The sequence below is a fragment of the Mus caroli genome, unplaced genomic scaffold, assembly GCF_978045245.1.
Source record: "Mus caroli unplaced genomic scaffold, Mus_caroli_1 scaffold_6, whole genome shotgun sequence".
NCBI lineage: Eukaryota > Metazoa > Chordata > Mammalia > Rodentia > Muridae > Mus > Mus caroli.
The window spans coordinates 149,854,719-149,926,807 of record NW_028227261.1 but is presented as its reverse complement, the minus strand read 5'-3'; the positions used below and the strand labels follow the sequence as shown (position 1 = coordinate 149,926,807).

At 39.0% G+C, this 72,089-nt stretch overlaps 1 long non-coding RNA gene across 2 annotated transcripts; it reads left to right on the top strand.

The window, feature by feature from the left end:
- Positions 1-15,664: 15,664 nt before the first annotated feature.
- LOC110293718 (uncharacterized) lies at positions 15,665-58,892 on the top strand. 2 transcript variants are annotated; one of them, XR_002377841.2, is made up of 4 exons: positions 15,665-15,708; positions 16,041-16,194; positions 21,687-21,823; positions 58,650-58,892. It is a non-coding gene; the product is annotated as an uncharacterized LOC110293718 (long non-coding RNA). The 2 variants fall into 2 exon arrangements; XR_002377842.2 differs by lacking the exon at positions 15,665-15,708 and adding an exon at positions 15,726-15,842.
- The last annotated feature ends 13,197 nt before the right edge of the window (positions 58,893-72,089 follow it).

Below are 72,089 nucleotides of genomic sequence, written 5' to 3'. Positions count from 1 at the left end.
CTTTCAGCAAAATCTTGCCAGTGTATGCAATGGTGTCAGCGTTTGGAAGCTGATTATGGGATGGATCCCTGGATATGGCAGTCTCTAGATGGTCCATCCTTTCGTCACAGCTCCAAACTTTGTCTCTGTAACTCCTTCCATGGGTGTTTTGTTCTCAATTCTAAGAAAGGACACAGTGTCGACACACACTTTGGTCTTCATTCTTCTTGAGTTTCATGCATTTAGCAAATTGTATCTTATATCTTGGGTATCCTAAGTTTTGGGCTAATATCTACTTATTAGTGAATACATGAGTTCACTATGAGTTCCTTTGTGATTGTGTTACCTCAGTCAGCATGATGCCCTCCAGGTCCATCCATTTCCCTAGGAACTTCATAAACTCATTCTTTTTAATAGCTGAGTAGTACTCCATTGTGTAAATGTACCACATTTTCTGTATTCATTCCTCTGTTGAGGGGCATCTGGGTTCTTTCCAGCTTCTGGCTATTACAAATAAGGCTGCTATGAACATAGTGGAGCATGTGTCCTTCTTACTGGTTGGGACATCTTCTGGATATATGCCCAGGAGAGGTATTGCTGGATCCTCCGGTAGTACTATGTCCAATTTAAGGAACCACCAGACTGATTTCCAGAGTGGGTGAGGATCTTATGCCCACACCCACAGTGACACACCTAGTCCAATCAGGTCACACCAATTCCAACAACGCCACACCTCCAAGTGGTGCCACTCCCTGGTCCAAGAATATACAAGTCATCACAATGATAAATACTAAATGTATAAATAATGTATTCAGATATAAAGAAAGAAATTATGCCATATTCATAAAAATGGTTGGAAGTAGAAATCATCTTGTTAAGCAAAATTAGCTAGATTCAGACCTATATATATATATATATATATATATATATATAGAGAGAGAGAGAGAGAGAGAGAGTCATTTATAAAAGGCAAGAAAGGATAAGAAAGATTCTAAGTTAGGGAAATGGGATAGCAGGAACAGGGATGATAAGAAATGACGAGTCCAGCTGTGGTTACAGTGAAATCATCACCATGTACAATCAATATATGCTAAGAAGATTTTAGAATGGAATAACTATATATGTATTTTTTCAAGAAAACTGAATTTGGAAAATAGTGCTCTTTGTTTTTGACAACTATATCCTCTAGACTCTTAGTATCCTGGACTCCAACACCATCAGGTGTTTCCTATGAACACAGCAGCTGAACAGGACAGGAAGACAGTCAACACACAGTCACTACACTCTCTTAGAATACAGAGAGGAAACAGAAACCAAGGAATAAAACAGTCATCCAACAGAGATAAATTCAGAAATCAATACCTGGATGTATAATCACCTCAAATCCAGATGCCCCCATGCCAGCATTAGAATACAACAGCCAAGGCAGTATATCTTCACTAGATCTCTGCTATCCTACCATAGCAGGTTCTGCATATTCCCACATAGATGAAGGAGAAAAAAAGACCTTAAAACCAACTCTATAAAAATAATAGATTGTTAAAGAATAAATTAATAAATCCTTTAAAGAAATTGAGGAAAACAAAAACAATTGGAAAAAGTGAAGAAATCACCCAAAGAAATACAGAAAAACACACAGTTAAAAGAAATAAAACTGTTTAGGACCTGAAAATCAAAATAAAGGCAATAAAGAAAACACAAACTGAAGGGTTCTCAAAATAAAAAAAATTAGAATTTTGAAAAGGAAATACAGATGCAAGTTTCACCAAGAGAATGCAATGGATGGAAAGGGGAATCTGGGAATTTAAGATAGAAAATGGATATATGGTCAGAAAGAATCCCCCCAAATAAGAAAAGAACAAACAAACAAATAATAATAATAAAAGAAACAAAAATCCAACTCCTGACACAAAACATCCTGGAAATCTGGGGAAGTATGAGAAGACCGAATCTATGAATCATACATATATCAGAAGGAGAAGAAATCCAGTTCAAAGGACCAGAAAATATTTTCAACAAACTAATAGAAAAAATCCTAAAGTAAAGGAGATGCCTATAAAAGTACAAGAAGAATACAGAACATCAAACAGATTAGATCAGAAAAGAATGTCTACTCACCACATATCAATGAAAACATTACACAGAACAAAGAAGAATATTACATTACAAAAAAAAAAAGATCAGGTAACATATAAATGCAGATATATTAAAATCACACCTGACTTCTCAGGGGGGACTGTAAAGAAAAAGGGCCTGGACAGACTCTAAAGAGACCACAGATGTCATCCCAGACTGCTATACTCAGAAAAACTTTCAATCACCATAGGTGGGGAAAATATGATATTCCATTATGGAATCAAATTTAATCCATATCTACGTATAAATGACTGTACCAATTTGATCTTTACAGGCTATGGACAAGTGTGCATGCCTTCTGATTACCTGCCACACAGACTATGTAGTCCACAGAGTATACACAGGGGAGTGCTTATAGGATGCATCATTGAGGAGACTCTCTTCTGCTTTCTTTGATTTAAAGCCCCTTGCCATACTTCTTTGACCTGATTAACAGATCTTTCATCTACTATTTGTAGAACACTAGCAGGAGATCTGGATTGCAGATCTTTTATATTGCATTAGGCTGACACCTAGAATCTCTCTCTGAACAAGAAGAAAGTTACTTGTTATTTTGACTTTTAGATTACTCTTTGCCAAGAATACTCTAAACTCATTCAGACCTGGAATGATTGAGCACTGACATTTGTCTTCTGTCCTCTTTGTCCTAGAAATCATGCTACTTTGTTATTTTTCTGATTTGAATTGAATCATTTAGAATGAATGAAAAAACCCTGGGTTTCATTTAATTTTGTAGTAGCATGGAGCTCTGAGAGCTTTGAATGGGACATCCCCAATAAACTTCAAAGACTGTTGAATCTGTAACAGAGCAGTCATGTATAGGAAAGACAAGTTAGGAAGAATTGCCAGCATGTCTCTTCATCCTTCCTCTTGCCCCATCTCTGGTCCTCTGTGTCCTTCCACTGCCTGCCTCATCTCTGCCACTCTCTTTCACTGCATGCAACCTTTATCCATGTAATCTTTTCTCATGGACAGCGTTCCTTCAGCTCTCTGTGCAATGCTAAGCCAAGAGTGTCTATCTTGAGCCGGACTTAGTTCACTCCCTTGGAGTTGTTTTGTGGGTTTGTGCTCAGCTGTCCTATGCTCCACACTCAGCCTCCAAGGCCCTGCTCCTTCAGCTGCAATGCAGTCACTGTTCAAATATTTGTATTCCCTTATCTCATTTTACGAAGGCCCTTCTTCGGGGCACCATAGGATCCTTCTCCAAGAACTGCTTGGGTTCCCTGAAACTTCTCCTGTTTTCATTGCACTTCTCAGATAAATGTCCCAACCTGTGACACTCTGAACTTATGTTGGGCTTTTTCTCTAGAACAGGCTTCAATTTTTTTCCTGAAGTCTTCTCTCAGATAAATCTACCTACCCAGTTCTATGTATGTATGTATGTATGTATGTATGTATATGTGTATATATACATATACATACACACACACACACACACACACACACACACACACACACATATATATATATATATACACATGTGACTTCTTTTTCTTTCTTTGGCAAGATTTCCTCTTGAACAACTCATTCATCAATTTCCTTATCCTGTCCATTTTTTTAAAAAGTGAAGCTAGAAACAGTGAGCTTCTTTATGGCATTTTCATACATAAATATCATATTTTGTTGTTTCATTCTGTATCCACCATTCTGCCCATTCTCCTGGCCCTCTCTTGTTGGTTCAATTCCTCTTGCCTCTTTCATGTTTCCATATGATATGCCTTTCTTGTTCTCCTCCCACACCTTCCATCATCATATGCATCCTTTCTATAATCTCCTTCTTAGTCGATGATACACACCAGCACAACCCCATGCCAGGGTTTTAAACCCAGATTCTGCATACAAGGGGAAATGCGGTCTCTACCTTTTGAGACTGAATTGATATGTTTAACATAGTGACCTACAGTTCCAAGTATTTTCCTCAAAAATATCACATTTTAATTTTTCTTTAGAGATGACAAAAATTCCACTAAGTATGTGTGCCACATTTGCTTCATGGACATCTAGGTTGATTCCTTTTTTTCCCGATTGTCAATAAAGCATCAATAAACATTGGTGTGCAAGTATTTTTTGGTTGGATGTTAAAGTCTTTTGGTGATTTACCAAGGGGTAGTGTAGAGGTAGGTTGCATGGTGGTATTATTTCTAGCCTTTTCAGAAATCTCCACACTGTTTTTCATCTAGTCTATTGTGATATAAACTCCCTGCAGCCGCGAGAAGTGCTCACTGCTCAACATCCCCCAATTGTCATTCGTTCTCTTGATGATGGGCTTTCTAATTTCACGTGATTTTAATTTGCATTTCTCTCATGGTTAGTGACACTGAATGTATTTTCATGTGTTTATTGGTTATTTATACTGTCTGTAGTGAACTATCTGTTCAATTCATTTTTTCCATTTATGAATGGCCTGTTTCTTGTTATTTGCCTTTTTTTCTTATAATTTTGGCATCAATTCTCTGACAGATGTGCAGTTAGCAAAGACTGTCTATTATACTGTAGGCTATCTCTTCTCCAAATTAATACATCATTTTACTGTTCATAAGTCTCAATTTTATTAAATCCCATTTGGCAATTATTAAAATATTTTCTAAGGAATTGCACTTCTTTAAAGGAAGCCTTGGCTATTCATACACACTAAAATGTTTTCATCTCACAGTTTCAAGTCTTATAGTAAGGTTATTGATCCAGTTGGAATTGATTATTTTTTGGTGGTGGGGACAGTATGGTGAGATAGGTATTTGTTTTCATTCTTATACACATAAATTTTTCCAATACAATTTGTAAAACAGGTTGTATTTTCTCTAACATATATTTATTACATTGTTGTCAGAAACCGGTTAGCTGTGGTTATGTGGGTCTAATCTTATTCTTATTTTCTATTCCTTTTATTTATATGCCTGTTTTTGTGTTTTGGGTCAACACTATAACACTTTTTTGTTTGTTTAATTGATCATTTAAACTATGGATCCATGGTATAACTTGAAAGCAGGCATGGTGGTATGGTTAACAACTCCAACATTATGATTTTTTACCTTTATTATTATTTTTGGAAATCACTTGGGTTTTTATATAAAATTTAAGATGTTTTCATTACTGTAGAGAATGACACTGAAATTTTGAAGAGATTGGCTTGAATCTGTAGTTTAATTTGCATACTTTATATCTATGTGAAAGGAAGATCTTTATATATTTATTTTAAAATATATTTATATATTTATGAGTAGGTATTTTGTTTGTATGTATACACATGTACCACATGCATGTAACAATAATGGAAGATCAAAGAGAAACCCAAATATCCTGGAACTAGAATTATACATGATTTTGAGCTACCATGTGGATGCAGGGAACTGAACCCCAGTCCTCTGTAAGAACAGCAAGTGTTTTTGTTTGTTTGGTTGTTTTTTTTTTTTTTTTTGGTATTTTCTTCATTTATATTTCAAATGCTATCCCAAAAGTCCCACATACCCCCACTCCCTTAGCCACCAACTCCCACTTCTTGGCCCTGGTGTTCCCCTGTACTGAGGCATATAAAGTTTGCAAGACCAAGGGGCCTCTCTTCCCAATGATGGTTGACTAGGCCATCTTCTGATACATATGCAGCTAGAGACACGAGATCCGGGGATACTGGTTAGTTCATATTATTGTTCCACCTATAGGGATGCAGACCCATTTAGCTCCTTGGGTACTTTATCTAGCTCCTCCATTGGGGGCCCTGTGTTCCATTCAATAACTGACTGTGCGCATCCACTTCTGTGTTTGCCAGGCCGTGGAATAGCCTCACAAGAGACAGTTATATCAGGGTCCTTTCAGCAAAATCTTGCTAGTGTATGCAATGATGTTAGCATTTGGAGGCTGATTATGGGATGGATCCCCAGGTGTGGCAGTCTCTAGATGGTCCATCCTTTCGTCACAGCTCCAAACTTTGCCTCTGTAACTCCTTCCATGGGTGTTTTTTCCCAGTTCTAAGAAGGGGCAAAGTGTCCACACTTTGGTCTTTGTTCTTCTTGAGTTTCATGTGCTTTGCAAATTGTATCTTATATCTTGGGTATTCTAAGTTTCTGGGCTAATATCCACTTATCAGTGAGTACATATCATGTGAGTTCTTTTGTGATTGGGTTACCTCACTCAGGATGATGCCCTCCAGGTCCATCCATTTGCCTAGGAATTTCATAAATTCATTCTTTTTAATAGTTGAGTAGTACTCCATTGTGTAAATGTACCACATTTTCTGTATCCATTCCTCTGTTGAGGGACATCTGGCAGCAAGTGTTCTTAACCATAGAGAAATCTCTCCAGAACAAGGAATTCCCATGTTCTAAATTTGTTTTCAGTGTTTATGTTTTCATTGTAGACATCTTTCATATTCATCATTAAATTTATTCTAAAACATTTTACCAGATTTGTTGTTGGTGGTGAGGCAATTATGAATGCAGTTTCTCCTGATTTCTTTCTCAAGGTATTTATAATTGCTTTATAGGAAAGTGTCTCAGTTAAAGCTTCTAACCCTATAATGAAGCACCATGCCAAAGCAATTTGGGAAGAAAGGGTTTATTTAGCTTACTCTTCCAAATCACTGTGCATGACCAAAATAAGTCAGGATAGGAACTCCAACAGGAAAGAACTTGGAGCTTATGCCGAGGACATTGAGAAATGGTCCTTCCTGGCTTACTCCCTAGGGCTTGCTCAGCCTGCTTTCTTAAAGAACCCAGGACCACTTGGCTAGGAGTGGGCCCAACCACACTGGGCTGGGCCATTCCACTTCAATGACTATATAAGAGAATATGCTCAAAGCTTACCTACAGCCTAATCTTAAGAAAGCATCTTCTCAGTTGAGGCTCCTTTCTCTCCAGTGATTATAGACTATATTGTGCCAAATGGACATAAACCTAGACAGCACAGAAAGCTACTTTTTTGTTGTCAGTTTTATACACAATTCTCTTTGTGCTCATCAGTTATAGTTGTTTTCAGGTGAAGCTTTTAGAGGCTTTAAATACAGAATCAACTCACCTTCAAATAAAGATTTTTCTATTAGTATTCCTTTGGTTTTCTTATCTCATGACTGTAGCTAAGACTTATAATACTATGTTGAATAGAAGTTAAGAAAGTAGACACCCTTGCCTTGTTTCTGATCTTATTGAAGATTCTTTGGGTTTGTCATAATTTACTAAAATGTTGGATATAAGTTTGTTGTATAGTCTTTAGTATGTTGAGATATATTTATTACTATTTTACTTAGAGCTTTTATCATGTAGACATAGTAGATTTTGCAAAAAACAAAAATAAGCCCTTTGTTTCTATTAAGATGAGCACATGATCATTGTTCGTGAGTGTTGTGGGAAATATTAAAAAAGAACTTGCATGTTCCCATGCTTGTGCCAGCAACTCTCAGCCCCTGCAGCCTGGGCAGCCATGCACTGCTGGGCCTTGCTGGCCTGTTTTTTTCTCTTGAAGACTCTGACTTGGAACTCTGCAATCTCTCCACCCAGCTATCTAGGTTCTCACTGGTGGGTCACTACCATGACAACCCCAAGCTTCAAACCTCCCAAGACTTTTGAGATGCACTTCAGGCAAGCCCATGCTTTGCTGCTGTATCTTTCTCTCTTGAACCCAGACAAGCCTCCGTGTGAAGGAAAACACAACACAAACTTAGTTCAGAAATGACAGTAACTCAGTCGCTGGGTGCAGCAAATAATATCCTAATCTTATAAGCCTTATTAAATCTAAATCATCCAGTGGCAAATTCTAATGGATCTGCTATTGAGACCAGAAGGCACTTGTAGCTACATCTTGTCCTCATGCTATACCCATTCAAAAGGACCTACCTAACTGTCTCCTGCTTCCTCTCTTCCTCCATCCAACCTAGAAGTCCCTCCAGTGATTGGCTCCTTTATTCATTAGGGGACTGGTTCACAAGAAGTCACCTGAGTATGTGACACACTCCTTGTCTGAAGCCCCTCCCAGGAAACCAGAATTAGCATCAAAATACAAATATCACTAGGCCCATCTACAACACATGAGTCCATTTATTGGTTGAATTAAATTAGTTGACTTGCATGTATTAAATCATCTTTGCCTTTCTGGAATGAAGCTAATTTGATCATGGTAAGTGATCTGTCTGAAGTGCTCTTGATGCAGTTATTTTACAAAACCTCTATCAGGACTTTTTGATACTGTACTTGTCAGGGACCTCTGTAAATTTTAAGTGTGTGTGTGTGTGTGTGTGTGTGTGTGTGTGTGTGTGTGTGTGTGCAGTTTAGGTGTCAGGGTACTACTAGATTTGTAAAAAGACTGGTAACTTTCTTTTTCTTATGGACTAATCTTAGAAACATTGAGGTTCTCTTCTCAAATGACCCTAGCCTGTGTCAAGTTGAGAAAACCAAACCAAACCAAAAACAATACCAAAAACAAAACAAAAAATATAAAAACAACAAATACCACCACCACCAAAAATTCAATCAAGACAATGACAATTATTTTCCTTCTTTCTTTTTCTTCTCTCCAACCCTTCCCATGTATATGTGTGTACATATTCACATACATATATAGTTGCTAGCTCTTGAATTCACAGCACAATTTTTGTTGTTGGACTACATATGTAAATACAGATTATTCAATCCTTTTAGTGTCATTTGTCTATATATGATTTCACAACTGATTACTTGGTATTGGATGACCGTTATGGGAGAGTCTGCACATGGGTTTATACCTCGTTACCCCACCAGCCCAGTATGCTGTGGAATGCACTCCCAAGGAGCATTGTCTCATCAAGGGAAAGTTTTGATCTAGAGTCTCCAGGAGATACAGCAATGCTAGTTAAGGGATGGGGGAAAACTCTTTTGTATTTTTGTCTATGAAAACGTACACAAGAGTATTCTGTTAGCACTAAGGATTGCTTAAAGATGTGCCTGTGTGAGTCACCCTCCACTTTGGCATAATCAGATAAAATTGCATGGACACCAAAGACACATATTTGCAATAAGAATGTTTGCATTATTCAGTCTGTGAGATTTCATTAACATTGTCTAATCAGGTTTTCACTATATGATGGACAAGCATTTGTAAACCTATGTCTAGGAGTTCTAGAACTAGATTTCCTTTCACCTGCTTTCATGTAGGTGTAGTCCTATGTACATAGAAACTTGGATCCCAACTAACTCACTTTTTAAAATTTCTCTTATGACTATGTTATGTGACCTGTTAAGGTAAAAGCATAGTTGATAGTTAGGTGACTTTGAATAGGAATGCTACGCTGGACTATCTGGGTAGTCTTGTTATAAATATATGGACCCAAAGCATCAGAACAGCCAATAGAGATCTGAAGCAAGATCTGCCCAACACACTGCAATGGAGAAAGGGGTCCATAAACTGTGGGAATGGCTTTTAAACAATAGTCAGCAAGTGATGAGATCTTGTCCTTACAACTACCAGAAGCAACTCAAATGAGCAAGAGAACAAAAATGCTAGACTCTCCATAAAAATATAAACTTTGGACTAGAAAAAAAAAACCACACAGGATTTCTGATATATGATATGTTATATAATGATAGTGTACATGCTGATTTGACTGATTAACTTAAAACAGCAATATAAAAGTAATGTGCTACCTTAGTAATCTTAGTACTAAATGAGACAGGGTTAGCAAAAGAGTTTTGCCCATAACACTTGCTTATTTTTTGTTGTCACCACAGATGAAACATAATAGTCCAGAGTGTTATAAAAGAGCACTCACAGAGCAGGAAGTGACTGGCTATCTGGCTTTGTTTTGCTTCATATCCTGTGAGAAGACTTCAGAAATAGGCCCAAGTCTGCAATCATGATGTTTGTAGCATCCTGACTAATAGAAAGCTGCAGGCAGAGACTACCAGAGTCAGCAAGTCTGCTGTGGTGTGCTGTAAGGATGCTAGGAGGGACATTTATGCACAAAGCTTAAACTGAGAACTCAATATCTTGCAGAATTGAGTTTGTTTTTGTTTTGTTTTTTTAAATAAGGGAATTGCTAGCTCTCTCATAAAAGAAAAGCAATAAACTTTTATTGTTCCTGGGAGCTTTATTAAATGAATCAGTGAAAAATACAGAAAAATCAATTTATACTTAATATAACCATTATACTCCTATATTATATTCTTTCAAACTGAGTGAACCATATAGTGGGTGAGTGTGGTAGTTTCAATATGCTTGGACCAAGGAGTGGCACTATTAGAAGGTGTAGCCTTGTTGGAGCAGGCGTGTTGGAGTAGTGTTGCATGGATGAACTACTGTACAACATGGGTTCTTCAGGGAACCTGATGATTGGAAGTTTTGTCATAATCAGCAAACATATTCAGAGGTTTTCATGTATGGTTCAAGGGGAAATAAAAGCTTCCAAAGAGGCCATAAAGCAAGTCATGTTCTGTAGGGTGTTGGAAATAGACCATATAATTTTTTGCATCCCATTGTCTGATGTTCAGTTTAACTACTTAATTTTTTTAATTAGATATTTTCTTCATTTACATTTCAAATGCTATCCTCTATACCCTCCCCCAGGCCCTGCTCCCCAACCCACCCGCTCTCACTTCCTGGTCCTGGCATTCCCCTGTACTGGGACATATAATCTTCACTAGACCAAGGACATCTCCTCCCAATGGTGACTGACTAGCCCAGTTTAACTACTTTATTATAACTTATCTGCAAGAGATAAAGAGAAATAGTACCTAAATTTCTGCAAATAGAGAAAAAAAAAAAGAACAAGAATGTTGGTAGTGATAAATCATTTACAATTACACCAAAGTGATTTTTTTGACTCCTCTGATTGAACATACCTCACTAGGAACAGTTCTCAATCGGAATTCCTGACTTATAATTATACCATCTTAAACCTTCAGTATCTCTGGGGACATTGGTAATAATTAATGGCAGCAGTTATTTAGTTAAACACATGTATTATAAAGGTCTAGTAGACACTGGACAATGATGATGACAGAGGAGGACAAAGGCCTAAGGAGTTACCCAGGCAAGAGATGATGAAAAGGATGGACACCAGTGAGGGAACAGGTGTGGGATGGAGATGCATTTTGGGTGTCAGTGTTAAAAGCTATGTGGGCTGAATAAAGAGAGAAGAAGGGTAAACATAATTTGTAAACTTCTTAATTAAGAGGTTAGGTAATGTGGAGAAAGAGGAACACTCCTCCATTGTTGGTGGGATTGCAAGCTTGTACAACCACTCTGGAAATCAGTCTGGCGGTTCCTCAGAAAATTGGACATAGTACTACCGGAGGATCCAGCAATACGTCTCCTGGGCATATATCCAGAAGATGTCCCAACTGGTAAGAAGGACACATGCTCCACTATGTTCATAGCAGCCCTATTTATAATAGCCAGAAGCTGGAAAGAACCCAGATGTCCCTCAACAGAGGAATGGATACAGAAATTATGGTACATCTACACAATGGAGTACTACTCAGCTATTAAAAAGAATGAATTTATGAAATTCCTAGGCAAATGGATGGACCTGGAGGGCATCATCTTGAGTGGGGTAACACAATCACAAAGGAACTCACACAATATGTATTCACTGATAAGTGGATATTAGCCCAAAACTTAGGATACCCAAGATATAAGATACAATTTGATAAACGCATGAAACTCAAGAAGAATGAAGACCAAAGTGTGGACACTGTGCACCTTCTTAGAATTGGGAACAAAACACCCAGGGAAGGAGTTACAGAGACAAAGCTTGGAGCTGTGATGAAAGGATGGACCATCTAGAGACTGCCGTATCCAGGGATCCATCCCATAATCAGCTTCTAAACTCGGACACCATTGCATACACTAGCAAGATTTTGCTGAAAGGACCCAAAGATAGCTGTCTCTTGTGAGACGATGCCGGGGCCTAGCAAACACAGGAGTGGATGCTCGCAGTCAGCTATTGGATGTATCACAGGGCTCCCAATCGAGAAGCTAGAGAAAGTACCCAAGGAGCTAAAGGGATCTGCAACCCTATAGTTGGAACAACATTATGAACTAACCAGTACCCCGGAGCTCTTGTCTCTAGCTGCATATGTATAGAAAGATGGCCTATTCGGCCATCACTGGAAAGAGAGGCCCATTGGACTTGCAAACTTTATATGCCCCAATATAGGGGAATGCCAGGGCCAAAAGAATGGGAATGGGTGGGTAGGGAAGTGGGGGGGGGGAGGGTATGGGGGACTTTTGGGATAGCATTGGAAATGTAATTGAGGAAAATATGTAATAAAAAATATTAAAAATTAAAAAAAGAAAAAAATATTATGTGATAATAAAGCATAGTAAAACGAAAAAAAAAAGAGGTTAGGTAATGATAGGTAGGGGTAGCAGAAGGAGAGTGAGAGTGAAGAGAAGACTGTGTGATCTTTAAGGAAAGTTGCTTATTTGAACAAAATAAGCAGAAAATTCTGCTGACTCCTGATGCTTCATCAGCATTTCTGCTCAAAGCTGTGTTCAGTGTTGCCTGTGATGTAGCAGATTTTTTTCGACCTGAAGTGTTTCTATGCTTATAGACATTTATTATTGTTGTTGTTTGCCTGAAACATTTTATTTGGCCATCAAAATCAATAAAGTTATGATGCAATTGCCAAATCCTCCACGATCCACTTCTGAACATCAACAAAATTTTAAAATATAAGAAATTACCTAAAATTTCCAGAATCAAAATAGCTACTGAATCCCTTTTTATTAAGGGTGTTGTCTTCTTTCTTCATCTAGTGTAGCCATGCATACATTAAAGCCATCCCTCCATTTCCTATATTATTTTCATATTTATTTACACAAATAATATTGTGTGTGATTTATGTCACAATGTGCATGAGTTGGTTGTAGGACAACTTGCAAAAATTGATTCTCTGTTTTTACTATGTGGGTTCTAGAGGTTGAACTTAACTTGTCAGGCTTGAGGACTATTACGTTATTGCTATTTCTCACTGACTTAACCTTGGCCCCATTTATATCCACACAGATCTGATGACCAACAGATTCTGTTTCTCAGTCTTTGATTTTTTTGTTGATTTTCCCTTCATGAGTCCCAAATACATGAATTTATGAGATATCTTCTTGTGTCTTCATGGCTTTTCATGACAGTGAAATAGGGAACAATAATATATGTATTATTTCACTCCAAAATTTGACCAAACCAGGGCAAATATGCCAAGAATTTCCCCATTTCTCATGTCTCTCATTGTTTAAACTTTCCTATATCTCAAAATGTTCACATGAAAATATTTGAAATTTGTTTCAAATAAAGTGAAGTTACTGATATCCCCATATAATTCCTATTCTGGTTGAATTGTCTAAGAGTCAAAGCCAATATTGAAGGGATGGGGAGTAAGGTGGGAATTGCAGATTCTAGAAGACACTGCAGGTTACAGGGTGTCTGAACAAGTGTGAAGAGAATCATAGGGAGTTCTGGAGTCCTCTCTCTTCCCTCAACAGAGTAGTGCCCTGGGTATGCCTTTTCCCTACCTGTATCTGTCTGTCAGCATTTTGTCTGACTAACTTTAACAGGCTTATATGAGAACAAGTATAAGTGGTAGCTTGGGAAAAGGAGGAGTCTTGGAAGTCTCTGAGAGGATTCAGGTGCCTGGGTGTGCTGACTCCAGGCAGCCCCTTTGTGACAGAAAGAGGATGACAGATAACAGATCCAAATAATATTCACGTGCCAGGAATAATCACTTTCTCTTTCAGGTGGGAAGTTATAGCGGTATCTCCAGCTTGTTTGCATACTTGACGATGAATGTGAATATTAAGACTTCTGGAGGTTTAATCACTCAATTAATACCTAGCATAAAATGAAATGTAAAGTATTGTACAACATAATATCACAGCTATTCTATTACTGTGCGTTTGTGTGACATATTATAACCTGAATATTTTTAGAGCATCAATATGTAATTTAATTTGAATTGCAAAACAGCTTCTTAAGGTTAGAATTATTGCTACACTTAGAATATGAAGGTATGATTTTTTGACATTTGGTCAATTATTCTTGAACAGACATCTAAATGACTTGGTCATTACATTGCAGAAACATTAGATGCTTAGATTTTTCTTTTTATGATAGCACTGTTTGAAAGACACAAAAATATCATCCTGGTGCCTCTGAAAAGCATTTCTAAGCCATTCAGACCTATCATTTTCTTGCACCTGTATGTAATTTTTGTCTTACGTTCTCATACTGAACTATTTATAATTCAGCAGTTTGCAAATGCTTCAATAACAATGTGAAGGTGTTATTTTAAAAAGCTGGAAATCATCTTTTTGATCCTCTGCATTTACTAGATACATAAAATTTCTTTTCCCAGCATCCAACCCCACTCAATACTTACAATCACATTTTCAATGCCTTTTCCTTTAACTGTGACTGTAAATTTACTTGTATAGCTCTGACTATGCATGCAGGATTTTAGATGTGTAAATGACTGCAACATGTGTTGCAAAGGAACTTTATGAAAAACTTGTCTTTTCTACTTATAAATACATCAGATGGATTTGTGGCAGTGAGTGGGGATTATGGCTGTTTAGATATGTCTTTGAAAATTGTGTTCAATGGAATAAGGACTCCAGCCCTACAGGACGGTATGAAAGACACTGACAGTCAATGGAATAAGGACTCCAGCCCTACAGGATGGTATGAAAGACACTGATAGTCATTTAAGAACAGCTGCATCTTGATTATTTATTTATATTCCAGCAAAGGAAATTATATTTCAAAGGAAAAGATGATGTTTTCATTTTGCGCTATAATTACAGTTCATAGAGAATCTGGGAAAATGCTTATTTGGGGGTTTCATTTCTATAGGTATCAAATGATAAGGAAAGAGCAATATAAAATGTAATCACCTGCCTATAGCAGTGAGTCAAGTAGGGCTCATTTATCGTGAAGCTCAATTGTTTCTTATGCAAAAAAGAAAAAATATTCAGGAACTTTCAATGAGAAGGGACTGGAACCCAACAAAGTCAACTGTGCCATTATTCAAAATATCACATGAGTCAGTGCTTCCAGTCAAAAGGCTTACACTCTCGTGCTGGAAAGTAGCTGAGTAACACAGTCAACAAACTGAGGGCACAGAATCCTGCATCCCTTACTTCCTACTTCCCCACCTTCAGGAAAGTACAGTAAGCATTTGAGTTTATGTTATAGAAATGGTTTTCACCCTGGAGAGATGTCTAAATTCTCAGAGATGCCTACTCCATACATTCACTTGTATTAAACTATTTGCAGCATAGATTTGCAGAGTGGGTGAGATAAAAGAGGCCTGAAGATTTAACCTGGTACCATTCTATAGTTCCATAGGAAAGGAGGAGGAGGAGGAGAGGAGGAGGAGGGGAGGAGGAGGAGGAGGAGCTATAGAAGATGAGGTAAAGAATGGAGAGGAGGAATGAACAGAGGGGGAAGGAAAGGAAAATCCAGGAGAGGAGAGATGGGAACAGATGGGGAGATGCACAAAGAAACAAGTCAAGTCACCCTGCCCCTCACCCCTCCGCACAAAGACTCCAGCTGTTGCCAAGCAGAGGGCTGATAGCAACATTCCGGACTAGAATCTGGGATCCCTGACTCCTCAGTCTTGCTTTGTCTACTAGCAGGTAGAAAGCCACAGCAGTCCACTTTTCACTTCAAACTTGTTTGTAGTTTATTGTTTTACGAGGCATGTGACCTTGAAAATAATCCCTATATTTGACTTCCTCAGCTTTCCTACCAGTATAAGGGGAATACTATGGTAACTATCTCATGGGATTGGTGAAGGACTGATGAAAATGACAGGCTTTTGGCAGAGGGTTTTAAGTGTTTGTGTGTGTGTTGAATGTGTAGCATTTGTAGTTTATTGATTCATTCTTGCTTTATCTTGTATCCTATTTTGCTTAACTTGTTAAGTCAAATTACAATCTGATGATGGTTTACATCCCTATCTTCTCAGTTTCCCCTTTGATCACAGGTGAGGCCAGGCTTGGCTTTCAAGTGTGAATCCTAAGAACTGTTGCTGAGAATTTGAACAGGATTAAGTGAAGTTGGATGCCCTGAGACCTGGATATTCACAGTCTGTGAACACTGAAAACAAAAAAGAAATCAAAGTAGGTATTTTCAGTGCTAGCCTGTGGGCTACAGGCTGCCTCCAAGTTCATCTTGAGAGTAGGTTTGTAATGTCTTAGGTTTGTCATACAGGGAGCTCTGTCTTAGTTGACAACAGGAAGGCATTTTCAAATCAAGCAAGGTCTATTTCCAGGAAGCCTTTCTCTGCTGGAGTCTACAAGCAAGCAGAGACTGTGCAGTCCGGTCCTGGGCTGGGGCTTGGGGTAGAGGTGGGAGGAGGGACTGCAGCAGCAGGTGAGGGAGTACAGAGGAACCTTCACTGTTATTTGGGATCTTAAGTCTGCAATGCATGAATAATACTAAAAAAGTCAAGGAACCTTGTTTTTCTATGCCCATCTCATGAGATTTATTTTTGTACAATGAACAAATTGAAACAAAGTCTTTCCTCTTATAATACCTCCATTCCTTTAAAAATAACAGTTTATTTACACAAAGTAGGATCCTGTAGCATTATTTTATAGATTTATAATCACACAGTGGTGGTTGAATGGAGTGGGGTCCAGGCCTATGACCTCGGCTATGCCTTCCCTAAACACCCAGCAGGTGGTAGGCCCCCAAGTCCACAGCTGTAGAGTGTGGCATTGGACCAGGCAGGCAGAGCAAACGTTTTCAAATACTGAAACTCAAGTAATTTGTTGTTACCCCTTTAATAAAATTCAGCAAGCATATCATCAAAGCTAAGTCTTCCTCACTTTCACTGCTGTTTAAGTCACCTGTCTTAGTTAGGGTTTCCATTGCTGTGAAGAGACAATATGATGAAGGCAACTCTTGTAAAGAACAAAATTTAATTGGGGCTGACTTACAGGTTCAGAGTTTCAGTCTATTATCATCAATGTGGGAACATGGCAGTGTCCAGACAGGCATGGTGCTGGAGGAGCTGAGTGTTCTACATCCTATGTCAAAGACAAACTGGAGAAGACAGACTTCCAGGTAGCTAGGAAGAGGGTCTCACAAAGCCCACTGACACAAGGATGCACTTCCTCCAACAAGGCCACGCCCCCTAATAATGCCGCTCTATGGGCCAAGCATATTTAAGCCACCACAGCATCCCTCACCTATAAGAACAGTGAGTAAAGCACCTTTTTTTCACCTTCCAGGGACATTGATAGAGGACTAGTGAAGGGCCTCAACTTGACAAGACAGACTCCATCTTGTAGCCAAGTCTCCATTTTATACACTAGCCCGTGTCCTCAGGTTAAAGTCTAATTGCTGGAAAACCCACAAATTGTTCCAGGAAGAAACTATTCTAGACATGGCCACCAGCAGAAAAATACCTAACGGTCCAGAGGCTACAGATTATAGATAGATTGTTCAAACCAACTGAAATCACTGTTAGCCAATTATGTAATTTCCAAGTTGAAAAGCCCCTCACCCTGCTGTAACCACAAAAAAAAAAAATGCTGAATCTTAGGTGCTGGAGCCTTCTGCACTACTCCATTGTATCAGAAGGGCCTGAAGGTATGAGCTAGAACTTTAATAGGCTCTGCTTTTACATATGAGTTTGACTCCTGGTGGTCTTTGCGTACCCTCAGAACTGGGTGTAACACCAGCAGATTAGGCAAGCCTAAAGAAGCCTTTGTTGGGAGCATATCAGGAGTTCATTAGTCTTGGGGACCTCTGTGAACTTGTTAATTTTTTCCACCTGTTTCTATAGCCACATGACTGCTGGTTTTAGTAGTAGATTCTAGACTTCCTTCTGCTTCTCTCAAATGGCCTTCACCCCTGGACACTTCCAACTAATCTCAAGAACTAAAACCCCAGGTAAGCAAAATTCCTGGTGGAATTTGCTACACAATCTTAGAGCAACAGGGATCAGCATTCCTGTTTTATTAGAGAAAGAAAGACATGCAGAGATCTTGCAATGGCCAACATTCAAAATGAGGTAGGAGAGCAGGGATGGGGGGATTGTCTCTAGCAGTGGTTTTTAAATAAGGCTTACACAATAATCTATAGCAACCTCCCACTATTCAAGGAAGAGAGAGCAGAAAGAATGTAAAAGAACCATTGGATAGGGGAGGTAGGAGCTTAGCTGTGATGTGTGAAATCCTGACAACTGAATATGTTATGACTGTTACACATATTGACTCACAGCAGCCATAGTTAACTGGTCAGCTATACAAAATCAAACCAGTCAGAATTTTAGCATGGGTAGAGGGGTGGTCATTAAGCTTCCATTCTTGTTGAAGAACAAAGAATCACAGTTGTGTAATGGTCCTCTCCAACCTCTGGCTCTTTCAAGCTTCTGCTTTCTCACCCATGATGTTCTCTGAATCCTGGGAATAGGTGTGTGAGATATAGATGTCCTATTCAGGAGTGAGCATGAAACCATCTCTTGTTTTCTGTACTCTGACCAACTGTGGGTTTCTGTTTTAATACATTCCCTGCATAGGAGGCATCTCTAATGAGAGCAGAGAGCTGTGGTACAGATATTTTCTTTTAACTCTTCTTTTGACAATACAGTAGGGTGACCATGCAGCATTTACTTTATGCTAAGAGTTGTAAGTAACAATGAGAGGGTGAGTTAAAGTATGTAGGAAGATGTGCTGCACTGTTTTATAGAAAGGGCTTGAATATCTATGGATTTTAATATCTAAGAGAATCCTAGGACCAACCCCTATAGATCCTGCTATGTTTAGCTTCCACTTTTCATTATTTCAAGGTAGAACCAAAAGTTCTATAACCCAAAGTTTCCTGTTCTTTTATCTGTTGACATGTAAGCTTACCTATGTAGCTCCACATTCTTTCTAGCATTGATGAGGCATACTTCTGTAACATCACCTGACAATTCCCTAATTCCATCTTATCCATCAGTCCAGACATTTCCCATTTAACTCCTCCTCTCAAATGATAGTGAGAAATTGCTCTTCTTCCATCTTAATTTCTTCATTGGATTGTTTTACCATCTATGAGAATCTATTGGAGGACAGAATATTTGCATATTAGTTCTCTACCTTGACTGCAGTGTTGTGAGCATACTGAATGTTCAGATTTAATGCATCAATGAATATAATAGATGGGATTGTTTGCACAGAAGTTAAGTTTTGAAAAATCTTAATAGAGTTGTTTCTATGGAGAGAATGGAAAGCCTTACAGCAGTTGTTCTCAACTTTTAGATCACAACCCCTTTTGGGGATGAACAACATTTTAACAGGGATCACATGACAGATATTTATATCATAATTCATAACAACAGCAAACTTACAGTTATGAAGTAACAATGGAATCATTTTATGGTTCAGGATCTCCACAACATGAATAACTGCATTAAAGGTAACAGAATGGAGAAGTTTGAGAGCCAGTGAGCTGGAGTCACAGGGCTTGCCTCAGGTGTGAGGAAGTTCTCTCCTTCTCTTTTGTCCATCTGGCAAGGAGAACATCTGGAAACACAGTCCAGGAGTTAAGGGCAACCTTCCCAACACTTAGAATCAATGCACACCATTCTCAGCAAGCAAAAATTCAGAAATGTGAGAGCTGTTCCAACAGTTGCACATTAGAAGCAAACATTTGCTAGCAAATGCCCTCATCAACTTAGGGATCAGCAGGGGGAAGGATTGCACATTGGACTCCAAAGGCAAATGTAATCATATATAAGAGAGGTATCATTGAAAATAAAAGTTTGATCTTATGTAGGATGAGAAATTTTAATGCTTCCTATAACTTTTATTTATACAAAGTTATTCTGAAGGTCATATTTTGAAAATTGACATGAAAGCTACAGCCTAAGAACAATCATGGTGGCTATGTATTCTCATTACACATTACACTTTCTTTTTTTATTAGATATTTTCTTTATTTACATTTCAAATGCTATCCCGAAAGTTCCCTATACCCTCCCCCTGCCCTGCTCCCCTACCCACCCACTCCTAGTTCTTAGCCCTGGCATTCCCCTGTACTGGGGCAAATAAAGTTTGCAATACCAAGGGGCCTTTCTTCCGAATGATGGCCGACTAGGCCATCTTCTGCTACATATGCAGCTAGAGACACGAACTCTGGGAGTTCTCGTTAGTTCATATTGTTGTTCCACCTATAGGGCTGCAGACCCCTTCAGCTCCTTGGGTACTTTCTCTAGCTCCTCCATTGGGGGTCCTGTGTTTCATCCAATAGCTGACTGTGAGCAGCAGGTCTGAACACCACATTACACTTCCAAACTCCAAGAGAAGAGATTTTACAAGAAATAACCCATAGTTAAATTATGAATGGACCCAGAGGCAAGATATGGTAATTGAGAAAGTGGTTAATGAGCATTTATCTTCATTGTATTTGTATGGCTCTTGGGCTCTTTTGTTTTGTCATTTGTTTTTGTTTTTTTTGGGGGGGAAAGGGATGGATAAGTATATTTTTAACTAAAACATCACCTTCTCCTCTTCCTTTCCCTTTCTCCAGCCCTTCCAAGCTTCTTTCCTTGAGTCCCTATGTTCCCCACAAACACCTAGTTTTCTCCCCATACTATTTCTTTGATTACTGGTGTGCATACATGCTTGTGTTATGTGTGCATGTGTGTGTAAGTGCATGCATGTTTGAATGTGTGTGTGTGTGTATTTATTGGTGGAGGCATCTGTTCAGAATTTGACTTTTGAGCTTTTCTCCTCCAAGATATACCATCCCTTATTCCTTATACATGTGTTTCCCCAAGAATTCTCCATCAGTTTAACCTATTGTACATAGGCTACAGTTGTAACCTCATTCTACTGTTAGTGACACAGGTAAGGACCACATGATAACATCTGACTCATTGAATACGTTTCCTACAGATATACTGAAAGGCATCTAAAAATCCAGGGTCTTGTCACAACAGTCATCTACTACAAGTCTGTGTTTATGTAACATACTGCTTAGAGCTAGCTCTGTGGATGTGTGGCCTGGGCAGACACATGTATCTCTATAGGAAGGACCCATTTTTTCTGTATTATTAATTTTTATTTTTTCACTCAATGTACTTTGATTGTATTCTTTCTCTCCTCCCAGAACCTCTTCACCTTCCCACTCACCCAATTTCATATACTCTCTTCCCTCACATTTCTCTCTCAAACAACAAATGAAAAACAAATAACCCTCCCAAATAAAAACTCACAAGAGACCAAAACTACCAAACCAAAGCTCAAGCAAGCAAAACAAACAAACAAACAAAACCATGGAGTCTCTTTTGTATTAGTTATCTACTATTGGGCAAGAGGCATATCCTGGAGTGTGTATGATATACCCAGAGTCACTCCACTGGAGAAAACAGATTTTTTTAAATTTCCCTCTCTCTGCAGGTACCAATTGTAAACAGGTTCTTGGTTAGAAATGGAACTTTGTGCCTACCCAAATTCTGCTTCAGATTTTATATAGCTTGAACTTATGCAGGTCTTCTGTGTGCTGTCGCAGTCTCTGTGAGAACATATGTGTGTCAGGTTGTTGGGCCTGGAGGATACTCTTTTCTTGAATTCACCTATCACCCTGGCTCTTCTAATCTTTCTGCTTTCTCTTCCAGGTAAATCCTTGAAAATTGAGGGAAGATAACCCCTTCAGGGCTGGGTGCTCCAAAGTCTCTCACTCTGTTCACATTGTCTGCTTGTGGGTCTGTGTGTTAATCACCGTCTACTGCAAGATGAAGGGTCTCTGCTGAGGGTAAGGCTTCTGATCTGTGTGATATTTTAATACCTAGCTGTTGTAATCTTTAAAAATCTTAATTTTTGAACGTTATTTCTTCTCATTTTATTTTGAATGGGTCATTGCAGATGATGTAATTGGTCCCGCCTACCTGGGAATATTTATCAAGCATTTCCTATTGATGGAAACACACCTAAAATCAGCAAGAAAGTCCACACTACTAAACAATAAGGGTTGCGGTTAAGCAGCCTGTTGCTAAGGGTGCTGGCTGATGGAAAGAAGCAGCTGCTTCTATTACTGCAATGATTGGATACACACACTACTGCTGATGCACATATATCTCTGGTGTTATTTTAACCTCACTTCACAGTATGGCTTTTTTTTTCTTTCTCTTTGCTTGTTTATTCTGGAAAATCCCTATGTAGGACCCAGAAATCATCTCTATATGTAAATGATTACTTGTCAGGAATAGGTTTATTTTAAACTCAAAATCTCTTACAATCATGTGAAGGTATGCTGTTATGCTGTGTGTGAGAGCATGGACATGTGCTGCACATGCAAGTCTCTCTCTCTCTCTCTCTCTCTCTGTGTGTGTGTGTGTGTGTGTATGAGTGGGCAGGGGAGAGCATATAAGAGAATGACAGGGAGAAGTCAACCTTACTTTCCAGCCAGATCCTCACAGCATTGGCCGCTTTAAAGCTTTCTCTGTCCTTCCTTGTGTAAGTTATCTGTTGATGTCTCTTTTAAAGTACTTCATGTTCATTAGGATATTTCTTTATCACTATCACTAATCATTGATGTGGAAACCTTGAGTTTTCATTAAGTTATTAATACATATCATTTTGTTATGAAGGACAAATCTGAATTTTTAAATGATAATATGAGTGATGTTAGAACAGAAATTAAAACACGTCTGTAACTCAGAATTGTAAACTCATTTGTAGATAAACTTTTCGATATATAGTTTCCATCTACCAACAAAAGGCTTAACTATAATGACTGCAAATTTGTCTCCACGTGGGAAATCCAAATGTCTCAAAAACAGACAAAGATATATTTTGACTAGCTAAAATATTTTTTTGTCCTGTGGCTATTCTGGAAGCTAAACAGATGTTTATAGTGTGACCATATAATGAGCTACACAACTTCTCTGTAGCTCTCTGAATCTTTAGCAATGTGGAATCTGACAATAATAGACAATAGAAATCATGTTAATTATACAAAGTATAATAGGATTATGAAATAGTCAAATTCAAAATCTGTTAATAAAACAGCATTAAAAAGGGAAGGAATACAGTCACCTACATTTACTAATAACTATTTTTGGTCTGAGAATGATTCTATTTTATTTTGATTTTACCAGATATTTTTTGTACAGTCGACAATTGTTTTCCATCAGTGTCTGAAAACAACTATGCCACTTGCTTTAGGCCACCATTGTTCTGAAGAGGAATTTACTATTAGTTGGAATGGTATTTAATGGAATGTGGGCCATTTTTTACCCTTGCTGATTTAAATTATTTTAAACTTGTGTTTCTCTTCCAGAAGTGTAATTTTGGTGTCCCTTAGCAAAATTTGGATGCTACACTTTTTCATTTCTAAAATCTCCATTTGATTGTTACTATATATTTTTGTAATTTCTTTCTCTTTCCAAAGCTTTCTGTATTTTATTGATTTTGGAGTACATGGAACCAATTGTTGAAGCCTTATGCTGGCTCCTGTAAACACAGGGTTATAGAGTTTCAGCCTTTGATCTGTCTCACTGCTGGTATTTTTCGGTTTCCTTTTATGAGTGCTGTGATCTTCCTGGTTTTTGACATGAGAAATGATTTGTTATTGTCATGGTTAGTCTGGGTATTTTTTGGCACGAAGGATCAATGGATTCCTCGTATCTCCTTCTACATCGCATCATGTGATGGTGAGTCCCAGGTTCCCATTGGGCCATTTTGAACATTAGTTGGACAGATTAGGAAGACAGTGTTAACTGGGTATCATTTAGTCACCTTGAGGCTCAGCTTGCTGATGGATCTCACTGACAGAAATCTAGTAGAAGAATCAAAGATCTACCTAATTTTGCCAAGTGAAAGAAGGAAGGTCTAGTGATATTCTGCCGGCATGAATACTCATGAAAGAATGTTTGATGGTGTCACCTGCTTTCAAAAAGACAAGTATGAGAGGTCAGCTGCCAGCTGCCTGCAGCTGACCACAACAACATTGAGGGAAACATATATACTGTCTAGTCCACAAAAGTGGAAAACGATATACAATATCAGGTTCTCACTGAAAATAAAGTGGCATTGGACTGCTATTTAGAGGGAGCAGAGTGTACTAATTTATTCATGTCTTGAAAAGATGACACAAATACATGAGTTTACAGGAACTGATCTTCCATTTCTATGGAGCTGGGCTCCATCAACATTGTCCAAAAGGCTCTGATTTCTAGGGAGGGTTCTCCGTTGGGCTTGCGGATGGTTGTGACCTCATATGACCTCTCTCAGGGCCACATGTACAGAAAATAAAGGACATGGAAAAAGTCATGAAAAAGGTGCAAGAAAGTCAGAAAGGGTGTCGTGTCTAGAATTAAACGTGCTCCAATCCTGAACTTAAACTTCCCAGCCTCCGTAATATGGAAAATTATGGGGATGGTTTTGGAGCCACACAGTTTGTAATAGATTTTTTTTTATGACAGTCTAACTTAACTAATGCAAGTCTGATATGAAATAGAGTGCTGATTTGCCAAGTACCCAGAAATGTAGAAGGAGGTTTAAGACTAAATAGAGGCAAGGTGAGTTTCAAAGTGTATGCTAGCATAAGCCTAGATTTCCATGAAAAGATCGCTGGTGGTAATATTAGCTACATTTCAGGTCTAAGATGGAACTTTCAAGTAACACAAATGGCCATTTAATAGAGGTGATTCTAAAGAAGGGATTGAATGTATGCCTTAAGTCACCCTGAAGCCTCTGTAGTAAGTGAGGGTGTTTTTCTAAGAAGAGATTAATTAAATAAAGCATTAAACATCTGAGAAATTCTCAGCCTGCCAAATCACAAAAAAGAACAAAAGAACATTTTTGTTTTTTTGAGACAGGACTTCCCTGTGTAGCCCTGGCTGTACTGGAACTTACTCTGTAGATCAGGCTGGTCTCAATGTCAGAGATCCACTGCCTCTGCCTCCTGAGTCCTGGGATGAAAGACATGTGCCACCACTGAAAAAGCACTGAGGATCAGCAGGATAGTTACTTGGCAAAGAGATTAAGGGGCTATATGAGCAGATGCTGCCAGTATAAGAAAGGGGACAAGGATAGATGACTAAATGGGGAAAAAGGTGGTTAAGGACACTATCAGGTTTCTTGGCTTCTACAGATTAAGACGAATAGTTATTTGGCTATAGCTATGCTGAGTCCTTCCAGAAAAGGTAGACTTGTCCATCTCTACACATAATTAGAGCTACCTCCTCACAACAGAATAAAGATACCCAGGCCTGGCAGCAAAGATGAATCTACTTTTGTAGCAGAGATGCGATTACAACCTGTCTTTAGGAGACTCTAGTTCTGCTATACCTCAGAACTGTGTGAGATAGCAGTTAGTGTTTTGTGGGGAGCAGAGGAAGCCCAGAGTGAATGTAAATTATTGACATGAGCATAACCATATGAAGGAAGCCAATGCTGCAGACTCATAAGATTGTCAAAGCCTTCTCCTGGTTTGTGTGCATATATTGACAGTGTTTAATGATTGCTGTTTTCTTCTGCCCTGTTTTTATAGCCTGAGACTGTTCTCCTACATAGAACCCCCTCCATACACACAAACACATACACACACACACACACACACACACACACACATACACACACATACACACACACACACACAGACAAACACATGGAGGTTAGTTAACTAAACCAGCCTTCTTGTTCAGTAATTTACAACAAACCAGGCTCCTCAATTTAAATATATAAAATAAATTCACTGAGTTTATGGTTACAAGTGTTCTTTGAACAGGAACATATGAGCACGAGGAACTCACATTGGTCAAAGGAGGCAATGGTCCCTTGAGAATAATACAATAAAGGTAAAGTAAGGGCCCAGTTCTATACATCTTGACTAGATAAAGCAAGGCACAAGTGGAATCCTGAGACATCTAAGTTAGTCATTGATATATTGTGGGAGAGTTTGGGGGAGAAGCTGAGGATATTAGACTAGGTTCTGGAGACATGGTCTGCAGAGGACATGACAGAGCGTTTGGCTGCTTGAGAAGACATGGGGTCAGGATTGAGGAATAGATTCATTGCCAAGGGACTCAAACATATTCTCATTTTAACTTTTGGTTTATGGACTCTCACAGCGTGGTTCCCTACATCTGTGGACATTTCCTCACAAAGGGCATCCTCTGTAGAATTTAGATCCTGGGAGTCTTTGGCCATGTAGGCCTTGCCCCTCCAGATATGAATGGGGCAAACGTCATTTCCACGGTCTTTTACAGGTTTATTAACAAATTAACATTCCTGCCTCAGAGTCATGGCTGGAATTGCCTACAGGTGAGTCACAGGCACCTTCATAAATTTCTGAAACGATTTGTAGATGAGATGCCAAAGGTCACCAAGGTGTCTTTAGGTCACCTGTTCTACCCAATGTGCCTGTGACTTTATGGGACTAATCTATCTTGAGCCAAATTGGAGTCCTTTTTGTATCCCAGACCACAATGTCTCTCATTAGATGCTATACCAGGGTTTTAACTATTTAACAGGTTCAGATAAAACACAGGGTACAGCTATTCCTACAAATACTTAAGGTCATTATAATCGGCTGGGATTGGGATATTCCAGGACCGAGTCATCATAAAAACCTGCTTCCCAGAACACTTTACTCTCAGAGAATGTAGTCTGGAGATATCAGTAACCTCTCACAGGTGAAACCTTGACTCCTGACACTGCTTTTGTGGAGAAACAATTATAGTCCAGACACATAGAGTGTTCAGATAGTCCTTGAAACACCCCTATCTCCATCATTAAAAGAAATCATGTGAAAAAGGCTTTTCCAGGACTTAAGAGCTATAAATAAACTAATATTTTCAATGGGCTCTGCATCAGGACTGCCCTTGCCCACTGCTATTCCATCCCATTCTCATTTAATTGTAATTTACTTGTTATTTATTTTCAACATTCTACTACATCCCAGTGATCTTGAAAAGTTTGCTTTGACCTTCTGTTCTGAGTAGTTTTCTGTTAACTTGACATAAGCTAGAGTCATCAGAAAGGAAGGAGCTCCAATTTGGAAAATGCTTCCATAAGAATGGGCTTCAGGTAAGCCAGTAGGGCATTTTCATAAGTAGTTGCTGATGAGGAAGGGACCATCTCATTGTGTGTGGTGCTCATCTGGAATGATGTTCTTATATCCTCTAGTAAAGCAGGCTGAGCAAACCAGAAGGACCAAGCCAGTAAGCAGCATCCCTCCATGCCCTCTGCATCAACTCCTGGCTACAGGTTTCTGCCCTGCTTGAGTTTCTCTTCTAACTTCCCACAATGCTGGACATTGATATAAAAATGAAATCCAAATAAAATTTTCCTCCTAAACTTGCTTTGGGGCATGATGTTTTACCAGAGATGTAGCAAGCCTAATTAGGAAAACTTCTTTCTATTAATTATAGTCTATCTACATAGCACTTCTAATAGAAAGTTATACTCCAGAGTATGAAGAAGTGCCCCACAGTGTGTCAGGAATATGTTGCTAAGGTTATGAAGCCCATACATAACAAAACGTCCTATGGCTTATGTTATCTACTATATAGATGGTATTATGATCAGCCATCCTGATTTTTCTGAATTGGCAATAACCTTTGACTTAAGCCTGAGGCTTTCGATGCCTCCAGAAGAGGTTCAAAAAACATTCCCATTCCATATAAGGTGTACTTGTATTGTATACCATCAAAAGCTAAACATTTACAGGGATTGTCTTAAAATTCTTAGTTATTAGGGAGAAATGACTTGCCTCAGAGACTTGAGGCTACTACTCACAAACTTTCTCCACCTTTACAAGTTTTGGGAGGGGACTATAATTCTTCCTTCAACCAGGTTACTTCTGAGGTAATGAGAGCTTCAGCTAAAAAAAAGCAGTGTTATCCAAAAGTTCGGTACAGAGATGAGACCTGGCTTTACATATTTCACTATCAATCTTTAAATTATCCATGTACTCTTGCTGGGAAATACTTGCAAGTACAGAGTGTTTTAAAATAGTTGCATTTCATGTATTCTCTATTCAGGGCAATGAGGTTTCACTGTAATTTTATGGCAAAGTTAATCTTGAGGGACACAAACATGCTATAAAATGTTATATAAAGAGCTGGAGACAACTGTCAGCCTATGTTCAGTAGTAGATCAACAGTCTACAATCTGGCCATGTTGTTTTCATAATTTCCCTAATCCAGCTTGATTCGAATTCTCTAGTATCCAAGGTATTCAAGATATTATTTTCCCCAAGGTTACACAGTTTTAATCCCTTACTTTGGCAGAAATTGTCTGCTGTATTTAATGTGTTACATTTTGATTTTGTCTATGATGTAAGTATTCCCACATTTGAGATTCTACAGTACTGTTTGGGGGCATCTGAGACAGAGAAAAAAGAACCACATTCATAGCTAGATTGTTCTTCAAGTTCAGTGGTCTAGTCTATCTTAACAGTGGTTCATCTACCTTCTATGTTGTATCCAAGTTTGTTTCCATATCTAAAGGAAAACCTAGAAGCATTGGACCATTATATTTAAGCAGAACTAGAAGTTCCTATAATCTTTGAAAGGTCTAAATATATGGTTTAATAATAGAAAAATAATTACAGAGCAGAGAAAGTTTCAGTATGAATGGCCTTTGTTGGATGTGATCTGTTTCGTTAGTTGACTTATTTGCTGCTATTTCACAGTGCCTCGTCTTTAGTTCTTAAAACTGATGAAAAAACTGTCCTCTATAACTCTAAGTGGCAATGTCTGCTTGGAATTATTTTATCTGGAGTAGGAAGAGGATAGCACCAAATAGGGAGTGTCAAATAAAAATGGGGCATATGAAGTTATCTATTATAGCTCTCTAACAAGGTTTTCACCAAACTAAAACTTGGCAAGTTGTGCTTCTGTAAGAATATTTTGGATAATTTGTTTCAACCTAAATGAGAATTGGTAAGAAAAATACATACACATCACAGAGTTCAAAATGCTTTCCTGACAGTTGAAACAAAATTTTCTTATTCAGAAGACAGTTGCAGAACTGGCTTAAATGTGAAGAACACCTCTTAGATTTCAGGAGAGCATCTGCCAGTACCAGCTGGCAGTTTTTGCTGCTGTAGAGTTCCATGTAAATTGGTCTCAAAGGAGGAGTCAGTAACCAGGGTTGGTGGCACACACCAGTAGTCTCAAGTACTTGAGAGCCTGAAGCAGAAGACCACATTGATTCCCAGTTTAAGGCTGGCCTGGTGAGTGTAGTGGAACTTGGCCTTAAATTGAAGTGACTAAGGCAATACAATCTAGTCCTAACTTGGTTTTGTGTCTGTTTGGATACTCCTCAGTCCTCTACTCCACTCTCAATTTTGATATCTGTCTTGGCAAACCATTACAGACTTCCATATCCCTGATCATGATCCATGTGTATTAAACAAAATAATTAATGTTTATACATGCTTAACATGAAATAAAGTAACTGAAGAATGTATAAGTAAAATTAATTGTCATGTTATATTTGAAATAACTACTATGTTCTGCCTAAACATATGTTACAAACACTGATATAATTTTGGGTATTTTTCCTAAATACTGACTTTTAGCACCAAGAGATTCTGAAGGTTGGATGGCCTTTTTGTCGCCAGGCAAAATTAAAGGACTCATATACCCTAATTGACTTAATCAGTGTGATTGTATCTTTCTCATATGGATTTATTTGAATGTAAAACAAAAATAGGAATATATTGCCCTGTTAGAATGAATGGGTAAGATACTGTAGCTAGCATGAAAGAGCAATACATGGACGAAAAGCACTTTGATAACTGTAGTGGCCATTCCTGGTTGTCAACTTGACTATATTTGGAATGAACTACAATCCAGAATTGGAAGGCTCACCAGTGACCCTTATCTGGAGGCTGGAGATAGAAGTTTCTGAGCTGGATCTTGGTATGGAGATCTTGAGGCATAGTGGCTATGGATTCCAGAAGATTAAATCTCTGAGTTCAAGGTCACCTGGGATTAAAGGTGGGGTGGAACACACCTTTAATCTGGGCTACACCTTCTGCTGGAGACCATATAAGGACACTGGAAAAAGGGAGTCTCACTCTCCCTCCTTCGCCTGCTTGCCTTATGGGACTGAGTAACTGCTAGATCCTTGAACTTCCATTCACAGCTACTACTGAACCATTGTTGGGAATTTGGGCTGCAGACTTTAAGTCATCAATAATTCCCTTACTATATAGAGACTACCTATAAGTTCTGTGGCTCTAGAGAACCCTGACTAATACAATAACTGCTAATTTTCTTTCTTCCTCTCTTTCTTCCTCTCTTTCTTTCTCTCTCTCTCTTTCTTTCTTTCTTTCTTTTCTCTCTCTCTTTCTTTCTTTCTTTCTTTCTTTCTTTTCTCTCTCTTTCTTTCTTTCTTTCTTTCTCTCTCTTTCTTTCTTTCTTTCTTTCTTTCTTTTCTCTCTCTCTCTTTCTTTCTTTCTTTTCTCTCTCTCTCTCTTTCTTTCTTTCTTTTCTCTTTCTTTCTTTCTTTCTTTCTTTCTTTCTTTCTTTCTTTCTTTCTTTCTTTCTTTTCTCTCTCTCTCTCTCTTTCTCTCTTTCTTTCTCTCTCTCTCTCTTTCTTTCTTTCTTTCTTTCTTTCTTTCTTTCTTTCCCTTCCTTTCTTTCCCTTCCTTCCTTCCTTCCTTCCTTCCTTCCTTTCTTTTTTTCATTCTTTTTTCTTGTACTTTAGAAATAAGCATTTTACTTTGAAACTAAATTTTACCTTCTTCAGTTTCATGAATAGCATAAAGTATATTTGAAAGATTTCTTTAGGCTTTTCAATAGAGAAATGAGTTTTAGCACCTCAGGAGATTAAGCTGAACTTCAAACATAGGAAAACAGCTCCCTATAGAGGGGGAAGGTTTGTGTGTGTGTGTAGTGGGAGTGCTTGCAGCAACTGTGTAATCTGATATTTTTAGTATTTTCCACTGAGATGAGAATGCTTAAAGGCCTCAGGACTGAGGTATCCCATGTTATGTGTAATGGCTTTATTTCAGCCTGACAGTTAAACTCTCCTCAGCAATCATAAGAACTTGTGAACAAAAACGTTTATAAGAAAACTGGGATTTTTTAAAAATTATTTTTTCTCAGTGTCTGGCTACTTTTAATTATTCTGAAGTTTGATTTTTTTATTTATTTTTATTTTTTAATTTTAATTAGGTATTTTCTTGATTTACATTTCCAATGCTATCCCAAAAGTTCCCCATACCCTCCCCCCACTCCCTTACCCACCCACTCCCACTTTTTGGCCCTGGTGTTCCCCTGTACTGAGGCATATAAAGTTTGCAAGACCAATGGGCCTCTCTTTCCACTGATGGCCAACTAGGCCATCTTCTGATACATATGTAGCTAGAGTCACGAGCTCCGGGGGTTACTGATTAGTTCATATTGTTGTTCCACCTATAGGGTTGCAGACCCCTTTAGTTCCTTGGATACTTTCTCTAGCTCCTTCCACTGGGGGCCCTGTGTTCCATTCAATAGCTGACTGTGAGCATCCACTTCTGTGTTTGCTAGGCCCCAGCATAGCCTCACAAGAGACAGCTATATCAGGGTCCTTTCAGCAAAATCTTGCTGGTGTATGCAATGGTGTCAGTGTTTGGAGGCTGATTATGGGGTGGCAGTCTCTAGATGGTCCATCCTTTCATTTCAGCTCCAAACTTTGTCTCTGTAACTCCTTCCATGAGTGTTTTGTTCCAAAATCTAAGAAGGGGCAAAGTGTCCACACTTTGGTCTTTGTTCTTCTTGAGTTTCATGTGTTTTGCAAATTATATCTTATATCTTGGGTATTCTAAGTTTCTGGGCTAATATCCACTTATCAGTGAGTACATATTGTGAGAGTTCTTTTGTGATTGGGTTACCTCACTCAGGATGATGCCCTCCAGGTCCATCTATTTCCCTAGGAACTTCATAAATTCATTCTTTTTAATAGCTGAGTAGTACTCCATTGTGTAAATGTACCACATTTTCTGTATCCATTCCTCTGTTGAGGGACATCTGGGTTCTTTCTAGCTTCTGGCTATTATAAATAAGGCTTCTATGAACATAGTGGAGCATGTGTCCTTCTTACCGGTTGGAACATCTTCTGGATATATGCCCAGGAGAGGTATTGCTGGATCCTCCGGTAGTACTATGTCCAATTTTCTGAGGAACCGCCAGACTGATTTCCAGAAATTAATTTATGTTTTACAATTTATATTCCATTCCCTATCCCTATCCACCCTCCAACTGCTCCACATCCCACACATCCTCCTTACCCTCCTGTTTCCATGTGGATGCCCCACGCCACCCCACCTGACCTCTAAACTTCCTGGGGCCTCCAGTCTCTTGAGGGTTAGGTGCATCAGCTCTGAATGAACACAGACTTGGAAGTCTTCTACTATATGTGTGTTGTGAGCCTCATATCAGCTGGTGTATGCTGTCTGTTTGGTGGTCCAGTGTTTGAGAGATATTGGGGGTCCAGATTAATTGAGACTGCTGGTTTGATAGAAGGCTAATATCCAAAATATATAAAGAACTTAAGAAGTTAATCACTTAAAAAAAACAAACAAACAACACAATCCAAAAATGGGGTATAGAACTAAACTGAGAATGTACAACTGAAGAAAGTCGAATGGCTGAGAAGCACCTAAAGAAATGTTTAAAGTCCTTAGTGATCAGAGAAATGAAAATCAAAATGACCTTGAGATTCCACCTTGCACCAATCAGAGTGGCTAAGATCAAAACCTCAGGTGACAACACATGTTGGAGTGGATGTGGAGAAGAGGAACACTCCTCCATTGCTGGTATGATTGCAAACTGGTACAACTGCTCAGGAAAACAATCTGGAGTTTCCTCAGAAAATTGGAAATAGATCTACCTGATGACCCAGCTATACCACTCTTGGGAATATACCCAAAAGATGCCCTGCCATGCCACATGGCATGTGTTCCACTATTTTCATAGCAGCCTTATTTGTGATAGTCAGAAGCTGGAAACAACCAAGATGTCCCACATCAGAAGAATGGATACAGAAAATGTGGTTAATTTACACAATGGAATACTACTTAGCTGTTAAAAATGAGGACATGGTTCATGCCTTTAATTCTAACACTCGGGAGGCAGAGCCAGGTGGATCTCTGAGTTTGAGGCCAGCCTGGTCTACAGAGTGGGTTTCAGGACAGCCAGGGACACACAGAGAAACACTGTCTTGTAAAACAAAACAAAACAAAACAAAACAAAACAAAACAAAACAAAACAAAACAAAGAGGACATCCTGTGTTAAATGGAGAGGAGCCTGAGGAAAGAAGGTCCAGCCACAGTCCCAAAGTGGGATTCAGCTTAAGGAGAGGTCCCAAGATCTGATCCTATTACTGAAGCTATGCAGGTGCTCAAAAAAAGGGACCTATTATGATTGCCCTCTGAAAGACCCAGCAAGCAGCTGAGAGAGTCAGATGCAGATATTTGTACCCAACCAATGGACAGAAGCAGCTGACCCCTTTTGTTGAATTAGGGGAGGTGGAGAGAAGCTGAGGAAAAGGATGATCCTGTAGGAGGACCAGCAGTGTCAATTAATCTGGAACCATGAGATCTCTCAAGCACTGGACCACCAAACAGAAAATTGGGATTTTAATGTTATTGACTAGATTCACCAATCTGGAATCTAAAAGTGTTTGACTATTAAATATAACCTACGAGAAAAGCACCGGGGTAGCTAGGGCGCAGGGTCGGCTGACACTTGCCAGCTACCGACAACACCCGCCACAGGATCTTAAGACTTCTGGTGAGTGGAACACAGCTTCTGCTCCAATCCAATTGCGCGCGGGACCTGAGACTGCATTAGTTAGGGAAGCAGAAACCGGCCTGAGTAGGGCCACAGGCCTCATCCGGCCGGATCAGCACCGGGGTAGCTAGAGCACAGGGTCGGCTGACACCCGCCAGCTACCCATGACCCCCGCCACAGGATTTTGAGACTGCTGGTGAGTGGAACACAGCTTCTGCTCCAGTCCAATCACGCGGGACCTGAGACTGCTTTGGTTGGGGAGGCAGAAATCTGGCCTACGTAGGGCCACAAGCCTCTTCCGGTCAGAAAAGCACCAGGGTAGCTAGGGCGCAGGGTCGGCTGACACTCGCCAGCTACCCACAACACCCGCCACAGGATCTTAAGACTTCTGGAGAGTGGAACACAGCTTCTGCTCCAATCCAATTGCGTGCGGGACCTGAGACTGCATTAGTTAGGGAAGCAGAAAACCTGCCTGAGTAGGACCACAGGCCTCTTCCAGCTAGACCAGCACCGGGGTACCACCAGCTACCCACGACCCCCGCCACAGGATTTTGAGACTGCTGGTGAGTGGAACACAGCTTCTGCTCCAATCTTTAAACAGTGACAATGACAACAACTAACCCCAGAGATTACCAGATGGCGAAAGGTAAAAGTAATAATCTTACTAACAGAAACCAAGACCACTCACCATCATCATAACCCAGCACTCCCACTTCGCCCAGTCCAGGGCACCCCAACACACCGGAAAAGCTAGACATGGATCTAAAAGCATATCTCATGATGATGGTAGAGGACTTCAAGAAGGACTTTAATAACACACTTAAAGAAATACAAAGGAACACTGGTAAACAGGTAGAAGACATTAAAGAGGAAGCACAAAAATCCCTTAAAGAATTGCAGGAGAACACTGCTAAAAAGTTACAAATCCTTAAAGAAAAACAGGATAACCTAATCAAACAGGTAGAAGTCCTTAATGAAAAACAGGAAAACACATCCAAACAGATGATGGAAATGAACAAAACCATACTAGACCTAAAAAGGGAAGTAGACACAAGAAAGAAAACCCAAAATGAGGCAACACTGGAGATAGAAAACCTAGGAAAGAAATCTGGAACCATAGATACGAGCATCAGCAACAGAATACAAGAGATGGAAGAGAGAATCTCAGGTGCAGAAGATTCCATAGAGAACATCGGCACAACAAACAAGGAAAATGTAAAATGCAAAAAGATCCTAACTCAAAACATCCAAGAAATACAGGACACAATGAGAAGACCAAACCTACGGATAATAGGAGTGGATGAGAATGAAGATTTTCAACTCAAAGGACCAGCAAACATCTTCAACAAAATTATAGAAGAAAACTTCCCAAATCTAAAGAAAGAGATGCCCATGAACATACAAGAAGCCTACAGAACTCCAAATAGACTGGACCAGAAAAGAAATACCTCCCGACACATTATAATCAGAACAACAAATGCTCTAAATAAAGATAGAATACTAAAAGCAGTAAGAGAAAAAGGCCAAGTAACATATAAAGGCAAGCCTATCAGAATTACACCAGTTTTTTCACCAGAGACTATGAAAGCCAGAAGATCCTGGACAGATGTTATACAGACACTAAAAGAACACAAATTCCAGCCCAGGCTACTATACCCAGCCAAACTCTCAATTAACATAGATGGAGAAACCAAAGTATTCCACGACAAAACCAAATTCACACATTATCTCTCCATGAATCCAGCCCTTCAAAGGATAATAACAGAAAAAAACCAATACAAGGACAGGAACCACGCCCTAGAAACAACAAGAAGGTAATCCCTCAACAAACCTAAAAGAAGATAGCCACAAGAACAGAATGCCAACTTTAACAACAAAAATAACAGGAAACAACAATTACTTTTCCTTAATATCTCTTGATATCAATGGACTCAACTCCCCGATAAAAAGACATAGACTAACAAACTGGCTACACAAACAAGACCCAACATTTTGCTGCTTACAGGAAACTCATCTCAGAGAAAAAGATAGACACTACCTCAGAATGAAAGGCTGGAAAACAATTTTCGAAGCAAATGGTATGAAGAAACAAGCTGGAGTAGCCATTCTAATATCTGATAAGATTGACTTCCACCCAAAGTCATTAAAAAAGACAGGGAGTGACACTTCATACTCATCAAAGGTAAAATCCTCCAAGAGGAACTATCAATCCTGAATATCTATGCTCCAAATACAAAGGCAGCCACATTCATTAAAGAAACTTTAGTAAATCTCAAAGCACACATTGCACCTCATACAATAATAGTGGGAGACTTCAACACACCATTTTCACCAATGGACAGATCATGGAAACAGAAACTAAACAGGGACACAGAGAAACTAAGAGAAATTATGAATCAAATGGATCTGGCAGATATCTACAGAACATTCTATCCTAAAACAAAAGGATATACCTTCTTCTCAGCACCTCATGGTACCTTCTCCAAAATTGACCACATAATTGGTCACAAAACAGGCCTCAACAGATACAAAAATATTGAAATTGTCCCATGCATCCTATCAGATCACCATGGACTAAGGCTGATCTTCAATAACAAAATAAATAATAGAAAGCCAACCTTCACGTGGAAACTGAACAACACTCTTCTCAATGATACCTTGGTCAAGGAAGGAATAAAGAAAGAAATTAAGGACTTTTTAGAGTTCAATGAAAATGAAGCCACAACATACCCAAACTTATGGGACGCAATGAAAGCATTTCTAAGAGGAAAACTCATAGCTCTGAGTGCCTCCAAAAGGAAACTAGAGAGAGCACACATTAGCAGCTTGACAACACACCTAAAAGCACTAGAACAAAAGGAAGCAAATTCACCCAAGAGGAGTAGATGGCAGGAAATAATCAAACTCAGGGGCGAAATCAACCAAGTGGAAACAAGAAAAACTATTCAAAGAATCAACCAATCAAGGAGCTGGTTCTTTGAGAAAATCAACAAGATAGATAAACCATTAGCCAGACTCACTAGAGGGCACAGGGAAAGCATCCTAATTAACAAAATCAGAAATGAAAAAGGAGACATAACAACAGATCATGAAGACATCCAAAACACCATCAGATCCTTCTACCAAAGGCTATACTCAACAAAACTGGAGAACCTGGATGAAATGGAGAAGTTCCTAGACAGATACCAGGTACCAAAGTTGAATCAAGATCAGGTTAATGATCTAAACAGCCCTATATCCCCCAAAGAAATAGAAGCAGTCATTAATAGTCTCCCAACTAAAAAAAGCCCAGGACCAGATGGGTTTAGTGCAGAGTTCTATCAGACCTTCAAAGAAGATCTAATCCCAGTTCTTCACAAACTATTCCACAAAATAGAAACAGAAGGTACTCTACCCAACTCATTCTATGAAGCCACAATTACTCTGATACCTAAACCACAAAAAGACCCAAGAAAGATAGAAAACTTCAGACCAATATCCCTTATGAATATTGATGCAAAAATCCTCAATAAAGTTCTTGCTAACCAAATCCAAGAACACATCAAAACAATCATCCATCCTGACCAAGTAGGTTTCATCCCAGGGATGCAGGGATGGTTCAATATATGGAAATCCATCAACGTAATCCAGTATATAAACAAACTCAAAGACAAAAACCACATGATCATCTCGTTAGATGCGGAAAAAGCATTTGACAAGATCCAACACCCATTCATGATAAAAGTCTTGGAAAGATCAGGAATTCAAGGCCCATACCTAAACATGATAAAAGCAATCTACTGCAAACCAGTAGCCAACATCAAAGTAAATGGTGAGAAGCTTGAAGCAATCCCTCTAAAATCAGGGACTAGACAAGGCTGTCCACTTTCTCCATACCTATTCAACATTGTACTTGAAGTCCTAGCCAGAGCAATTCGACAACAAAAGGAGATCAAAGGGATACAAATTGGAAAAGATGAAGTCAAAATATCACTCTTTGCAAATGATATGATAGTATATATAAGTGACCCTAAAAATTCCACCAGAGAACTCCTAAGCCTGATAAACAGCTTCGGTGAAGTAGCTGGATATAAAATTAACTCAAACAAATCAATGGCCTTTCTCTACACAAAGAATAAACAGGCTGAGAAAGAAATTAGGGAAACAACACCCTTCTCAATAGTCACAAATAATATAAAATATCTTGGCGTGACTCTAACTAAGGAAGTGAAAGATCTGTATAATAAAAACTTCAAGTCTCTGAAGAAAGAAATTATAGAAGATCTCAGAAGATGGAAAGATCTCCCATGCTCATGGATTGGCAGGATCAACATTGTAAAAATGGCTATCTTGCCAAAAGCAATCTACAGATTCAATGCAATCCCCATCAAAATTCCAAATCAATTCTTCAACGAATTAGAAAGAGCAATCTGCAAATTCATCTGGAATAACAAAAAACCTAGGATAGCAAAAACTCTTCTCAAGGATAAAAGAACCTCTGGTGGAATCACCATGCCGGACCTAAAGCTCTACTACAGAGCAATTGTGATAAAAACTGCATGGTACTGGTATAGTGACAGACAAATAGACCAATGGAATAGAATTGAAGACCCAGAAATGAACCCACACACCTACGGTCACTTGATCTTCGACAAGCATCCAGTGGAAGAAAGACAGCATTTTCAACAAATGGTGCTGGCACAACTGGTTGTTAACATGTAGAAGAATGCGAATTGATCCATTCCAATCTCCTTGTACTAAGGTCAAGTCTAAGTGGATCAAGGAACTTCACATAAAACCAGAGACACTGAAACTTATAGAGGAGAAAGTGGGGAAAAGCCTTGAAGATATGGGCACAGGGGAAAAATTCTTGAATAGAACAGCAATGGCTTGTGCTGTAAGATCGAGAATTGCCAAGTGGGAACTCATGAAACTGCAAAGCTTCTGCAAGGCAAAAGACACCATCTATAAGACAAAAAAACCACCAACAGATTGGGAAAGGTTCTTTACCTATCCTAAATCAGATAAGGGTCTAATATCCAATATATATAAGGAACTCAAGAAGGTGGACTCCAGAAAGTCAAATAACCCCATTAAAAAATGGGGCTCAGAACTGAACAAAGAATTCTCACCTGAAGAATACCGAATGGCAGAGAAGCACCTGAAAAAATGTTCAACATCCTTAATCATCAGGGAAATGCAAATCAAAACAACCCTGAGATTCCACCTCACACCAGTCAGAATGGCTAAGATCAAAAATTCAGGTGACAGCAGTTGCTGGCGAGGATGTGGAGAAAGAGGAACACTCCTCCATTGTTGGTGGGATTGCAAGCTTGTACAACCACTCTGGAAATCAGTCTGGCGGTTCCTCAGAAAATTGGACATAGTACTACCGGAGGATCCAGCAATACCTCTCCTGGGCATATATCCAGAAGATGTCCCAACCGGTAAAAAGGACACATGTTCCACTATGTTCATAGCAGCCCTATTTATAATAGCCAGAAGCTGGAAAGAACCCAGATGTCCCTCAACAGAGGAATGGATACAGAAATTATGGTACATTTACACAATGGACTACTACTCAGCTATTAAAAAGAATGAATTTATGAAATTCCTAGCCAAATGGATGGACCTGGAGGGCATCATCTTGAGTGAAGTAACACAATCACAAAAGAACTCACACAATATGTATTCACTGATAAGTGGATATTAGCCCAAAACTTAGGATGCCCAAGATTTAAGATACAATTTTCTAAACGCATGAAACTCAAGAAGAATGAAGACCAAAGTGTGGACACTGTGCACCTTCTCAGAATTGGGAACAAAACACCCAGGGAAGGAGTTACAGAGGCAAAGTTCGTAGCGGTGATGAAAGGATGGACCATTTAGAGACTGCCGTATCCAGGGATCCATCCCATAATCAACTTCTAAACGCTGACACCATTGCATACACTAGCAAGATTTTGCTGAAAGGACCCAAATATAGCTGTCTCTTGTGAGACGATGCTGGGGCCTAGCAAACACAGGAGTGGATGTTCACAGTCAGCTATTGGATGTATCACAGGGCTCCCAATGGAGAAGCTAGAGTAAGTACCCAAGGAGCTAAAGGGATCTGCAACCCTATTGTTGGAACAACATGATGTACTAACTAGAACCCCGGAGCTCTTGTCTCTAGCTGCATATGTATCGAAAGATGGCCTAGTCAGCCATCAATGGAAAGAGAGGCCCATTGGACTTGCAAACTTTATATGCCCCAATATAGGGGAATGCCAGGGCCAAAAGAATGGGAATGGGTGGATAGGGAAGTGGGGGGGCGCTATGGGGGACTTTTGGGATAGCATTGGAAACGTAATTGAGGAAAATATGTAATAAAAATATTAAAAAAAAAAAAAAAAGAACCAGGGGAATGCCAGGACCAAGAAGTGGGAGTGGGTGGGTAGGGGAGTGGGAGGGGGGTCTGGGGGACTTTGGGGATAGCATTTGAAATGTAAATGAAGAAAATACCTAATAAAAAAAAAAAAAAACCAGAGACACTGAAACTTATAGAGGAGAAAGTGGGGAAAAGCCTTGAAGATATGGGCACAGGGGAAAAATTCCTGAATAGAACCGTAATGGCTTGTGCTGTAAGATCGAGAATTGACAAGTGGGACCTCATGAAACTACAAAGCTTCTGCAAGGCTAAAGACACCATCAATAAGACAAAAGAACCACCAACAGATTGGGAAAGGATCTTCACCTATCCTAAATCAGATAAGGGACTAATATCCAATATATATAAAGAACTCAAGAAGGTGGACTCCAGAAAGTCAAATAACCCCATTAAAAAATGGGGCTCAGAACTGAACAAAGAATTCTCACCTGAGGAATACCGAATGGCAGAGAAGCACCTGAAAAAATGTTCAACATCCTTAATCATCAGGGAAATGCAAATCAAAACAACCCTGAGATTCCACCTCACACCAGTCAGAATGGCTAAGATCAAAAATTCAGGTGACAGCAGATGCTGGCGAGGATGTGGAGAAAGAGGAACACTCCTCCATTGTTGGTGGGATTGCAAGCTTGTACAACCACTCTGGGAATCAGTCTAGCGGTTCCTCAGAAAATTGGACATAGTACTACCGGAGGATCCAGCAATACCTCTCCTGGGCATTTATCCAGAAGATGTCCCAACCGGTAAAAAGGACACATGCTCCACTATGTTCATAGCAGCCCTATTTATAATCGCCAGAAGCTGGAAAGAACCCAGATGTCCCTCAACATAGGAATGGATACAGAAATTATGGTACATTTACACAATGGAGTACTACTCAGCTATTAAAAAGAATGAATTTATGAAATTCCTAGCCAAATGGATGGACCTGGAGGGCATCATCTTGAGTGAAGTAACACAATCACAAAAGAACTCACACAATATGTATTCACTGATAAGTGGATATTAGCCCAAAACTTAGGATACCCAAGATATAAGATACAATTTGATAAACGCATGAAACTCAAGAAGAATGAAGACCAAAGTGTGGATACTGTGCACCTTCTTAGAATTGGGAACAAAACACCCAGGGAAGGAGTACAGAGACAAAGTTCGTAGCTGTGATGAAAGGATGGACCATTTAGAGACTGCCGTATCCAGGGATCCATCCCATAATCAGCTTCTAAATGCTGACACCATTGCATACACTAGCAAGATTTTGCTGAAAGGACCCAAATATAGCTGTCTCTTGTGAGACTATGCCGGGGCCTAGCAAACACAGGAGTGGATGTTCACAGTCAGCTATTGGATGTATCACAGGGCTCCCAATGGAGAAGCTAGAGAAAGTACCCAAGGAGCTAAAGGGATCTGCAACCCTATTGTTGGAACAACATGATGTACTAACCAGAACCCCGGAACTCTTGTCTCTAGCTGCATATGTATCGAAAGATGACCTAGTCAGCCATCAATGGAAAGAGAGGCCCATTGGACTTGCAAACTTTATATGCCCCAATATAGGGGAATGCCAGGGCCAAAAGAATGGGAATGGGTGGGTAGGGAATTGGGGGGCGCTATGGGGGACTTTTGGGATAGCATTGGAAATGTAATTGAGGAAAATATGTAATAAAAATATTTAAAAAAATAAATATAACCTACAAAATCATCTTATGTACTTCATATTATCTCTAGATGACTTTCAATTCCCAATCCTAGGTAACCTTAATACACATTGTTACGTTGTGTTTTTAGAGAGTTATGATAGTTTTTATGTTTGCATATATTCAGTACAGGTACAATATTTTCCCAGTAGTTTTCATCTGTAACTGGTTGAATCCAAGAACCTATTTTCACTGAGATGAATAAGGGTGAAAACTAACAGTTTTCATTTCTAGAAGTCCTCCTAATTCCCATCTTGCCACCATTCTCAGGTCTTTCCTAGCCTCAGACTATCCAGAGAACAAGTTCCACATGTACTTTAAAGGAGCATTTCTTTGCTGTTGTCAAAGGCTAAGGGGGAATGATAAATTATTAGTCTCAATTCTAATAAAATCTATTTCATTTTGGCACCAAAATACAACAAATCATCTCCAGTAAAATATGATGATGCTATAATTCTTCAGAAATGTATCTTTTAATTCAAAACCCAATCACAGAGTACATTTGACACTCTGTGTCTAAGTTCTGTGTTTTTGAATGTGTATACACACACACACACACACACACACACACACGACTAAAACTAGTACTATGAGTGGGATATTGCTGTTACAGATCTCTCAGAGTTCAGTGGGTTGTTCTATGAGATACTGGAAGAGTATTGAGAGAAAGGGCAATGTTACCTTGTAACAAATCAGAGGGAAATTTCATAGTCCCTTATACATTATTCAGAAATGAACATCAACCAATCAGAATAGTGCATGTTTACATGGCAGGATAACCTGCTAGAACATAACACATACAGTGGCTCATCTTAGTTAACTGAGGACACCTCTGAACGGCAATTCCTTAAACCTATCACTATACACAGAGTGTTCTGTTACATTCATTCCTGCTGTACTCTTTGCAGTGTAAAAAGTAAGCTTTTAAACAATCTGCTCTGGTAGTATTATAGGGGTCAATTCCTTTACCCGCTCAAGAGTCCTTCCACGATCCTTGTAAGCTGCAGTATCAGCTAGTGGAACTTTTACCATATCTGTCAGTTGTAATGTCCTTTGTGAAATACTAACACAGACTAAAAATTTTGAATTTAGCAAATACGGGCATTGCATATATGTTTATGAACATATATGTACATATGTGTCTTCTATATGTATATTTTAAACAATAGGTAATTTTTGTTTTAAACATAGTGTTTTATGTCAAAAATAGCCCATACCAGTATATATATACATACATACACATACAATTTTAGGAAACCAGAGAGAAATTAAATTGTTCTATATCTTCACATCATGCCATAAACCAACATTTTTACTTCTATCTTTTCATTGCTTAGTAACCTGAACAATGAATTTATTCAAGTACAATCATATAGAGATTGTACTTGAATTGGTGGGATAAATAATAATTTAGAGTGACTTGTTTCTAATTCTTTTCTGTCTTTATAAAGAAACAAATACAAGAAGGCAGTTGGTTTCATACTGGACTATAATGTCCCCAAAGATGAAGCATGGAATTCTATTGCTATTTTTTCTAATAGAACATAAATCATATATATTTTCCTAATAGTTTTTTAATCTCAAGAGAAAATAGTATATCTCCAGATAATTACTTGCAATACAGTTTGTTCTAAATAGGAGATTTGAGGTCACATTCATTTTTCACTGTCATGTGCATGAAAATGAGTTTGCATTTTCGTTTTTTGTTAGAAATAAACCTGTTCCTTATTAAAAATGTCTCTGGTTCTGTGAGTAGCCAGTGCTAAGAGGCAGAGAATTAATCTGTTTAAACAAAGGAAGAGAGGTGACTTACAGTACCTGACCAGTATTAATACGATAACTAATCTTGAGTTTTGAGAATAGAGAAGGTGTAGGAAGAGTCATTCATCAGCTTAGGGGCTCCAGGCTATGGCAGAATGGAAATTTTTGACTAGCCTATTCTGGGACTTATGGCAGACTGAACTGGGACAGAGAGCCTCTCTATTTGTGTAGGTAATGTGAGTTGGGAATTGAGAACTAAGTGAAGTTCTTTGACTGAAACAGTGATGCATTGCAGCATCAATAAAATTAGCATCAGCCTGCAGCTGGATCTTCTCCAGAGCTTGGGCTAAAGCTTCAGGTAACCTTTCTCAAGCTCTAGTGGTGTTTCTAGAAGATGAAGCACTTTACAAAAGAACCGCAGCCATCCGTTCTGAGAAGCAGGGGCCTTCAAGGACATAGGTCTTCCATTTTCAGAGCATTACATAGTTTTGTGATCCAAACTGTTTCCTTATTTGGAAACTGTGCTATGTGGTCATAAAGGAGAGTGATCTAACAAGAGACCTCAAGCTGTTATCTTGAGTTTTCCAGACTCAAGTTTATATCAGACTTTTTTTTTTCTTTACTGTAATCTTGAAGTTACTGACTTAATTTTTTTATGAGCCTATCTGCTTCTGTTTTAAATTGGGTAGGTGTGCTGGGTTGTCTTAGTGGTTTGATCATAATACAGTTTTTATTATTATTACAGCCTTTTCTATTTTAAATTGCATTTTCCTCATAACTACACAATTTTCTAGATTAAATTATTAAAAAATACAATTTAAGTCTAAGGCAGTTTTAACATCCATAGAAGATATATGTAAACATATTTCACGACCTTTGATAATGTTACAAATATATCTTACATATTTCATTGAGACAGCATTCATTCCATGAACAATATAAATGAATTGATAGTTTTATCTCAAGTCATTAGCATCTTCAGAGCCTCAAAAAGCTCTGAGATAGTGTGACTCTCCCAGTTTTACTATACGCAAAAAACCAAAAATCTTCCTTTTAGGATTTTGCAAATAATACAGTTTGCTTTTCATGGCTTCTAGCTTTTAAGAACTCTAGTCTATGTCTTGTTATCTCTGGTCTAGAGTAACTAGGTCTGATTATAAGATAAAAAATGAGATAATTTATTTTCATAAAAGATTGTGAGCAATGCAGACTTCTCTGGAGACTGCGTGCAGAAAATAAGGGGAGATTTATGTCAAAATAACAGATAGGATGTCCATCAGTGTTGTAGACATTAGTACAAAATACATGGAAACTCTCTGCCTATATGATTCATACAGTTTCCTGTCATCTTATCATCTCCTCCTTCTCTCTAATCATCTTAGAAAGAAAACCACAAAATCTTCTCTTACTTTCACAGAGACATTCTGAAGTCTTTGTTTCAGTGTCTCAATGGTCCCAAATCTACCATGGTATGTCAGGAATGGATCACAACTTTCTCCTCAGAATGCACAAAATTGTTTCAAGAAAGTTTGAAGAACATAATTTCTCACTAGGTACATTTTAAATAACAGATGAATAACTTTATATCAATAGGAATTTTAAAAATAATATTTTAAGTTTATTATTTGGCAACATCATACATGTATACAGTGTATCTTGGACATATCTACCCCCCACTCTCCCTGGAACTCCCTTCAACATGCTCCCTTCATACCTTCCTGTCATGATGAGTATCTTCTACATCCTCTTCCCAACTTTACGTATTCTCCCGCTTTAACAAAGAACCCACTTGGTACAATTAGTGCTGCCTGTATGCATGTGGCGGTAGGGCCACCCACTGGCACACAGTCAGCCTACCATATGCTATACTACAGAAAAAACTTAACTCCCTTTCTCAACAGCCTTCACTTACATAAATCCACTAGGGGTTTGGCCTTGTGAGGTCCTCTCCTGCCTATGTTGGAATATTGATTGTTATTTTAACAGTTGTGTGCAGGCAACTCTGTTCTGTGAGAGCAGAGTATAACAGAGTGCCCTGTCATGTCCAGAAGGCACTGTCTTGCTAGAGTTATCCCTGACCTCTGGCCCTTACATGCCTTCTTCCCCTTCTCATGAAATTCCCTGAGACTCAGAGGAAGGAAGTATGATAAAGATGTTCCATTATTATTTTAAAATACTTACTTTATTTTTAAAATTATATGTGTGACTATGTGAGGCATATGCACATATTAGCACAGGTGCTTACGAAGTTCATAATAGATTGTGAGGTCCCTGGGAGTTGGAATTACAGAGAGTGTGTGTAGTAGTTAGTGAACCTGGATCCTTCTCAAGAGCAGTACATGTTCATAACTGCTGATCCATCTCTCCACATCTTAGACATTCCATTTAGAGCTAGGCATTCCATAGTCATATATTCTCTCCACTATGACAGTTGTGAGTCTCTGTATTATTTCCATTGCATAAAGGAACATCTCTAAAGACAGGTAACAGATGCACTAATTTATGGGTATAAAAATAAGTATTTAGAGAGCAATTTGATACTTAGTCCCCTTAGCAAAATAATGGTAGTAGGCTCCATGCTTGGACCCATCATATTCCCAGTCACAGGTTGATAACATTAGACATAGGCCCTTCTTAAACGCAATTAGGAAGCTGTTGGTTATTCCCATAACATTTATGACAATACCACATCAACAGGCATATCTTGCAACGTCACCATTGTTGCCCATGGAGGTATAAATCTGGGTAGTTGAAGATCTTTTTCACAAGCAGCATATCAAATATCATCAGCTCCATGAAAGCTATCCAGTCGGGATAAAGCTTCCAGACAGGTGCTACTTTAATTTCTCTTTATTCTCTGCCCAATGTCTGTGATATATTCATCGATATAAAGTTCTGATTGGTAACCAAGAACAATATAGCAAATAGACTGTACTGTTTTAGGGGTCTCCAGAATACCTTGACTGACAACTGGAGGGCGGGCATTCCACACCTGGCAGGCACTGGGCTATTTATTTATTTATTTATTTATGTATTAATAGTCTTCAGCTGTTCTGTAAGGGTCAATGTTTCCCTTCCATGTAGGTTATGTTTTAAAGAAGTTTATAAAATAATAGTCTTTCATATGTCGTTTTCAAACTTTCTAAGTGTTACTTTTTTAAAAACCTACAACTCCTGATATAAAATACATCATATATATGTGAAATATTTGATTTGAAATTATCTTCTAAGATTATCTAAAAACAAAATTAATATTTCTACTGTAGTATTTTTATATCTTTTCATTTTGGTTTTTATCCCTTCATCAGTGAGTTTTGTTTTCAGTAAGAAGACACTATTAATGACACTCCACTATACTTGCATACAGGAACATAGCATAACTGTTTTCTGAGGGATTTCACCCAGCAGAAGATGGAGAGAGATGCAGAAATCCATAGCCAAACATTAGGTAAAGCTTTAGGAGTCTTGTGGAAGATGTTAGGGAAGGATGAGGGGTCAAGAACACCAAAAGAAGATCTATAGAGTCAGCTAACCTGGGTCCATAGAGGCTCAAAGAGATCAAACAACCAACCAAAGAGCATGTATGGGCTAGACCTAGATGTGCAGCTTGGTCTTCGTGTGAGTGCCCTTACAATTGGCGCTGAGGACTTTCTCTGACTCTCTTTGATGCCTTTGGATTCCTTTCTCCAAGCTGGGCTATCTTGTCTGGCCTCAGTGGGAGAGGATGTGCTTAGTTTTACTGGTACTACATGTTTGGCTGGTACCCATGGGAGGCTTCCCCTTCTCTAAGGAGACAGTTAAATAGTAACAGGAGGAGGGGTTTGTGAAGGTAGGACTGAGCTGAGCCGAGAGGGTGGTCTGGCATTGGGATGTAAAGTGAATAAATGCATTAGAGAAAAGAAGACTCACACTTTGAAAGGTCTTAGTAAACACTCATTTGCTTTTAGATGATGCCCTAATTTTTCACAGGACATGCTATTTCTCTTCCTCCATAAACAGGAAAACCATGCAAAACATATATCTGTTCTTAGAAGCCTGGCCTGATTAAAAACATGAAACTTGTTAAATTAGCAGTTTTCAAGGTGCTATCTCATACGTTATTTATACTTCTATAAATACTTACTGCATAAGAGTTTACATCTCTTGATCAAAGTTCCACTCCTGACTAAGATGGAATGGCAGAAGCAAAAGAATAATTTCCCTAAACAACCAAATGGATTTGGATGTATTTGTCATAAGGCAACACACAATAATGGCCCTTTAAAGATAGCATACAATAAGTGAGCCTTCCAGTTACCAATGTTATTTATTGTATGAGGAAGCTTCTGGGGCACTCTGAAGGAAGGAGGACCCCTGACAACAGAGACTATAGGAGTGGATTATGTCCTTCCTTCCTTCCTTCCTTCCTTCCTTCCTTCCTTCCTTCCTTCCTTCCTTCCTTCCTTCCTTCCTTCCTCCTCCTCCTCCTCCTTCTCTCTCTCTCTCTCTCTCTCTCTCTCTCTCTCTCTCTCTCTCTCTCTCTCTCTCTCTTTCATTCTTTCGCTCTTTCTTTCTCCTCCTTGTCCTCCTCCTCCTTCTCCCCCCTTTCTCTTAAGCAATATACATGGTTGTAAAAAGTATTGATTTCCTTGTAGCTTTCTTTCCAGCTCAAAAATCTTAGGATTATAGGTTAAAAGTGTGACAACACTTCCTATTGTGGCACTTCAGAAAGATATTTGGTTTGTTTTCTATTAATGAACTCATTTGTAGGTGATAGTTATGGTCAATTCATTCATCTTTGAATTGACTACCCACCTCTATTGTTTGTCATAATACAAAACCACAGCAGTGGATATTCTGAGAAGAGCTTCATCTTGGGTGAAACCTACTTGAAATATCATATAATTTGATTCAGTGTTGCTGAGATAATTACTATAATCATAGATATACCAGTAATGGATTTCTGAGTAATGTCAGAAAAATTAATATGTAGCATGGAGTTGATTTCTGCAAATAGTCATCCACCTATAATTTAAAGTTTATGACATAAACTTGGTAGGGTTTTAATGTGAGCCACTTAGATATAAATACCATCTAAATATTATCGTTAACTACTTAAGCACAATTCCAGGGCATAACTATGTCCTCACAGCCTGAAGTTCAGCTTCCACAAACTATCTCACATGTAACTTAGCACTAAAGTGACAGAATTGTCACTGTAGAGATCTGCCTGTCCTATACTTATTCATATATGAAGGCAATTAAATTTGGAATATGTAGAAAAATATTGTTGAGTAATTCCTCACCTTCGCTAATGGCTAGAGGGTGGCCTGTGAACTTCTGAGGAGGAGTCTGGTTCTCCTCTATGCTATCCTTAGTGTCTACCACCAAGGAGATCATTCAGACATGTAGATCAAACCACTCTTCTAGGCTCCACTCCAGCACTCACTTCCATGCAAGCAGGAACTTATGTGGCATTTATTCATTGTATAGATGTATACCAGGCTGTATCTACCTTAATAATTTAATTTCTATTAGCTTTTATCTTTTAAAGAGGAAAACAGAAAATAAAGTTAAAGTAACAACTGAGGAGTCAGTAAGATGTCTCAGTGGGTAAAACTACCCTCTGCCAAGTTTGGTGACCTGAGTTTAATCTTAGTGACCCACAAAGTGGAGGGGGAGAAAAGACTCTCACAAGTTGTTCTCTTAATGCTACCCCTACCACCTTGCAGTCAGTCACACACATTGTGACATGCAAACACCGCTCATGCCACATGCAAAATAAGTAAAAAATATATAATTAAAAAATGGAAAAAAGTCAGGAAGCCTATTAGACTGCTGTGTTGAAGATTAACAGAGTCTGTTCTTTTTCTCCAAAGCAACTCCTTTTTTGCTAGTGTTTTTTGAGCGTCTGGTTTATGGATGCATTGGCCATTACAGAGAACTTATGTGACATACCAACTTTGCTTTCTACTGATTTGTCCCCATAGATGCTGTTATTTCTACTCCCTGTCCCTGTGCTTCCTTTCTGCCTTCTTTCATTTTTGATTCCTTTCTATGGGAGTGGGTTTTTTCCTGTTGTTGTTGCTGCTGCTGTTGTTGTTACTCCAGTTATCTTTTAATTAAATCACTATGGAACATTATTGACAGTCCTTAGGGCTCACTCAGCTGAAGCCAGGTCTCTTCAAACTATAAATGTGTTAATTTAAATGAAGTTTGAGAAATCCTTCCTTTCTGAGGGTTGTTTGTGAATTACTTGAAAAATCAACTTCTGAGTACACACACACACACACACACACACACATACACACACACACAGAGTAAATGAACATATAAAGAGATATGCATGCATGCACAATATATGCATGTAGCTCCTTCAGTTGTCTACATAATATAGTAATGGTGGACCAGTATTGACGTTCATTTGTGCTGAAATTTCTTCCTCACTCACATCACTACTCAAGTTTATTCTAAAATACAGACCCAGTTGTCATAGGTAAGGCATTACACTCCAAGTAATGTTTGCACTAAGCAAAGTTATATAGGGATGTAAAGAACTAGGCTATTCTCCTTCTGCAAGGGAAAAGACACCATCAATAAGACAAAAAGACCACCAACAGATTGGGAAAGGATCTTTACCTATCCTAAATCAGATAGGGGACTAATATCCAATATATATAAAGAACTCAAGAAGGTAGACTCCAGAAAATCAAATAATCCCATTAAAAAATGGGGCTCAGAACTGAACAAAAAATTCTCACCTGAGGAATACCGAATGGCAGAGAAGCACCTGAAAAAATGTTCAACATCCTTAATCATCAGGGAAATGCAAATCAAAACAACCCTGAGATTCCACCTCACACCAGTCAGAATGGCTAAGATGAAAAACTCAGGTGACAGCAGATGCTGGCAAGGATGTGGAGAAAGAGGAACACTCCTCCATTGTTGGTGGGATTGCAAGCTTGTACAACCACTCTGGAAATCAGTCTGGCGGTTCCTTAGAAAATTGGACATAGTACTACAGGAGGATCGAGCAATACCTCTCCTGGGCATATACCCAAAAGATGTCCCAACCGGTAAGAAGGACACATGCTCCACTATGTTCATAGCAGCTTTATTTATAATAGCCAGAAGCTGGAAAGAACCCAGATGCCTCTCAACAGAGCAATGGATACAGAAAATGTGGTACATTTACACAATGGAGTACTACTCAGCTATTAAAAAGAATGAATTTATGAAATTCCTAGCCAAATGGATGGACCTGGAGGGCATCATCCTGAGTGGGGTAACACAATCGCAAAGGAACTCTGACAATATGTACTCACTGATAAGTGGATATTAGCCCAAAACTTAGGATACCCAAGATATAAGATATAATTTGCTAAACTCCTGAAACTCAAGAAGAATGAAGACCAAAGTGTGGACACTGTTTCCCTTCTTAGAATTGGGAACAAAACACCCATGGAAGGAGTTACAGAGACAAAATTTTGAGCTGTGACAAAAGGATGACCATCTAGAGACTGCCATATCCAGGGATCCATCCCATAATCAGCTTCTAAACGCTGACACCATAGCATACACTAGCAAGATTTTGCTGAAAGGACCCAGATATAGCTGGCTCTTGTGAAACTATGCTGGGGCCTAGCAAACACAGAAGTGGATGCTCACAGTCATCTATTGGATGGATCACAGGGCTCCCAATGGAGGAGCTAGAGAAAGTACCCAAGGAGCTAAAGGGATCTGCAACCCTATAGGTGGAACAACATTATCAACTAACCAGTACCCCGGAGCTCTTGTCTCTAGCTGCATATGTATCAAAAGATGGCCTAGTCGGCCATCACTGGAAAGAGAGGCCCATTGGACTTGCAAACTTTATATGCCCCAGTACAGGGGAATGCCAGGGCCAAAAGAATGGGAATCAGTGGGTAGGGAAGTGGGGGGGGTATGGGGGAATTTTGGGATAGCATTGGAAATGTAATTGAGGAAAATACGTAATAAAAATATTAAAAATAAAAAAATAAAAAATAAAAAAAGAACTAGGCTATTCTCAAGTAAATAATGAGCATCCTCACATTAGTCAGAATCCAGTTCATCTTGAATGAAAGCAGATGATTTCCATCCCATGTTTGCATACATGAAGCACTGAGCAGTGGCATGCATGTAACGTGTACTTGGTTAATGCTGGGTGTGCAGTAGCCTGTCCCAAGAGTTGTGTTTACTAAGCAATACCTTGTGATGAAAATTGCAGACTCTTTGCTCCTCTGACTTAGTCTTATTCTATAGGATACCACAATTAGCTGGCATGCAAGTGCCAGAGAGTAGGAGACCAGCCTGTGGACCTTCTCTGAGGTTGTTTCCTGAAATTCAGTCACATGAACATGAGTAGAGTTCCTCAGCAAACCCTAACGTTCTTTAGAAGCATCAATACTCGGTTTCTCTGGAAATTCCCATTCTTTTCACAGAGACATCCTCTCCATCCTCCTTAGCTTAGAGGAAAAGGCTCTCTCTAAAACCAGACCGCTAAAGAGTACCATGTTTATGCGGATGCCCCTAGAGCCTGGCCAATCAAATGAGGTGAACAGGTCATTACATGTCACAATTTTGTTGAGAAGGTAGATGGTTTTTCCTGTCATAAATAAAAGTTCTCTTTTTTGTTTAAAGTCTTTTGGAGATAGGATCTTTCTATATAGCCCATGCTTCCTTCAACTTTGTGATCATATTGCCTCAGGCACCCTAGTATTTGGAATGCAGGCATGTGTGACAAACAAAGCCTGGCATAAAGGAGATGTTTAACCAAGAATGAGAACATATCACCCATAACCTCACAGCACCATTATAGATTAGGGCAACTGGTCTACACTGTGAATTTCAGGTAAGCTAGGGCTACATAATGAGATCCCCCCTTTCTCTCTCTCTTTCCCTCTCTCTATATATGGGAATATGGGATATATGGGAAGGCATACAGGGAGAAATCTTGTAATTATATAATAATAGTAATAACAACAACAGCTATAACAACAACAACAACAACAGAATACTAATGTAAAAAAGGTGGATGTAGGGGCATCATTAATTCAAAGCCAACCTGGACTACATGCGTGTTAGGACCTAGAGAAAAGGCTCAAGTGATTAAGAATAATTGTGACTCATCCAGACTATCAAGGTTCTATTCCTTGTACCCACAAAGTGCTACACAACCATATGCAACTCTAAGACAAGGGAATCTGGCCTCCTTGGGAACCATGCTGACTTGTATGCACAGACATACCTCCCACTTTGGAAAGATCAACAACATAGAAGCCTTGAAGTGCAAATTCAGTCTAGTTGAGCAGAAAGTGAACAGCAGAGGATGCTGATCAAAGCAGGGAGGGAAGGAGATCTTGGCCAAAAGAAGCAAAGATTCCATGGAGAACCAGTGGGGCACTAAGGTACTGCAAGGCCAGCAGTGTAGTCCTGCATGTTTCAAAGTCAGTAAGTTTTCTTCCCGTGTCTATCTGCTTTGAAGTCATGAAGAAGAAAGGTCCTAGCTCCATGGCTAGTTACAAATAGCAGAAATATAAGAGAAATAACCAATACTAAGCCCATGCACATTACAAATAAAACAAAAGAACATTAGAAACGTATATAAATCCACACATTTGATAAGTTAGGTAAATGCAGAGCAATTTTTTATAGATATAATCAAATGTTGATTTCAAAATTAACTAATATCTACTGAAATGGTTGAATTAATATTTAATAATCTCTTAAATCACAATATACCAGTCTTCTGGGTTCTCTGGTGACATCTTCCAAACAGTTAAGTAGGATATAGTATAATTCTCTACAATCTCTTTGGAAAAGAAAAAGTATTGTGACTACTTCCTAACTCATCTTATGAAGTCAACATTATTATTATAAGATTGAAAAAGGAGCCCTTCCTGATGGCACCAGCACTGGGTCACCTTGGGCACTGAATCAGCTGACACCCCCAAGATCCCTAGTGGACTCTCCACATGACCTTAGGACCTCTGGTGAGGGGAACACAACTTCTGTTCCAATCCAATTGCATGGGACCTGAGACAGCGTTAGGGAAGCAGAAAACCGGCCTGACCAGGGTCACAAGTCCCTCCTATAGGCGCCAGCATTGGGTCACCTTGGGCACGGAGTTGGCAGACACCCCCAATGTCCCTAGAGGACTCTCCATGAAATCTTGGGAAAAGTGACCAGACAGATCCACACTCCTCAAGGGAACATTACTTGCAGGCACTGTAACACGCCCAGGATCTTCGACAACAGGATCCCAGGATAAAAGGAGTTGGTCACACCAGTATTTCAGGGTCTGAGAGAAACTTGACTGCCAAAAACTCTGACACACCCAGAATCTCAGGTTCACAGGAACTCACAAGCAAAGAATCACAGAAAAGCTGGACTCTGAGGAGTCCTGAATCAACTGGGATTATAGGAAGGACAGGCTCCGATCAGATATATTGAGGACAAAAAATACTTGAGAAAATCAGATGGCAGGAAGCAAGCATAAGAACAGAAGCACAGAAACCATGGTTACTTGGCATCATCAGAACCAAACTCTCCAACCATAATAAGTTCTGGATACACTATCACACCAGAAAAGCAAGACATGGATATAAAGTCAATTCTTATGATGATGACGTAGGACTTTAAGAAGGAAATACAGGAAGACACAGGTAAACAGCTAGAGGCCTTTAAAGAGGAAACACAAAAATGCCTTAGAGAGTGACAGGAAAACAATACCAAACAAAAGATGGGATTGAACAAAACCATAAAGGATCTAAAATGGGAAATAGAAACAATAAAAAAACCCAAAGGGAGACAACTCTGGAGATAGAAACCCTAGGAAAGAAATCAGGAACCATAAATATGAGCATCAGCAACAGAATACAGGAGATGGAAGAGAGAATCTCAGGTGTAGAACATTCATTAGGCAACATGGACAGAACAATAAAATAAAATGCAAAATGCAAAAAGATCCTAACTCAAAACATCCAAGAAATCCAGGACACAGTGAGAAGACCAGACCTATGGATAATAGGGATAGAGGAGAATGAAGATTTTCAACTTAAAGGGGCAGCAAATATCTTCCACAAAATTATAGAAGAAATCTTTCCATATCTAAAGAAAGAGATGACCATGAACATGCAAGAAGCCTACAGAACTCAAATAGACTGGACCAGAAAAGAAATTCCTCCCAACATATAATAACCAGAACAACAAATGCACTAGATAAAGACAAAATATTAAAAGCAGGAAGGGAAAAAAGTCCAGTTACATATAAAGGTAGGCCTATTAGGATTACACCAGACTTTTCACCAGAGACTATGAAAGCCAGAAGATCCTGGACAGATGTTATACAGACACTAAGAGAACACAAATGCTAGCCCAGGATACTATACCCAGCTAAACCCTCAATTACCATAGATGGAGAAACCAAAGTATTTCACGACAAAACCAGATTCACACATTATCTTTCCATGAATCCAGCCCTTCAAAGAATAATAACAGGAAAAAAAAAACAATACAAGGATGGAAACTATGCCCTAGAAAAAGCAAGAAAGTAATCCTTCAACAAACTAAAAAGAAGACAGCCACAAGAACAGAATGCCAACTCTAACAACAAAAGTAATAGGAAGCAACAACTAATTTTCCTTAATATCTCTTAATATCAATGGACCCAATTCCCCAATAAAAAGACATAGGCTAACAGACTGGCTATAGAAACAGGACCCAACATTTTTCTGCTTACAGGAAACCCATCTCAGGGAAAAAGACAGACACTACCTCAGAGTGAAAGGCTAGAAAACAATTTTCCAATCAAATGGTCTGAAGAAACAAGCTGGAGTACCTATTGTAATATCGAATAAAATTGACTTCCAATCTAAAGTTATCAAAAAAGACAGGGAGGGACACTTGATACTCATCACAGGTAAAATCTTCCAAGAGGAACTCTCAATTCTGAATATCTATGCTCCAAATGCAAGGGCAGCCACATTCATTAAAGAAACTTTAGTAAAGCTCAAAGCACACATTGCACCTCACACAATAATAGTGGGAGACTTCAACACACCACTTTCATCAATGGACAGATCATGGAAACAGAAACTGAACAGAAACACAGTGAAGCTAAAAGTAGTTATGAAACAAATGGAACCAACAGATATCTACAGAACATTTTATCCTAAAACAGAAGGATATTTCTTCTTCTCAGCACCTCATGGTACCTTCTCCAAAATTGACCATATAATTGGTCACAAAACAGGCCTCAACAGATACAAAAATATTGAAATTGCCCCATGCATCTTATCAGATCACCATGGAGTAAGGCTGATCTTCAATAACAACATAAATTTTTGAAAGCCAACATTCAAGTAGAAACTGAACAACACACTCCTCAATGATACCTTGGTCAAGGAAGGAATAAAGAAAGAAATTAAAGCCTTTTTGATTTCAATTAAAATGAAGCCACAACATATCCAAACTTATGGGACACAGTGAAAGCATTTCTAAGAGGGAAACTCATAGCTATTAGTGCCTCCAAAAAGAAACTAGAGAGAGCACACACTAGCAGCTTGACAGCACACCTAAAAGCTCTAGAACAAAAGGAAGCAAATTCACGCAAGAGGAGTAGATGGCAGGAAATAATGAAACTCAGGGGCAAAATCAAACGAGTGGAAACAAGAAGAACTATTCAAAGAATCAACCAAACGAAGAGCTGGTTCTTTGAAAAAAATCAACAGGATAGATAAACCTTTAGCCAGACTCACTAGAGGGCACAGGGACAGCATCCTAATTAGCAAAATCAGAAATCAAAAGGGAGATATAACAACAGATCCTGAAGAAATCCAAACCACCATCAGATCCTTCTACAAAAGGCTATACTTAACAACAAATAGGAAAACCTGGATGAAAGGGACACATTTCTAGACAGATACCAGGTATCAAAGTTAAATCAGGATCAGGTTAATGATCTAAACAGTCCCATATCCCCTAAAGAAATAGAAGCAGTCATTAATAGTCTCCCAACCAAAAAAAGCCCAGGACCAGATGGGTTTAGTGCAGAGTTCTATCAGACCTTCAAAGAACATCTAATTCCAGTTCTGCACAAACTATTCCACAAAATAGAAACAGAAGGTACTCTACCCAATTCATTCTATGAAGCCACAATTACACTGATACCTAAAGCACATAAAGACCCAACCAAGATAGAGAACTTCAGACCAATTTCCCTTACGAATATCGGTGCAAAAATCCTCAATAAAATTCTAGGTAACTGAATATAAGGACATATAAAAACAACCATCCATTCTGACCAAGTAGGTTTCATTCCAGCGATTCAGCGATGGTTTAATATATAAAAATCCATCAACGTAATCCATCATATAAACAAACTCAAAGACAAAAACCACATGATCATCTCGTTAGATGCTGAGAAAGCATTTGACAAAATCCAACACCCATTCATGATAAAAGTCTTGGAAAGATCAGGAATTCAAGGCCCATACCTAAACATGATAAAAGCAATCTACAGCAAACCTCTAGCCAACATCAAAATAAATGCTGAGAAGCTGGAAGCACTCCTACTAAAATTAGGGACTAGACAAGGCTGCCCACTTTCTCCCTATCTATTCAACTTAGTACTTGCTGTCCTAGTCAGAGCAATTCGACAACAAAAGGAGATCAAGGGGATACAAATTGGAAAGGAAGAAGTAAAAAATATCACTTTTTGCAGATGATATGATAGTATATATATAAGTGACCCTAAAAATTCCACCAGAGAACTCCTAAACCTGATAAACAGCTTCAGTGAAGTAGCTGGATATAAAATTAACTCAAACAAATCAATGGCCTTTCTCTACACAAAGGATAAACAGGCTGAGAGAGAAATTAGCGTGCTCTAATCACAATAGCTAGGAAATCAAATCAGCTTAGATGTTCATGAACTGATAAACAGATAGTGAAAATGTGCTGCATATACACAATACCATTTTAGTCAGCTGTAAGAAAAGGAAAATTTTAGGGATCTTACCTTTGATTTTTTTTTAAACTTGTGTGACTAATTTGGAGGCTCAGTAAGCCTGAAAGCGTCAATGAGACAGAGAAACATTAAAAGGTATAATCACATATGATATGAGAATGGGGGCGTGGTGCTTCAGGGCATGATGGATAGGGGAAGAAATTTGGCCATGGGTTCACCAAAACTAAGAATGTATGAAAAACATTTATGGAACCTAGTTTTTTTTAAAGCTAATTACAAAAACTAAATTTTTAAAGGTGTCTGAACACAGAATCCATGCATAGGTGGAAAATGCTTCCTCCAAGAAGACATAGGTTATTAAATGAAAATCTTTGTGCCAGGAATGAAATATCTCCTTATAAGTTGTTGGTTAGGGAAACTCCTATAGAAACTCAAACTAACATGTGTTGCCACTTGTTTTGTTTTTATACCATGGTAAAAACCTATTGCTGGAGGTATAACATATTTCCATCCCAGGTCATAGAGAAATCCAGATGAAACTGACCTAAACACCTCCTCTCTACTGGGTAGCTTTCATGCTGCTTTAAGGTGCTGTCAGGCTGCTAGGAAAGTCACCAGTGGTATTATCCAGCAGTTAACCCTGAATGTTGCAATAGTGACCTGTCAGGCAGGACCCAGTAACTCTGTATGCCAATCAATTGTGGCTTGAAGACTGTGGAAGCAACCATCAGCTTTCTGATTTTATCTGAGTCCTGCTTCACAGCAAAGAATTCATGTCCGGTATGCAAATCTGGTCAAATACCCATGACTAATGATTTGGGAACTGTTGTTTTACTAAGGAGACTGTGGCCAAACTGCCTTCAAAATATTTCTGCTATGCACATAGAAATGTTTTTTCCTGCTCTAAATCTTACCCAGAGAAGTTTCTTCTGCATTGGGTAGTGGTTAATACAAAGACTCATTTCTAGTGAAATTGTTAATTGACTGTTTTGTGTTCTGCCCTAAATAGGACATCTACATTAATCCTCCAACACCAAAGCTTGAGGACTATCATGGAAGAGGATGTAAAATAAAAATGAGAGCCAGAGGATGTGATGCAGAGCTGTGAAATGCTGTCTTTTTGACATGACTAGGACACAACATTTATGAACTCATTGTGGTGACAATAGCCTTCACAAGATTCCAAATTAACAGTCATTATTCCACCTATTAGATTAAAAAGACAGTGGGAGAGTGATGTGTTTGGGTGAGATTCACAAAGGAATGGGAGGGGGAGTTTGATGTAGATATGATCAATGAATATATATATTCTCTATATAAATATAACATATATGCACATATATATATATAAAACATTGTCAAAGAATAAACAGCTTTTTAAAAGTAGGGCTGGAGAAGTGGCTAAATGGATCAATGTTATGTGAGGAGCACAAAAGCTGGAGTTTGAATTTCGAGCATCTACATAAAAAGTCATATGGAGACTATCCTATAATAGCAGGACTGGAAAATGGAGACAGGCATCCCAAGGTAAGCTAACTAGCTAAACCCAGCAGAATGATCAAGCCCCCAATTTAGTGAGACACACTGCTTCAATAAGGAGAGGATCAATCAAGGAAGATACTAGACACAAACCTCTTGTCTCCACACCCATGTGCACACTTACGCACACACAAATGCAAGCACACCACACTCATAAGCAACTTTAAACAAATGAGCATGAAAACTTAACACCATTTTATTTCTACCCAAAGGAAATGACTGGGTATAAATCTAAAAGATCTGTCTAAGATCTATAGTACAAAACATTTATGGATCCTAGCATTTTTAAAGCAAATTCAAAAAACATAAATTTTTAAAGGAGTCTGAACACAGAATCCATGCATGGATGGAAAATTCTTCCTCCCAGAAGACATAGGTTAGTACATGAAAATCTTTGTGCCAGGAATGAAATATCTTCTTATAAGTTGTTGGTTAGGGAGACCCCCATAGAAACTCAAACCAACACATGTTGCCACTGGTTTCTTGAAAGATATCAAAGAAATAGAAATAAATGGAGAGGTATTTCAAGTAATTAACAGAATCAACATAGTTAGGATAACAGTTTTACCTATTCGTTTGCAGACTGAATAAATTCTCAATAACTGCCCCCCAGCAAGATAATTAGTAATAACAGATGATTTAAATTTTTTATAGGAAGGAAAACAACATGCAATAAAAACAAAATACTAAAGAGGGGGAAAGAGAAGTATGAAGTGAAAGGTGCCCAGCTTTAAGACTTATTATAAAGCCATAGTATTAAGTCAATATGATATGTGGAAAAAATAATAGGTAGACTAACAGAAATTCATAATCAGACTCATACATAAAAGAAACTAAAGATAATTCAATAGAAAAAAGATAGTGATTTCAAGTGTTAGAACCAGACAGTTATACAAAATAAAGTTGTTAAATACATAAACCTTAATGGCATTCACAAAAACAATAAGCTCAAATGCATTGTAAGCCTATATATGAAACCAAAATTTAAAATATAATATTATATAGAAAATCTGGGTTTCTTGGGTTCAGTAATCATTTTTTCAGGAATACCACCAAAAGTATGATGCTTTAAAATATTAAAAGAATATGAAAAATGTGCTAAGTTAAAATTTAATAAAATCAATGAAAATCTTTTCTGCAAAAGATACTGTTAAGAGAATGAAAAGATAAAGTAATAAAAAGGAACACTACTATTACAAAATGGGCAGAAGACCTGTACAAACGTCCTATAAAAGAAGATGAACAGCAAATTAAAAAATGATGACTGCACTATATGTTACTATGGAATCTCTTGTTAAAACAGAAAGGCTGCCCATTCCAAAGCCTTATGACTGAAATCCAAAAAGCCATTGATGACAGTAAAATGCAGGTGAGGAAGTAATACAAGGAGCTGATGAACTGTGGCTATGCATGTGACCTGGTATAACCACCTGTGAGATATCTGGCAGTCTTCTACAAAATTAAACACAGAATAACCATGTGACTCATTGATCCTGCTATGAAACTTTTACTAAAATGATGTATGTGAACCCACACAAAACATCTTTGCACAAGTGTATATTGTGGTGGCTTGGATATGCTTGGCCCAGAGAGTCGCACTACTGAAGGTGTGGCCTTATTGTTGTAGGTGTGGCCTTGCTGGAGTAGGCATGATCTTGTTGAAGAAGGTTTCTCACTGTGGAGGCTAGCCTTTGAGGTGATATATGTGGAGAGCCGTGCCGCAAGCAATTGCCATTATAAGATGGCGCTAGCCTCTGCTGTGCCTAACTAGTAAACAAGCCTTGTACACAGGTGCGAGAGTGAACTCACACCTAGTCACGGCCCATCTCAGGGCGTAGTAATGGGGTGATGGGCGAGCAACGAATCAGGAGCTGACACGCCACATCAGGTGCTGAATCGCCATGGCTGAGGGATATATAAGCAATGCCATTTTCCGGAGTCTGGGTCTTCCCTCCTGAAGAAGCAATAAAGTTTTTGCTGCAGAAGATTCCGGTTGTCCGAGTGTGTTCTTGCCAGCGAGAACAATAGCTCGGGACAGATACATATGTGCAAGCTCTGACCAAAGTGAAGCACAGTAATTTCCTGCTATTGGCTTCAAATCAAGATGGAAAACTCTTAACTCCCTCTATATCACCATACCTGCTTGCAAGCTGCCATGCCTCCTGCCATGATGATAGTGGACTGAACCTCCGAAACTATAAGTGAGCCCCAATTAGATGTCTACCCTTTTAAGACTTGCCTCTGTTATTGTGCCTCTTCACAGCAATAAAATGCTAACTAAGACACATACAGTCTTTCTAGCCTTGTATGCCAACCTTTGAAGCAATTAAGATGAATGGATAAACTATGGAACATTCATGAAATAGACTATTATTATTCAAAATTAAAACAAACAACCAAGAACAAGCACACAGTAGTCATACATTGTGCATGGCCATGGTGAAAGGCTTCACACACTAGGACAACTTGAAAGAAGCAAAGCAAGGGAGAGCAAATACACAAGTTGTTGAGTCCTGAGTGTGCACATGGGAAGAAAATGGGTTTACAGTAAGTAAAACTATCCTTCAGAGTGCTACAATGATGAGCACAGGGTACTGAGCAAGTCAGCACCTACAGCACAGAACTGGACTAGGTGCTTTCTAACAGATTTTATAAACTAATGTTGGCAACCGAAATTCAATCCTGAACCATTATAGCTACTATGTTTCACTAATGCAAAACCCTAAGTAAGGGCTGAGTGTAACTCAGGGGTGAGCACCCAGCCTTAGTGGTTAGGAACACTTGCTGCTCATGCAGATAACCAACCAGGGTTCTACGCCCAGCACACACATGTTAGCTCATGACCAAATGTAATTATGGTTCCAGGGAATCTGACTCCTTCTTCCAACATCCATGAACCATAGTATAACTGTGGTATATAAACATCTATGTAGGCAAAAACTTGAAAATAAATAATTTTTTAAAAAGCTACATGTTTAGCTTTTTGAGATAGGGTTTCTGCAGAGATCCCTCTGCCTTACGAGTGCTTGGATTAAAAATGTGAGTCACCATTCCTGGCATTAGCTAAGATTTCGTGTAAGGGCATTAAAGGTTGCCAGTTCAGAGCCAGTTTGAACCATGGTGACCCTAGCCTGCTTTTGAGAACTATCCTATCCTTCCATATAAGTATTTTACTCTGGTACTACATAATCTGAGGAAGAGGCATGCCTCTATTTTTTTGGTGGTGTTTGTGTGTTTTGTTTGTTTTGTTTTGCTTGTGACAGGTTTTTTCCCCATTAATTTATTTATTCACTTTACATCCTGGTCACTGCTCCTCCTCTCTCCTTCCCTGTCCTCCCTCCCCTTCTTCTCTGAGAGGGTGGTGGTGTACCCACTGGTTATCCCCAACCAGGCACATCCAGTCTCTGCAGGGCTAGCAATCCCTCTCCCACTGAGACTAGCCCAGTTAGGGGAGCAGGATCCACACACAGGCTTTAGAGATAACCCCGGCTCCAGCTGTTGGGGGACCCACATGAAGACTGAGCTGCACACCTGCTATGCATGGGGTAGGTATGTCCAGCCCAAGTATACTCTTTGGTTGGTGGTTCAGTCTCTGGAAACCCCCATGGGTTAGTTTACTTTGTTGGTCTTACTGTGGCAACCCTATCTACTCTGGGGCCCTCAATCCTTTCCCCAACTCTTTCATAAGACTCCCTGAGCTTCATCCAACCTTTGGCTATGGGTCCCTCCATCTGTTTCAATCAGCTGCTTGGAAGAACCTCTCAGAGGTTCCCCCTTATAAGCACACTCTCTTAGTAAACTCAAGGGCCTGATCAGAAAAATTTGTCTTGGCTTCATTATCTTTTCTTTCAGTCTAAGTCTCTTTCAGCCCCAACCTGCCTTCCAGAAATACCTGGTTCATGTAGGCCTCAGGCCGGCTAACAACAGATTGGCTCCCTGAACCAGGGACCTAGAAATGGCGGGGAAACACTAAGGGATCACTGTCTTATGTGTGGAGTTCCAGGAGAAGGAAAGAAAAAGAAGATCGTATCAGGCACAGTGAGCAACAGGTATTTATGCTAGCGCTGGTTTTAAACTCCATTTTTTAAAGTGTTGCTAGAACTGCGGTAAGATACGGACTAAGTTGGAACAGTGCGGATCAGCGCTGGTTCCACTTAGGGTTTGGCAGGACTAGAAACTTCAAGTTGTCCACAGCTTTCAAAAGCTTCTTCCGGCGAGAGGAATAGGGTTTAAAATAATAAAACAGGCGGTTGTCTGCAGTGGAGAACTGCATCAGGCTAGAGGAATAGGGTTTAAAATAAGAAAAGGAAAGGAAAGGAAAGGAAAGGAAAGGAAAGGAAAGGAAAGGAAAGGAAAGGAAAGGAAAGGAAAGGAAAGGAAAGGAAAGGAAAGGAAATGGATTTTGAAACTCTCCTAGAGACAGAGAAATCAGGGGACGCCCTGTGTTATTCTCTCTGGCCCCTACAGCAGAAGTTCTCTACCCTCTTTGTGTTGTCTAATGTCTGGTGCACCAACCCATTTATGTGTCAATTCATGTGTCTTTTGTCTCGTTGTCTGAATGATTGAATGTTCTGTGTTTCATGTTGGAAAATAAAAATGGCTAAGACTTTATCTGCTGTCTCAGCAAAGAGTAGCCCACACTTTAGCCAAGAATCAAGCACAGCAGGGGAGCCACTGCTGGAAAAACTGCTTTTAAAGAAAAGGAGTCTGCAGCTTCTTAGATTTAAGGCAAAAAAGCTGATAGTTTTTTCCTAGAAAATTCTCCGCAATCGTGATTATTGTGTTTAGCAAATGAAAAAAGTGCTTTTTTATCTTATAAATATAGCTAGAAAAAGTAAAATTCTTTGACTGGTCTAAATTTATAGGATTCCTGTAGCCACTTAATTTGGTTTTTACTGGTTCTAAAGGTATAATATGTTCTGCGTGTCTTCATCATAGAATATTAGCTTATAAGTTATTGGGTATGATTTAAAAGGGTGTAACATTGGTAGCAAGACAGCTTTAAATTGGTAACTCAGGTTTGGAGTCTTTCAAACACGTGGCATAAAGCAGGCCAAAAAAACTAGGCCTCTAAGGATACTTCTAGTTGAGATAATATTTAATGTGATTCTTATCCTAAAAAGTAGACTTAGAGATAAGATTTAAAACAATGTCTCTTTAATGAAGCATTAAAATTTGCACTGCCATGCATTCATAGGTACAAATTGGCAGACAGACTTTGTAACATGATAGTAATGCCTCCAATATTGATTTTAAAGATGATAAATTGTTTTGAAATTGGGTTTTGCTTTCCCAAGGTTGTAGATATTATCCTGACGTTGCAAAAGAAATTTAAAAATTATGGTTAAAATTGCCAATGTCCCATTGACTGCAGCTTGCAGTTTGATGGCAAATTTAAGATTTTCTACTAACCCATATATTGTTAATTAAGATTATTACAAGAGTAATCATCTTATAAGAGCACTAATACAGCTTTCTGTGGCCATACAGCCATACAAAGCTCAAGCAGTCTCAGGGAAGCTTGTGCAATGTTTCTTTGTTTTGTAAATGGTGCCTAAGGTGCCTCTCCTTGCCTCCAGGGGAGTTTTCTTTTAGCTAAAAGAACACTGTTGCAGATCTATCCAGATGTTGTTCTAAATAAAGTTCAAATTCAAAGTTTATAAAAGGTCAGTCAGACTGTAGAACTTATAAAGGCATTACAATCTAGCTTGACTACTTCATGTAGAGTTATTATAGGTTTAAAGGTTTGTTTTTTCCTTTGCATCTTGATAATTGTAAAGGATTTTCTTCTAGTGAACTGGTGATCACTGGAAAATTTTGCCTCTAGGTATGGCTAATATAGCTTTACATTATGTAAGAAAAAATTTTATCGTCTCTGCTCCTATACAAGAAGCTAAGAGTGTGAATGTTTCAGTGTATATTGTTTCCTAAGTGGAAAGTATTTTATTAGCTAATGCCTCTCAAGGGAAGTTTACTTCAAACCTTTGCTCTCACACAATGAGCTTTAAAGTTCTGGGCAGTAGCTGTTGTTCCAGAAAAGATTCAGAAGCAATATCTTTTTAATATTTAGGGTTTTAGTTATACTATAAAATTGTGGTACAGAAAATCTAAGAACGAAACATTGATTTGCTTCAAAATTTTATTTTCAAAAGCTTCCAGGAGATGTTAATTGGCTAAGGCTTTGCCTTAAGGTCTTAAAGTGACCTAAACCTTCGTCGGATGTTATCTTGAGAGACACAAATTAATTGGCAAAGAACAAAAGGCTTTACAGAAAATAAAGAAAGCTTTTATAATTGTTATCAATTATAATCAACAGTAATTAAATATTAGCTGCTTATTTTTGTTATGGTTATTAAATGTGACCACAGCAATTCTTTGGCAAGAGAAAACATTAATGTAAAATCATCTTTCTTTGTCTCAAAGCAAAGTTTTAACATCCCATTAAGGCTGCTGTGGTGCTAATAAAGAATTGTAAGGTAAATTTGTATGTTTTAGAAAAACTATAACAAAAATTGTGTCTTAAGAACCTGACAAAGTGTCTGTTCCTTGTTCCAAATAGCAATTAATTTGGTTATTGCAGTATATTGACATTTGGCCCATTGCATACCATCATTTTAAATAAAATTGATAATCATAATCCTAAAGATAAGTTTAAAAAAATTTATGCATGCTTTTGTACCTTCTATAAATTCATGCACACATCCCATTTACTGTGTTTAAAAACAGCCCTTCTAGGGGAGAAAAGTACATGTGAATTGGGTCACTTGTATATTATTTTGAGTTTCCTCCTGCTTTAGCACAGAAAATTAAATTGTGTGCTGTAGATGGTGTTTTAAAATGTTGAATAATCAAGCTTTAATTTGTATATTTATCAATATATATCTCAGAGTTTACAATTGCTTAAAATTGTTCATCCCTCAGATACTGTAAATTCTCAAATTTGCAATGGTTTATGCATATACAACTCGTAATAAAAATGCTGTTCTTTTAAGAAGACTGTTTTTGGACATTTAAGAATTTGTCCTAGATTGCCTGGACAAGACCTTGGGGCAATGCCATGCTGGATTTATATCTCAGGCAGATTACAGGCCTTACATAGGAATGATTGGCCATATAGTCTCGTTCTTTGTATAGTCGAAACAGTGATAGCTTGAGATAATATTTTGGTATTTTTAGAGAAGGTGCATATCAAATTGTGAAAAAATTGTTCTTAATGTCCTCAGTTTCTACCTGTTTCTACATAATGGTGGTAATTCTTGAGGAGTTATATTCAATCAATTGCTGGCCTTACAGCAAGTAGAAAGAGCTATTGAAGAACAATTTGTCTCTTATATAGATTACTCTTTGCCTTTACATCTGTTAATTTTTAATACGATTCATATGCCTACAGGATTGTCGTGGCAAAAGGGTCCTCTAATGTGGATACATTTGAGGATTTCTCCTAAACATAATATCCTGCCTTATTATGAAGCAGTAGATCAGATGATCATACTTGGAAGGAAACAGGCACTAATTTATTTTGGCAAAGATCCAGATATAATTGTTCAGCCTTACAGCATAGACCAAGGTGCTTGGCTGAAGCAGCACAGTATGGATTGGTTGCTTGCTCAAATAGGATTTAGAGGAACTATAGATAATCATCATCCTCAAGATAGGTTGATAAAATTTTTAAATGTACATGAGGTGATATTTCCTAAAATAACTTCCTTACAGCCTTTATATAATGCTGTATTGATTTTTACTGACGGCTCTTCTAAAGGGCGAGCTGGATATCTTATGAATAATCAACAAATAGTCATAGAGACTCCTGGCCTCTCAGCTCAGTTAGCAGAACTGACAGTAGTACTGAATGTCTTTGAGTCTGTAAATAATACTTTTAATATTTTTACTGATAGTTTATATGTTGCAGAATCAATTCCTTTATTGGAGACTGTGGTACGTTTAACTTTAATACGCCAGCAGGATCTCTGTTTGCACAATTGCAAAACATCATTCTTGCCCAAAAACATCAGTTTTATATTGTGTAGCATCTGCCCTCGACCAGCAAGAATGACCTGACCACCAGTTCTTCTAACAGCAGTTTATTCAGCAATCTTCAGTCTTCATCACCCCCGAACCCCAGGCTTCTCACTCTTATATACTCTCAGCCCCCATCTACTCACAGCAGGCCACGTCACCTCACCAGGAACTTGGCTTCAGCCAATCAGGGCAGCAGGGGCACGTCTCCACCAAATATGGACTTTTTTATACCACCAGCTCTGCATCCAGCAGGCGCCATCTTTAAGGTGTGGCTCAGGCAGCCTAAGGGGGGAGGCTACAGCCTCCTACATCTCCCCCTATTTTATTTTATTACTGTAAGCACGCCTCATGGGTGAAGGTAGAGGTCTGATCCACAGTGTGCAAGCATAGGGGCCCTACACAAAACCATCCCTCGGGCTCCTCACCCAGAGAGGTCTTGGCCAGCTCCCATGTCGTTTTTTCTGAGGGAAGGGAACTAGGACACTGAACCTTCATGCAATCAGACGTGCCTTCCACAGGATGCCAACAGCTCACAAGCTACCCTCTGTGCAGTGCTTAGCCTCACAACCCATGACATAACGCAACATTATTTCTTTAGGGCAGCAAGCCAAATCTGAGGAGATTGTCCCGCCTCCACTGCAGCAAAGGCCTGCGCTACCATGGCAGAAGTGTTGGCCTGTGTGTGCTGCACCCGACACATGCACCAAACACACAAAACACACACTATTACAAGCATACATCCCAGGGCTCCCATTCCCGCCCATTCCTTCAGATGATTCATGGTGGAGGTGCAGCCCTGAGGCAAGGGATAGATCCACTTAGTTGGGCAGGACTGCAATCCAAATTGGCCGAATCCACCCAAGAGCCATTAAAGACCATGAATACAAAAGGGGGCCAGACACAAACTGGCACTGCATTAAAGCTAATATTCCTCCCTTCTGCCACTTGCACAACTAACCCCTCAAAAGTAGTAGTAACGTTCCATTGCAAGGTGCCATTGCCTACTGCTCCTTAAGTGATCATGGTCATCGAGGTCATTCAATGATCAAAGGGATTGGTGGCTCCCCACTGGGCAGGATTTTGATATGTCCAATTATAGCCAGAAAGCCATGATCTAAACCAGGCTTATCAAACCAAGCTGCAGACTGATTATAAAGCTGAACACAATCACTACTTTCATCAATCTGATTAACTATAAAAAAACACAAAATACCCTTTAACTTAATACTAACATTGCCTTCTTTAGGGGCTATCTCTTTATCTAATGGCAAATAAGGGGTATTCAGGGATCTATTGGTAGTAAAAAAGCGTGGAAAAACTTGAGCATCATGTCAAACTGGCGTCAACTTCGAGAACACTGAAAGGATCCCCCATCTCGGCTCCATCGTTTGTGCTTCTGGGATCATCTACCACATCCACAGGGGCAACTGGATCAGGACCCTCATTCTTGCAGCATCTCACCAACCTCTCCGGCACCCAAAGGGGTTCCATCTGGCCCTGTGGAAACACACAAACATACCCTCTCGCCCACACCAGCACCAGATCCAATCCTTTCCATATGCCTGTAAGCACATCTTTCCACTTGGCATATCCTTTTAGGCCAGGCACTCTTTGAACATGGCTATCCACTGCTGTGCGGACATCTTTATTTAAATTTTAAAAATTTAAAGTATAAAGAACTAAAGAAAGTCTCATCTTAGGGGTGTGGCTATGGCCTATTCCCCCTTTTTGTTTTTGTAACATCTCTTGGATGGTTCTATGGGTTCTTTCAATAATCCCCTGCCCTTGGAGATTATAGGGCAAGCCATGCTTCACTTGCACTTCCATTTGTTGACAAAAGGACATAAAGGTCTTTGCAGTATAGGCAGGTTCATTATCTGTTTTAAGCTGTGGGGGTTTACCTCAGGCAGCCCAGGCATCGAGACAATGCTGGATAGAATGAATTGCTTTTTCCCCCCGACATAGGGGTGGCATGCACGATACCTGAGCAGGTATCCACTGAGACATGAACATATTTAAGCTTTCCAAATTCAGGAACATGAGTAACATCCATTTGCCATACCTGAAGAGGCAATAAACCTCAAGGATTCACTCCAAAAGACGGAGGATGTTGGAACACGGCACAATGCCCACAGGAGACAACTATGTCTTGTGCTTCAGCCCTAGAGATATGGAAACTTTTCTGCAAGGTACTAGCATTAACATGAAACTTATCATGAAAGGCTTTGGCCAATTCAAATGTGGTAGATAAGAACACAAGTTGCATGTGCTTGCAGGCATCCACAACATCATTCCCTCTGCTCAAAGGTCCTGGGAGCCCTGTATGGGCATGAATATGATTAACATGCACTGGAGCAGAGCGCTGCCAAATGAGTTGCTGCAATGCAGCAGCCAATTCAAATATGGGACTATACGATCGAATTTGTCCCGCAACTTCTAATCCTTTAACTAGATTAACCACATATTGAGAATCAGAAATTAAATTGAAGGGAAAGGGACAATTTTTAAATATTTCTAACACAATTTGTAATTCCACCAACTGGGGTGTTCCAGGTTGATACTGCCTAAGAACCGATTGTTGAAATTCAATAAGATAGGCTCCACATCCAGTTTTGGACCCATCTGTAAACACATTCACCTCTCCTGAAATGGGCCTTTTCTGCACTATCTTAGAAAACACAACAGCATGAGCTTTATAAAAAGTAGCCAATGGATGTTTAGGATAATGATTATCTATTATGCCATTAAAGCTGCAAACAGAATGGCCTACTCATCCACTGTGGCTGCCAAAACCTTCTGCTGATGACTATCATAGGGAATAATCAACATGCCTGGCTGACATCCAAAATGCTGCAAACATTGTTGAATTTCCATCAACGCCAAATTTGTTACTGTAGTAGGATAATGTTCCACAGTCTTACCCATGGATATTCTTGGATGAATCCAGAGCAAAGGTCCTTCCTGCCAAACTAAGCCAGTGGGCTGCATTTCTGTTTGCAGTATCAAAAGATTGATGGCACAATGAAGTACTACTCAGCTATTAAAAAGAATGAATTTATGAAATTCCTAGCCAAATGGATGGACCTGGAGGGCATCATCTTGAGTGAAGTAACACAATCACAAAAGAACTCACACAATATGTATTCACTGATAAGTGGATATTAGCCCAAAACTTAGGATACCCAAGATATAAGATACAATTTGCTAAACGCATGAAACTCAAGAAGAATGAAGACCGAAGTGTGGACACTGTGCCCCTTCTTAGAATTGGGAACAAAACACCCAGGGAAGGAGTTACAGAGACAAAGTTCGTAGCTGTGATGAAAGGATGGACCATTTAGAGACTGCCGTATCCAGGGATCCATCCCATAAGCAGCTTCTAAACGCTGACACCATTGCATACACTAGCAAGATTTTGCTGAAAGGACCCAAATATAGCTGTCTCTTGTGAGACGATGCCGGGGCCTAGCAAACACAGGAGTGGATGTTCACAGTCAGCTATTGGATGTATCACAGGGCTCCCAATGGAGAAGCTAGAGAAAGTACCCAAGGAGCTAAAGGGATCTGCAACCCTATTGTTGGAACAACATGATGTACTAACCAGAACCCCGGAGCTCTTGTCTCTAGCTGCATATGTATCGAAAGATGACCTAGTCGGCCATCAATGGAAAGAGAGGCCCATTGGACTTGCAAACTTTATATGCCCCAATATAGGGGAATGCCAGGGCCAAAAGAATGGGAATGGGTGGGTAGGGAAGTGGGGGGCGCTATGGGGGACTTTTGGGATAGCATTGGAAATGTAATTGAGGAAAATATGTAATAAAAATATTAAAAATTAAAAAAAAAAGAAAAAAAAAAAGAAAAACCAACCTGAACTTCTTGAAAATAACAAGTCATAGGAAAGAGACCAAACAACTAGAGATATAGGAGATAAATATGTATTTGTTTAGTAAATGTGAATGCATATTTGCTAAGTATAAATACTTGAGATTTTTCCAATGTGTACTCTTTAAAGAAATACAATGCCTGAGAATGTTAAAAAAAAAAAAAAAAGAAAATAAAGTTACCTTGCTGAGCTAGCAAATTTTTATCTCAAAAAAAAAAAAAAAAAAAAGATTGCTGGGCACTCCCTCCTTACATCTCATTAATTGTGCTTTACTCAGCTCCTTTTCTACAATGGACAAAGCTTGTCTAGCCTCAGGGGTCAGACTCCGCACTGAATTTAAATCTGGATCTCCTTCCAATATCTTAAACAAGGGCTTTAATACAATATTAGGTATCCTTAAATATGTTCTAATCCAACTGATATCTTCCAATAACTTCTGAAAATCATTAAGGGTATGTAAAAAATCTAATCTTAACTGAACATTTTGTGGTTGCACCCCAGTAAGAGAAATCTTGGCACCCAAATAGGAAACTACTTGATCTTGTTGAACCTTTTCAGGTGCTATATACAGCTTCCACCTTTATAACTCTTTTACCAAGGCAGTATAGGCTGAATGAAGATATTCTTCTGTCTTTGATGTCAAGAGAATATCATCCATATAATGTGTGCAACGCAATTTGGGAAAGGCTTTTCTAATTGGCACTATGGCTTGACTAACATATAATTGGCACATGGTGGGATTATTAGCAATGCCTTGGGGCAACACAATCCATTCATATCTTCCATCAGGCTCCTCATGGTTACATGATGGAAGAGTAAAGGCAAAACACTCACTATCCTGGGCACAAAGTGGAATAGAAAAGAACCAGTCTTTAATGTCCATCATTATAAGGGGCCAATCCTGGGGCAAAGCAGACAACAATGGCAAGCCTCTTTGTATGGATCCCATAACCTGCATCTGTGCATTGATGGCTCGAAGATCATGCAACAATCTCCATTTGCCTG